This window comes from Anolis sagrei, chromosome 6 (genome assembly GCF_037176765.1).
Source record: "Anolis sagrei isolate rAnoSag1 chromosome 6, rAnoSag1.mat, whole genome shotgun sequence".
Lineage (NCBI taxonomy): Eukaryota > Metazoa > Chordata > Lepidosauria > Squamata > Dactyloidae > Anolis > Anolis sagrei.
Genome location: NC_090026.1, coordinates 112,626,802 through 112,698,890, shown reverse-complemented (window position 1 = coordinate 112,698,890; position 72,089 = coordinate 112,626,802). Strand labels below are relative to the sequence as shown.

Below are 72,089 nucleotides of genomic sequence, written 5' to 3'. Positions count from 1 at the left end.
TGCAATAATCCTGCTTTGGCAAAAGGATGGAAAAGATGACCTAATGCTTAGAGCTCCAAACTACCGTAGAAAGGAATGAATTATGCTGTATTATTACAAAGCACTCCAGCCCTCTGTTTCATTTGGCTGGGTCTGAAAAAAAGCACTCTCTGTGCCGTACTGAGACTTACCATTTAAGGCTGCAATCTCCAGCTATGTACTCTGTAACTCTCCTGTTGCCTTAGCGGAACTATTACTCTTGAGCTAGAGATTTGGGGGATGTTTCTCTGAGCCCAGAGCTCACTAGCAGGCCTTTTTAGCTGCTAGAAAACTCTGCGCTCATTCAGATGAAGCGCTCTCCTATGAGCATGATTCTATGATTCTAATAACTTTGATGCTGATGGTGACAAATAGTTTGTCAAATGAGTGCCATAAATATATCAATGCAAGTGTGAAAGTCCAAGCGCCTTTTTACAATTGTCTTTAACCTGGACCTTCACTACAAAATACAATGCTGTTTTCTCTTGCAGTTTATCCATCCCTCTCCCTCCCTCCTTTCTTCACCCCTCCTTCCTTTCCCTCCTTCCTTCCTGTCCCTCCTTCTTTCTTTTCCTTCCCTTCTTTCCCTCTTTCCTTTCTTCTTCCTTTCCTTCTTTCTATGTAAGATATAAATAAATATTTTATATACATGGAGCCCCCGGTGGCGCAGTGGGTTAAAGCCCTGTGCCGGCAGGATTGAAGACCGACAGGTCGCAGGTTCGAATCCGGGGAGAGGCGGATGAGCTCCCTCTATCAGCTCCAGCTCCTCATGCGGGGACATGAGAGAAGCCTCCCACAAGGATGATAAAACATCACATCATCTGGGCGTCCCCTGGGCAACGTCCTTGCAGACGGCCAATTCTCTCACAACAGGAGCAACCCCTGACATGACGGAAAAAAATTAAAATAGAAGGTGAATGATGACACTGGAGTGACATACATAAGAGAAGGCATTCTCTATGGTTACTTCTAGATTCAACTTCCTTGCACAGAGGCTATGTTGGGCATTTATTAGCTCTCCTTCTATTGCTTTTAGCTACAACTGATGACTATGGCAGAATGTTTCAATTAGGTGTTTTGTATATTATTAGAGCCAGTGGAGTGGAATGGTTTGAGCATTAGATCAGGACTCATTCTCCCGAAGGATATTACACACAACCAATGAAAGGATCCCCAGACAACATAATTCAAATCTAAAAAAGACATGAAACAGAAGCTTAAAGATATGGGAAAGAAAGATGGCAGGAAACCAGCTCTTGAAAAAAATATTTGGGACTACAACTCCCAGAATCCCCCAACCAGCAAGCTAGCAGTAGTTGAATTTCCTTCTTCCATTCTCATCTCCATTGGCTTCTTTTAGGTGGGATGGCTGCCAATGGAAAGAGAAAGGAAGTTGGTGGCTTGTTTCTGTTTTTTTTTTCTTCTTCTTCCTGCAGCAACCATAGAATTCAATTTCTCAAAATTCACATCAGAGGTCCTTTTCTCTTCCTTTTTTTTTAAATTCGCCTCCAGGAAGTATGTTAACTTAATACCAGCAAATCTCCTTATCAGTGCAACATGTTGAGGCAATTTTACTTCTTACCAGAATAGACTTGCTGGCTTGTGCAAAGCCATGTTTTACAAAACCATTTGGATAGACAAGCCAAGAATGTCCTTCCACATTACACAGCATTACGGAGCTACATTTTAACATAATAACATATATCCGTGTCAAAATTAAGCATTTCACATGTAATAATTTGCAAAATACATGAAAAGACCAAAGCATGTCTGTTTTGCAACATATTTAGAAGAATAGTGCCAGGCTGTGGTGCAGCTAGTTAGTAGCCAGCTGCATTAAATCATGACTGAGAGGTCATGATTTGAAGCCAGCCCAGGTCAGAGTAAGCTCCCGACCATTAATAGTCTAGCTCGCTGTCTACCTATGCAGCCTGAAAGACAGTTGTATCTGTCAAGTAGGAAAGGTAGGTACCGCTTTATGCAGAGAGGCTAATTTAACTTATTTATGACACCATAAAACCTTCCAGCCTCCAGCAAAGGATCACCGCCTTGTCGGGGCGCTGGAGCTTGAGCACCTCAATGATGTCATGAGCGAAACCGTGAAGGGCCACCCAAGACGGGACGGTTGTGGCAGAGAGGTCAGACCAAGCGTGATCCCTGGGGAAGGCAATGGCAAACCACTCCAGTATCCTTGCCAAGAAAACTAAATGGACCAGTACAACCAGAGATATGTCGGTATGCCATTGGAAGATGGGACTCCCAGGTCGGAAGATGGCCAAAATGCTACTGGGGAGGAGCAGAGGATAAGTTCAACTAGCCCCAGATGTGATGACGCAGCTAGCTCAAAGCCGAAAGGAAGGCTAGCGGCCGACGGTACTGGAGGTGAACGACGAATCCGATGCCCTAAAGATCAACACACCATAGGAACCTGGAATGTAAGATCTATGAGCCAGGGCAAATTGGATGTTGTTATTGGTGAGATGTCAAGACTAAAGATAGACATTCTGGGGGTCAGCGAACTGAAATGGACTGGAATGGGCCACTTCACATCAGATGACCACCAGATCTACTACTGTGGACAAGAGGAACATCGAAGAAATGGAGTAGCCTTCATAATTAATAAGAAATTCGCTAAAGCGGTGCTTGGATACAACCCAAAAAATGACAGAATGATCTCAATTCGAGTGCAAGGAAAGCCTTTCAACATCACAGTGATCCAAATATACGCCCCAACCACAGCTGCTGAAGAAGCAGAAGTAGATCAGTTCTATGAGGATCTGCAGGACCTACTGGATAATACACCAAAAAGAGACATTATTTTCATTACAGGAGACTGGAATGCCAAGGTGGGAAGTCAAATGACAACTGGGATCACAGGCAAGCATGGTCTGGGAGAACAAAATGAAGCGGGACGCAGGCTGATAGAATTCTGCCAGGAAAACTCGCTGTGTATAATGAATACTCTCTTCCAACAACCTAAAAGACGGCTTTATACATGGACCTCACCAGATGGTCAACACCGAAATCAGATTGACTACATCCTTTGCAGCCAAAGGTGGCGGACATCCATCCAGTCGGTGAAAACAAGACCTGGGGCTGACTGTAGCTCAGATCACGAACTTCTTATTGCCCAATTTAGAATAAAACTAAAGAGATCAGGGAAAATACACAGACCAGTTAGATATGATCTCACTAACATTCCTAGCGAATATACAGTGGAAGTGAAGAACAGATTTGAAGGACTAGATTTAGTAAACAGAGTCCCAGAAGAACTATGGACAGAAGTCCGCGACATTGTTCAGGAGGCGGCAACAAAGTACGTTCCAAAGAAAAAGAAAACGAAGAAGGCAAAATGGTTGTCTGCTGAGACACTGGAAGTAGCCCAAGAAAGGAGGAAAGCAAAAGGAAACAGGGATAAGGGGAGATATGCCCAGTTAAATGCGCAATTCCAGAGGTTAGCCAGAAGAGATAAGGAACTATTTTTAAATAAGCAATGCATGGAAGTGGAAGAAGACAACAGAATAGGAAGGACAAGAGACCTCTTCCAGAAAATTAGAAACATTGGAGGTAAATTTCAGGCCAAAATTGGTATGATAAGAAACAAAGATGGCAGGGACCTAACAGAAGCTGAAGAGATCAAGAGAAGGTGGCGAGACTATACAGAAGATCTGTATAGGAAGGATAACAATATCGAGGATAGCTTTGACGGTGTGGTGAATGAATTAGAACCAGACATCCTGAGGAGTGAGGTTGAATGGGCCTTAAGAAGCATTGCTAACAACAAGGCAGCAGGAGATGATGGGATCCCAGCTGAACTGTTTAAAATCTTAAAAGATGATGGTGTCAAGGTGATGCATGCCATTTGCCAGCAAATATGGAAAACACAAGAATGGCCATCAGACTGGAAAAAATCAACTTATATCCCCATACCAAAAAAGGGAAATGCGAAAGACTGCTCCAACTTTCGTACAGTGGCCCTTATTTCTCATGCCAGTAAGGTAATGCTCAAGATCCTGCAAGGAAGACTCCAGCAATACATGGAGCGAGAGTTGCCAGATGTTCAGGCTGGGTTTAGAAAAGGCAGAGGAACGAGAGACCAGATTGCCAATATCCGCTGGATAATGAAGAAAGGCAGAGAGTTTCAGAAAAACATCTACTTCTGCTTCATTGACTATTCTAAAGCCTTTGACTGTGTGGATCATAATAAATTGTGGCAAGTTCTTGGTGGGATGGGCATACCAAGCCACCTTGTCTCTCTCCTGAGGAATCTGTACAAGGACCAAGTAGCAACAGTCAGAACTGACCACGGAACAACAGACTGGTTCAAGATTGGGAAAGGCGTACGGCAAGGCTGCATCCTCTCACCCAACCTTTTTAACTTGTATGCAGAACACATCATGCGATGTGCGGGGCTGGATGAATGCAAAGCTGGGGTGAAAATTGCTGGAAGAAACATTAACAACCTCAGATATGCAGATGACACCACTCTGATGGCCGAAAGCGAGGAGGAGCTGAGGAGCCTTCTAATCAAGGTGAAAGAAGAAAGCGCAAAAGCCGGGTTGCAGCTAAATGTCAAAAAAACCAAGATTATGGCAACAAGAATGATTGACAACTGGAAAATAGAGGGAGAAACCGTGGAGGCCGTGACAGACTTTGTATTTCTAGGTGCAAAGATTACTGCAGATGCAGACTGTAGCCAGGAAATCAGAAGACGCTTACTTCTTGGGAGGAGAGCAATGTCCAGTCTCGATAAAATAGTGAAGAGTAGAGACATCAGACTTGCAACAAAGATCCGCCTAGTCAAAGCCATGGTCTTCCCTGTAGTCACCTACGGATGTGAGAGCTGGACCTTCGGGAAGGCTGAGCGAAGGAAGATCGATGCTTTTGAGCTGTGGTGTTGGAGGAAAGTGCTGAGAGTGCCTTGGACTGCGAGAAGATCCAACCAGTCCATCCTCCAGGAAATAAAGCCCGACTGATCATTGGAGGGAAAGATACTAGAGACAAAGCTGAAGTACTTTGGCCACATCATGAGGAGACAGGAAAGCCTAGAGAAGACAATTATGCTGGGGAAAGTGGAAGGCAAAAGGAAGAGGGGCCGACCAAGGGCAAGATGGATGGATGGCATCCTTGAAGTGACTGGACTGACCTTGAGGGAGCTGGGGGTGGTAACGGCCGACAGGGAGCTCTGGCGTAGGCTGGTCCATGAGGTCACGAAGAGTCGGAGACGACTGAACGAATGAACAACAACAACAAAACCTTCCAGCAGCAGGCAGAAGAATGAGGAGGTACTCCTTCAAAGGACTTGGTGTCACAAGTGGACGGTGAAGCGGCAGCTCCCACTGTGGCCGGAATCGTGCCAGAATCGAGCATACTCTCATGAAACCTGAAAACTGGATGTTAAATGCCTCTGTGTCTGTCTATATATGTTGTATGTTTAAAATGGCATTGAATGTTTGTCATGTATATGTGCATTGTAATCTGCCCTGAGTCCCCTGCAGGATACGAAGGGCAGAATATAAATACTGTAAATAAATTAATAGTAACTTCAGTGTCTTAAAGCAGTTTCCTGTGGTGAATCCATCATGGAATTATAGAATCACAGAGTTGGAAGCGACCTCGTGAGCCATCCAGTCCAACCCTCTGCCAAGAAGCAGGAAAGTCAGATTCAAACACCCCCAACAGATGGCCATCCGGTCTCTGCTTAGAAGCCTCCAAAAAGGGAGCCTCCACCACACTCCGAGTTCCACTGCTGAGTTCCACTGCTGAACAGCTCTCACAGTTCTTCCTAATGTTCAGGTGGAAACTCATTTCATGTAGTTTGAAGCCATTTGTTCCACGTCCAAGTCTCCAGGGCAGCAGAAAACAAGCCTGCTCCCTCCTCCCTATGACTTCTCCTCACATCTTTATACATCAATTTTATAAGAATACTCAGAGTAGTATGTATTTCCTATTATCCATAGGTTTTGAATTGTGTCTATTATCCATGGATTTTGCATGCTTGGAATGGGGCAGGATTGTAAAGGCGAACAGATTTATTGCTTTGTCAGATGTGGCTGAGAAAGCAAGCCATTAGCATAAAATTGCTCATGCTGCAGTTAGCTGCGAAGAAATGTCTTTGTCCAATTTGCTACAACTGCTGCCCTTTTGAAATAACAGATCCGTGAGTGCCAAAGGAGACCGGATTATTCCTGTGGCCAGTCTCCCAGCATAAAAACAACACGCATCACCAAAAATGCAAAACTAAAGGCAACTGAAGTATCTGTAGAGTGATGAGGCAACAGCAGAATTTGTGTGTGTCCTGGAAGGGCAGAAATTATTCATGATTTCAAATTACGATTATTGACTTTTTCAGTACCAGGAAGTGCTTCAAATATTAACATGACTTAATTGGTCAAATGTAAATACAAAGTATGTTTAAGCAAAACAAGGTACCAGCCATTTCATGTTCCCATGGTAAGTCCAGAAATGTGTCCCTGATGAATATGTGGCATTGTACAAGAGAGCATTGCAGCAGGTGTTGCTGGGCACGTTACCAAATAACAAGCAGCATCTGCTGAAATTATTTCTTCCTCACAACCATTAAAGGTACAGAATCCCTCTTCCATTTTTCACTCCGGCCAACCCTATGCTGGATTGTCACCTTGCCAGCATAGCCACTGGCAAAAAATGCCAAAAATTACCAATCAGCAACGTTTGAAGGACTCCACGATTCCTGTCACTAATGTATCATGATCTAAATTTAATTACTAAGATGGGATTAAAACAGAGTAAGAAATAATAACTGAGAAGAGATTTTGAGCTAGAAAAGAAGTTCTGAGAAGGGAAACACCTCCATTTCCATGACATTATATTAAGAAAACTTCTCCCCTTCACCCTACAGCCACATGAAGCATTGAAATAAGACCAAGAAATCAATCACAGGTCTGTTCCTGGAATAATAAAGACTTGGCTCTGAGTTTCTCTTGTACACGCACACACACAAAGCTATGTGTCAGGCATCCAAAGCTCTCTTCCTACCAGAATCCTTATACAGACATAATCCCAAATGCGTCTTCATCCAGGCCTTGAGGCCAAAATGGAACTGAAGAGTCAGCAACCTGGGCTGTTTCATTATATTTCCTTGCTGTATTTCACTTCCCTTCTCATCCTGAATCCTAATCACATTTTATTTTTTTCCATTGAAAATTGTATATTTGGTACAGTTTATCAATTACTGATTTAAATGTTTAAAAGGCATTCAGCACTTCTGCTTCAGTATCACTAACCTCCATGTGACATTTTAAATAATCAATTTCTGTATAATAATAATAATAATAATAATAATAATAATAATAATAATAATGACTTTATTTTTATACCCCGCCTCCATCTCCCCGAAAGGACTTGGTACAGCTTACATGGGGCCAAGCCCAGTAACACAGTTAAAACATAGCATATAAAATATAACAGCAATATAAAACAACATAAAAACAACATTATACCAATAATAAAACAACCATCAGCAGCAACCAAGAACATACTTCAATTCTCATGTATTGTCAAAGGCTTTCATGGCCAGAATCACTGAGTTGCTGTGAGTTTTCTGTGCTGTATGGCCATGTTCCAAAAGCATTATCTCCTGATGTTTCACCCAAATCTATAGCAGAATAAAGAACAACACTAAAAAAAACAGGGAAATTCCAGACAGGAAACAATCAGGGCCAGCTAACACCTCCCAATAAAGGATCCCCCAGGCAAGAAGCAGCTAGGCTTTGAAGCTGCAAAGCCATTCAATGCTAAACAAGGTGGCTAACTGCAACATTCACACCTGCCTCAAGCAGACAAGAGTTCTTTCTCCCACCCTGGACATTTCACAGATATATAAACCCCACTTGCCCAGTTTCCAACAGACCTCACAACCTCTGAGGATGCCTGCCATAGATGTGGGCAAAACGTCAGTAGAGAATGCTTCTGGAACATGGCCATACACCCCGGAAAACTCACAGCAATCCAATTTCTGTATATCTTAAATGTCTATCTGTAATTTTCTACTGTCTCTGAACTAGAACAGGAGAACTCCTTGTTTATAGAACTTGCTTGCTTATGAAGATTGTACACTACAGAATTAATGCAGCTTGACAACTGCCATGGCTCAATGCTATGGAATTTTAGCCTTTTCTTTTAAAGAGTGCTGGTGCCTCACCAAACTACAGCTCCCAGGATTCCAATGCATTGATCCATTGTCATTAAAGTGGTGTAGAACTGTTAACTTTACAGTATAGTTGCATCTAGAGTAAGTAACATTTAATTCAACCCACTTAAGTCTACCCGGAATAGGGATGCAGAGCAGAGGGTGAGCCCTGGCGTTACGATGACTAGGAAGGAGGAAACTTGCTGAGCCCCTTTCTCTGTGGGACTGATAACTGTGTTTTCATTGATCCATTACTGACAAAACATGATCTCTCCAGGAATTTTCTAGATCAGTGGTTCTCAACCTGTGGGTCCCCAGGTCTTTTGGCCTACAACTCCCAGAAATCCTAGCCAGTTACCAGCCGTTAGAATTTCTGGGAGTTGAAGGCCAAAACATCTGGGAACCCACAGGTTGAGAACCACTGTTCTAGATCCTCCAGAGTGTTTCTATAATATTGGGCTGGAAGTCCTTCATCTCAATAGGACTATTATCTGTTGCTAATACGCTCTCCACAAATATGGAGGTCATACTCTATGTGGAACTTCTGGAGAACTATCTCAAGTCGTAGCAACAAATAAATTAATCAGAGAATTCGAACTGTTGTCTCCTGCTGGGAGATGGCCAATGAAAAATGGAGACTCACAGACTAGATCCCAAAGAACTGGCTGTCCTCACTATCATTCATGAAAACTCATGAACATGTTAATATTTTTGGTATCACAAGACTCTGTTGTTTTTACTGCTATCAAACTGCATTAACTTTACACAGCTGACTAATAGATAACACAGCTCTCTTTGTTAAAAATTGTGTCTGCGATGATAGAACTGGAGAAAGCAATATACACCAACCCAAAGCTCCTTCAAAGAAGGGCTGAATAAAAACTGAATCAATAAATGAGTCAAAGCTTGGCCAATTTCCAAGCTGGCCTGAGGATTCTGGGAGTCATAGTACTGTACAAAACAAGTAGCCTGGCTTCAAAGAGGCTTATGTGTGCTGTCCTTTCAGCCTACTAGAATTTCCCTCTTCTTTCTTTATTACCTTTCTTGGTTGAATATCTATGAACAATTCATTGTGTTCATTGACATGTTTATTTCAGTGCCAAACTACAGAGGGAGTGAATTAGCCGTAGGCGGGAGGAGGTCAGTTCAACTGGGTCAGTTCCCAACCTTGCATCTGGAATTCAGAGCTGACCTGCCTCGCCTTTCGTTTGGCTAATGTAATAAGCAGAAGCAACTCCCAGGGTTTGCCTTCGATGCAGGAAGTGAAATATGGATTTAAAATTAACCTTTCCTGCATAGCAGTCAATATTGTGCTTTCGTAGGCTACCTTCCAAAAAAAAATTTTTAAGCAAACATTAAAAAAGTATACAGTTTACTTAAATACAAAACAGAGTCCTTTCTCACTCAAACAGCTTTCTGGAATAAAGAAGCAATAATATGCATTTATATTGGCCACTTATTGATGTTATTCTCCGCCTTTCTCCAAAAATGGGACTCAAGGCAAGTGATGATGCATCTACACCAGTGGTTCTCAACCTGCGGTCTGTGGACCACCAGTGGTCTGCAAGAACGAAAATATGGCCCATGGCCTCACCATTACTACACCGTTGCCTCAAAACCACGTAGCAACGAGAGCGATTGGTCTCGCGATCACCTCTTATAGTGCCGAGGCAATGGGAATGTCAGGAGGGAAGAGGCTGACTACCCCTAAAAGATTAGGGGTTGCAATAGCACAGTGGGTTAAATCACCAGCTGCAAAAAATCTTGCCAACCAGAAGGTTGGCAGTTCAAAGTCATGGGTTGGGATGAGCTCCCACTGTCAGCCCTAGCTTCTGCTTACATAGAAGTTTGAAAACAGTAATGTGAGTGGATCAATAGGTAGTGCTTTGGCAGGGGGGCAAAAGGCATCCATGAAGGTATGCCGGCAATTTGATTAGGAAGGCATCCATGGACAGCAAAGAAAATGGAACAACAGCACCTCCCCATGGCTGGAGTTGAGCACAGCCTCCAGATGGAAAAGAGGGAAGCCTTTCCTATGTCCATGTACTGTCTGTCTTTGTTGTTAATTGTATAACAACAAATGTTTGCCATATAAGTGTTCTGTAATCCGCTCTGAGTCCCCTCAGGGAGATAGAGCAGAATATAAATAAAGTATATTATTATTATGACTGCCACATCAGCTCTAGATCATTAAATATGCTTTCTGTGGATGAGCAGATGGTGACTACTGGATGACATATGTTCTGTATCAGAAACTAGAGTTGATGTGGTCTATGCAATGCAATTTTCTGAATCAGGACCCCAAATAACCAAACTGAATCTAAAGTTGGCCAAAAAATGATGTGTAATTCTCTTGGTACTGTTGGAGAGTGGTCCCTTGTCAAGTGGTCCCTGGTCAAGTAGTCCCTGGTCAAAAAAAAGATTGGTAACCACTGATCTACAACGTAGAATTAATGCAATTTGACACCACTTTAACTGCCATGATAATATAATAATAATATAATAAAAATTTTATTTGTACCCCGCTACCATCTCCCCAAGGGACTCGGTGCGGCTTACATGAGGACAAGCCCACAATACATCAGCAAAACAACAATAACAGCAATACAAAACAATAAAATGAAACTCATAAACAAAAAACAAGCAATAAGCATTAACAATAGCACAACAGCACTTTAAAAACCTATGGCTGGGCCAAATCTAATAATTAAAAATTTAAAAAATAATGCTGAGCATGACCAGGTGAAATATATAACTAGGATAGAATTTCGGAGAGGAAAGGGCGCATGACTCAACGCTATAGAATCATGAGAGTTTCAGTTTTGTGAAGCACTAGCATGGTTTCACAGAGACTTTGTAAAACTTTAACTTCTATAATTCCATAACAGTGAGCCATGATAATTGATGTGGTATAAAACTACATTCATTCTACGATGTAGATGTAAAAGCTCCAGGGTATTTGTTCCTGTTCACATCCACCTGATTTTTTTAAAAAACAAAAACAAAAACTATACCTGATTGTCTTTGGCATCACATTCAGGAGAGCTGTCCCGACTTGCAAGGTTATGAAACACGAGTTAGAAAGATACATGCCTTGAAGCTATTCTTTTTATTCTCTGCCTACACGTCTAAGAATTGCAAAAATGCTTTTCCTTATTTGCAGTCATCTTTTTAAAAAGGGAAACAAAGTTATATCAATTGCAATAAAATGGTAATACTGGCATAGTAGATAATGCTAGAATTGATTAAATAGTGTCTTTTTAAATAGTAAAGGTAAAGGTTTCCCCTTGACATTAAGTCTAGTCGTCTCCGACTCTGGGGGGTGATGCTCATCTCAATTTCTAAGCCAAAGAGCCAGCGTTGTCTGTAGACACCTCCAAGGTCATGTGGCCAGCATGACTGCATGGAGTGCTGTTACCTTCTCACCGGAGCGGTATTGATCTACTCACATTTGCATGTTTTTGAACTGACAGGTAGGCAGAAGCTGGGGCTAAGAGAGGGAGCTCACCCCCTTCCTGGATTCAAACCACCAACCTTTCAGTGAGCAAGTTCAGCAGATCAGCAATTTAACCTGTTGTGCTACCAGGGCTCCCTCCTTTTCAATACGCATATCATAATAGTTGAGGAATGTCTGAGCTTTTCAAGACATTCATTTTTGAAATTCTTCTGCTTAGTTCAATAAAAAACTGACAAAAGGGTGCATCTACACTGTAGAATTAATGCAATTTACATTTACTGCTAACTGCCAATGCTATGGAATTGTGGGAGTTGTAGTTTGGCAAGGCTCCAGCCCTCTTTGGCTCAAAGCGCTAAAGACCTTATAAAACTACAACTCCCATGATCCTAGTGCATAGAGCCAAGGCTGTTAAAGTGGTGCCAAAGCGTGTATTTTTTCACATTTTAAGATATGGGCTGATATGCACTGATAGCTTACATCTACAAACAAGGAATCAAATGCTCAAATAAGGGGGAGTATCTGACATTTTAAAACCTTGGGACGGTCTCTATTGTTTAAACAGCCTATGATCTTAACCAGATGCTGGAGAACTTGATGTATAAATCTGCCCTTAAAAGTGACTCAGTGTGAATCAGCAAGGCTTACTGCTAAGGGACTGTTGCAGCTTATGACAAACCCAGCAGAAGCCTTTATAGCAGAAACATAGAAAGAATGGAATGTGCTAATCGGAAGCTTGCCTTCATGAGGAGTGGCGAGGGCTGCAGAACATAAGACAAACAAAATAATACGACTCCTGTATCCGTGGGACTAGTAACTGCAGTTTCATTGATCCACGTCTGACAAAATATGCCATCTTTGGGAATTTTCCATGCCTTCCAGCTTGACTCTATGGTTTTTGGGCCAGATGTCCTTCATTCCAATAGGATTCCCCATAACTCATGGCTTTGCATCTCCATGTGGATATACATATCCCTCTGTGGATATGGAGATCATGCTATAGCCTTTATAAAACCTCCAGATTTCATTTGATGTTGTTGAGTGATAAGCAGTGACAAGTCATAAAGGCAGTACTAGAGGATTTTGAGTGCTTTTTTGTGTGTCAAGAGCAGAGGCGGCCCTAGGTAATTTTCAATGGTAAGCAAACAGTATTTTGGCGCCCCACCACCACCACCAATCACCAATATATATATTCTGTTCATCGTGGGAGTTCTGTGTGCCATATTTGGTTCAATTCCATCATTGGTGGAGTTCAGAATGCTCTTTGATTGTAGGTGAACTATACATCCCAGTAACTACAACTCGCATATGTCAACGTCTATTTTCCCCCAAGAACGCCTCAAGAGCGCCCCTGGGCAAAATCAACTATACTGCAAATGCTTACTTTGCGTAATGGGTTGAGCCACCCCTGGTCAGGAGCGACTTGAGAAACTGCAAGTCACTTCTGGGGTGAGAGAATTGGCCGTCTGCAAGGACGTTGCCCAGGGCATGCCAGGATGTTTTTGATGTTTTACCCTCCTTGTGGGATGCTTCTGTCATGTCTCTGCATGGGGAGCTGAGGCTGACAGAAGGAGCTCATCCACACTCTCCCCGGATTCAAACCTCCAACCTGTCGGTCTTCAGTCCTGCCGGCACAAGGCTTTAACCCATTGTGCAACCGGGGGGTCCTATTTGAGTGCTATACTGCACTCATATATTTGGGTCTTATTTCTGAGGAGACATCCAACAAATGCCTTGCCTTGAATACGCATGAAACTGAACTGTAGAATGGAAGAAAGGCATCTTTCTATGGGAAGCCTTCCTCAGAAAAGCTTGTAAGGCTTCAAGGGCATTCTTCTCTTTTTGGAGAATAGATGCTGCATCTAAAGGATAGTATATGTATTTGCTTGGATATTATCTACTGCCCTTTGCTGTATAGTGACACCATAAAGCCTTCCTATTCTCTTCTCACAAGGAAACTCACATCTTCTTACTGCTGCCCTACTATTTAGGGATATAGGAACTGAAAAAATAATTTGAATCTTGTCAAAATTTAAGTTGTTCTTCAGGTACAAGTTTCTTTTTCTAACTGGCGAAAACATACAGAGTTTATATGTTACTTTCAGCACTGAGGGATTCTCAGAATCTGAGAAACTCTCTGCCAAAATGGCTAAAAAAGGTAATGTTTTCAAGCTATTGAAATGGAAGAGCCAACTGACTGAATGGAAATATACTACTTCGGACACATTCTTGTAGTAATCTATGCATCTTTCAAATGATGTTGTTTTTCAAACCAAGACTCAAAGCAGGAATCTCAAACTCATATCCTAGTCAGTCCTAGGAATGGTACCACTCTCCTTACCCTCTCCTACAGGGTACATAACTTCTTGGCAAACATCACTGGTATATTATATTAATGCTTGATAAGGATCAGCTTCATTGGCACACTACTTATTAATTCAGCATCACCATGTAGAAACAGTCAATACTGTTGTATATGGAAAAAATACACCTTTTTAGAAAGTGATGTCATACCACTTCCTGAAGCACCATAGGCTTCTGTTCATAGTTGTGAAATATTATTGGTAAACATTATTGGTAAAGTATTATTGGTATTTTTTCTTGAATATCAAGCAAAAAGTGGGTGGTAGAAACAATATCATATGAAAGCTGACTGGCACAACCTGGGGATCACAACCAGACACAGTGAAGACATCTGCCCTTGCGCCATGCTACTCTGCACGCCCAGTGTGGAACACATCTCACCACGCTAAAACAGTGGATGTGGCTCTTAATGAGACGTGCTGCATCATCACAGGGTGTCTGCGCCCTACACCACTGGAGAAATTATACTGTCTAGCTGGTATTGCGCCACCTGATATCCACCGGGAAGTAGCAGCCAATAGCAAAAGGACCAAGGCAGTGACATCTTCAGCTCACCCCCTGTTTGGGTATCAGCCAGCCAGCCAACGACTTAAATCAAGAAATAGTTTTCTAAGATCTACAGAGACACTTGCTGGAACACCCCAGCAAGCGAGAGTCCAAAAGTGGCAGGCTCAGACCCAGAACCTCAACCAATGGCTGATACCAAATGAGAGACTCCCCCCTGGGCACACAGAAGACTGGGCGACTTGGAAGGCGCTGAACAGACTGCGCTCTGGCACCACGAGATGCAGAGCCAACCTTAAGTAATGGGGCTACAAAGTGGTGACAGCCTACAGGGAGCTCTGGCATGGGCTGGTCCATGAGGTCACGAAGAGTCAGAAACGACTGAACAAATAAACAACAACAAAGAACCAGCATGGTGTAGTGCTTTGAGGATTGAACTCTGATTCTGGAGACCAGAATTCGAATCCTCATTTAGCCACTGGGTAACTTTAGGCAAGTCACATTTTTTCAGACTCAGAGAATGGCAATATTCATCTGAACAAAACTTGCCAATAAAAAGAGTAGAAGCATACATGAATAGATTAGATTGGAAGGGAAGGAATAAAACAATATGTGCCATTATTTTCTATGGGAAAGAAAACATACGATCCCTGTAATCAACCATAATGATATGGTGATTAACATCACTGCTTAATACCAGTATATCAAATTGAATATTTACTCAGCCTCCACTAATCAAAAAAGGACTGCTTGCTCTTCTCACAAACAAATGAGAAATTCATGGGTTAAGCTGATGGGGAGATTTCTCAAGTCTTTGGAATGAACAGAGATGATGATTTTGAATCACTAGAAATCTAAGAATAACATATTTCCATGCAGTACCAGTAGCTCTGTTGGAATAGATGAGAAGAAATGAGAGAGGAACTAGTGTTGATTGTTTGTTTTACATGCAGCGGGTTATTTTGAATGTCATGGTTTCCTGTACAGTCACAAGCTAAATGTATGAGATAGCAGAGCTGGTGAAAGTAATTTGAAACCACAGCTGCAATCTAATATTTCTGTTCCTGACTTTTTCATAAATAGTGCTTTTAACTAATTTCAGGGTTTAACTTGATACTGCACTGCATATGCTACTAATTGGTAATGGAACAATCCCCAAAACAATTATTTTGTATTCTTGAGTCTTTAGCATTCTTTATTAAGGCATGATCATTTTTTTTATTTTAAAAAATTGAAAATGTGAACTGACACACGCACACATTTTGCTAATAGGGCTTGGAGCACACTTAGCAATAATACAGCGTTTCCCAACTGGGGGGTCGTGGGGGGGGGGGTCAGAGGGGTCTCCAAAGACCATCAGAAAACACAGTATTTTCTGTTGGTCATGGAGGTTCTGTGTAGGAAGTTTGGCCCAATTCTATTATTGGTGGGGTTCAGAATGCTTTTTGATTGTAGATGAACTATAAATCCCAGCAACTACAATTCGAAAATGTCTAGGTCTATTTTTCCCAAATGCCATCAGTGTTCACGTTTGGGCATATTGAGTATCCATGCCAAGTTTAGTTCAGATCTATCATTGTTTGAGTCCACAGTGCTCTCTGGATGTAGGTGAACTATAACTCCAAAACTCAAGAATAATGCCCACCAAACTCTTCCAGTATTTTCTGTTGGTCATGGAAGTTCTGTGTGCCAAGTTTGTTCAATTCCATCATTGGTGGAGTTCAGAATGCTCTTTGATTGTAGGTTAACTATAAATCCCAGCAACTACAACTCCCAAATGACAAAATCAATCTTCCCCCACCCCAATCTTCAAATTTAGGCATATCAAGTATCTGTGCCAAATTTGGTCCAGTGAATGAAAATACATCCTGCCTATCGGATATTTACAATACAATTCATAACAGCAGCAAAAATACAGCTATGCAGTAGCAACAAAAATACTTTTATGGTTGGGGATCACCATAACATGAGTAACTGCATTCAGTGGTCATGGCATTAGGAAAGTTGAGAAACGCTGCAATAATATATCACTTCACAAACTAGGCATCACTACAGAAATACAATAAGAATATAATTCAATCATAGTTTTGCTATCAAACCTGGAGAAACATGAGTAATATGCCATCAACACGCCTATTCAGATATCCTTGATACTAATGAAATAACATGTTAATTAAAAATGTTTTCAGTTGTTTTTGTAAACCCAAAATATTAGGTTAATGTTGAGCATGAATATGATTTCCTAGTTTTTTTCAAACCCTAAAATATTTGACCTACTCTAGTGGAAATAGTAATTAGAAACAGCCAGCAGGAATTACTTCTAAGAAAACGCAGCACATATTACTGATTGTTTATATGAAAGTGGAAAGTTGGAGATATCTATAAACCTCAGTCAATCTTTACGATGGCTGCATTTCAATCCAAACTGTCACTTGAGATGCAAAATTTGGTCAGTTGTGTTATGATAGCAGAAATATTCTGTTTTTATCCAGGCATGCTAAGCAAGCATCCTTGGTATTTTACTGTGTCCCAATGCCAAACCTTGTGTTGTGTTTTCCAGAAAAGAATGAAAGCGGTTGGCTGCAGAAATATCCAGTTTCTTGATCATCAACAGACATTAGCAATAGTAGACATGGTGATTAAGGTTACTGTTTCTATGCTTAATATACCCTTTATGGCACACAGTAAACTACTTAAGTGTCTGGAATAGATAGTGAAGTTCTTCTTTGATGACTGTTCAACAGAAAAACAGGGAAACAGGGAAGAGAATTCGCCTTTTCAAGGCTCTTCAGTGATATTCCAAATGAAAAGAGCAGGAAGGGCTGCTTTTTTCTCTACCAATCCATGTAGAAGTGTCTGTTGGGGGCAGGAATACAAAAATAACAAGCTAGTATATTTGTCATACCAAGTAAATGATAAATAATGTACTTTGGAATAACTCTTTAGGCTACGTGAACATCGACAACCACCTTCAAGACAACACATATAGAGAGAACAGGGAAGAAATAAAAGCTCCAAAACTGGTCATTAATAATAATAATAATAAAGACAGAGAACAGGACTGATTGCTGATGGGTCCAGACTAGAAGCTGGATACAAAACAGATTTCAGTTTCCTCCCAAAGACAAAACCATGCAACGAAGAAACAGACACTTCTTGCAACAAAGAAACAAAGGCTCCCACCAGTCAAACTCTAAATGCAAGCAGTTATTAAAATCCCACACCAACAAAAAGCAAGTTAGTAGAGCTCTGCTTTCCTTCTATATGTCTGATTAAGGGTGCATCTCTACAGTGCAGCATGAATGCAACTTGACATCACTTTAAATGTTGTGACTCAATGCTGTGGAATCCTAGGAGTTGTAGTTTAGTGAAGCACCTGAACTTTTTGGCAAAGAAAGCCAAAGACTTGGGGTGCATCTCTACACTGTAGAAATATTATTATTATTATTATTATTATTATTATCTGCTTTTATCTCTTGATTGAGACCCAATGCAGTTCTACACCACTTGAACAGCCATGACTTAATGCTATGGAATCCTGAGAATTGTCACTATGCAATTATTATTGAAACACAACAAGATAAGTCCACAACAAACAAGAACACTCTGCTGGTTGTTGTATTGGATCACAAGTCAGACACTTCCCAAGTGTCTAGGGCTGTGTGATGTATTGGCGAATAATGCATGCAGATCCCAGTAAGGTGGCCTTTTGCAGCTGACAGATGGTGATTTTGTCAGCACCGATTGTGTTTAAGTGCAGGCCAAGGTCTTTAGGCACTGCACCCAGTTTGCCGATCACCACTGGGACCACCTTGACTGGCTTGTGCCAGAGGCTTTGCAGTTGTATTATTAATAATAATATTATGTTTATTATTATTATTATGTTTATTATTAGTATGTTTGTTTATACTCTGCTTTTTCTCTCCATAAAAAGCCTTTTGCCTCCCCTGACAAAGAATGTTGTCTCACCAAATTACAACTCTCACGATGCCATAGAATGGAGCCATGGTAGTTCAAGTGGTGTCAAACTGCAATAATTCTACAGTGTAGAGGCACCCTGGATTTACTGAGGCATAGGAAAAGAGAGCAGTGATTCCTGATAGCCAAGAAGGCAAATGGAAAGGGTGCAGCAACACCAATGTGCTTTGTGAGGCCTAATTTCCCCTGAAGTGTGGATGTGCCCTGTAGAATGAACACTGTTTGACAACATCTTGAATTGCCAAAGCTCAAGGCTACGGAATTATAGACCATGTAGTTTGGTGAGGCACCATCGCTTTTGGGCAGAGAAGGCTGGAGTTTGTAAAATTTCAGCTCCCAGAATTTCTTAGCATTGAGCAAGGAAGGTTTGAAGTGGTGTCACATTGCATTCATTCTATAAATGCACTAGGAAACACTACCGGCATTAATTCTGGGTTGTTATGAGCACAGAGTTTGCATGGGATCCTAAACTTCCAGAAGAAAGCTTCCCAAATTTTGTGAGGCTTGGGACAAGAGGACTGAGACTCAAAATGGAAATGGAGGTGAAGGAAACAGGTGAAGCAACACTTTAGGCCCCTTCTAGTACATCTTGATATATATTAGGCATGGGTAAACTTTCTAAATTAGGGTCTGCATGGCGAGCCAGAGCGGGATTGGGGGGCAGGAAGGAGGGGGTTCTCTCTAAGTCCCCTTGCTGCCCTTTCCTCTTCTCTTTCAGAGGCAGAAAGTGATGGAAATACAGGAAATGTTTGGATCCCAAAAGGGTTGGCCTTGATCAGGATGAGAGGGTGAACAGGAGAGAAAAAGTCTATCCATTAGACACTGTATAGAATCCTGATATAGAATCCTAAAGCTGGAAGAGATCCCCCAAGGACCATACAGTCCAACCCCCTGCCATGCAAAAAGGCACAATCAAAGCATTCTTGAGAGATAGCCTCTGCGGAAAAGCCCCCAGAGAAGGAGACTCCACCACACTTGTAGGCAGACTATGCCACTCTGCAAGAGCTCTCACACTCAGGAAGTTCTTCCTCATCTTTTCAGTAGAATCTCTTTCCCTACCATTTGAATTCATTGCTCCCTTGGTGCCCTGGTCTTTAGAGCAGCAGAAAGTGAGTCTCCCCCCCCCCCTTCCTCCTCAATGAGGCACCCTTTGAAATCTTGAAACATGGCTTCATGTTTCCTCTCTAACATCTCTTCTCCCAGCTAAACATCCCCAAAGAAGGAAGGAAAAAGAGAGGAAGGAAAGATGGATGGATGGAAGGAAAGATGGGTGGAAGGGGAGGGAAGGAAGGTGGAAAGAGAGAAGGAAGGAAGGAAAGAAGGAAGGAGAGATGGGGAAGGAGGGAGGAAAGAGGGAAGGAAGGCTGAAAGGGTGGAAGGGACAGAAGGAGGGAGGGAGAAAGAGGGAGGAAAAGGGAAGGGAAGGAGTCAAGAAAGAGAGAAGGAAGGAAAGATGTATGGAAAGAAGGGAGGTGGAAGGGAAGGAAGGGTGGGAGGAAAGAGAGAAGGAAGGAAGGAGAGAGGGCGAAGGAGGGCGGGAGGGAAGGAAGGATGAAAGGGTGGAAAGGAAAGAAAGAGGGAGGAAACGGGAAGGGAAGGAGGCAGGAAAGAGAGAAGGAAGGAAGGAAAGAGGAAAGAAGGAAGGTGGAAGGGAAGGGAGGAAGGGTAAGAGGAAAGAAGGAAGGGAAGACAAAAGGGAGGGAAGGAAAGAAGGAAGGAGAGAGGGCGAAGGAGGGAGGGAAGGAAGCATGAAAGGGTGGAAGGGAAAGAAGGAGGTAGGGAGAGGGGGGGGGAGGAGGCAGGATCATGAGGGGGGAGGGCTGTGAAAAGAGCCCAAAGGTCTGCCGCATCCGGCCCCCATGCCTGGGTTTTCCCATGCTTCCCTTAGTGCCTTGTGAGGCCTAACTCTCCCTAAAGAGTGGACAAAGGAGAAGTGATGCAGTTTGGCACCACTTTTCAATGGCAGGGGATTGTGGAAGTTGTTGTTGTGGAAGTTCTCTGCCCAAAGAGGCGGGTGCCTCCCCAAGCTACGAATCCCAGGCTCCCTCAGCCTTGAGCCAAAGCGGTATGGGGCTGAAGTCGTGGAGTTGGCGGCCAAAGCCGGCTTCCTGGAGGCGCAGCAGAGCTTGCCCTGGAGGCGCCTCCCTTCCAAGACGGCGGCGAGAGGGGAAGCCCCGCTCCTCCTCCTCCTCCTCCTCCTCGACGAGGCAGCGCTCCGCCCCGAGCCTGACGGCAGCAGCCAGGAATGCGTTTCCGGAGGCGGCCAGAGAAGCGAGCTGGGCCTGGCCCTCCTCTCCCCGGCCCTGAAGAGGCGGCCTGGCTCCGGAGGACAGAGGAGGAAGGCAGGGAGGAAGGCGCTTCTGCTGGCCCTTCCCAGCCTTGAGGCGCAGAGTTGGGCCTCCCTTGGAGAGGAAGGAGAAGAGAGGAGAAGGAGGAGAGGCTTCAGGGAAGAGCCACCGCCGCCATGGCCCAAGTAAGAGGACTCTGCTTCCTTGAGGTGCAACTACATGTGGCCTGGACAAACTTGGGCCCTCCAGGTGTTTTGGACTTCAACTCCCACCATTCCTAACAGTCTACTACAGCTCCCAGAAGCCCCCAGCCTGCGAATGCAGGCTGGGGGCTTCTGGGAGCTGTAGTAGGCTGTTAGGAATGGTGGGAGTTGAAGTCCAAAACACCTGGAGGGCCCAAGTTTGCCCAAGCCTGCTCTCTATGGATTAACGCAACTTCTAATGGCCTTCTTGTCTTTGTAGCTTCTGGGAGGAAAGGAGGGAGGCCAAGGCGTGGCAGAGGCATTGCTGGACTCGTGTTGGGAGGCCATCCCAGCCCTTCCCTTCCCTTCCCTCGCCTTCCCTCCTTCCCACCTGCTTGAAACAACCGGGACATTTTATCCCACCTCCCTTTGAGGCAACAGTGTTGCGGCAAAGTTCGGATTTGTGGGCGAACTGATTCATTGTGGCTCTACTTTCCTTCCATAGGAACCCAGGCTGCAAAGGCTTCTGCCACCTCTAAATCACAGAGTTGGGAGAGACCACAAGGGCCATCCAGTCCAAGCCCATTCTGACACGCAGGAAGGCACAATCAAAGCACTCCCGACAGATAGCCATCCAGTTTCAGTCTCCAGAGAAGGAGACGCCACCAAACCCCGAGGTTGGGTATTCTATTCAACAGTCAGGGAGTTTTTCCTATTGTTTAAATGGGATTTCTTTTCCTGCAATTTGAATCCATTGCTCCCTGGCTAAGGCCCCTTCTATATAGCCCTATACCCCAGAATATCATGGCAGAAAATCCCACAATATCTGCTTTGAACTGGGTTATCAGAGTCCACACTCAGAAAATGTGGGATTTCCTGCCTTGATATTTTGGGATATAGGGTTGTGTGGAAGGGCCCCCAGAACATTAAGGCAGAAAATCCCACAGTATCTGCTTTGAACTGGGTAATCAGAGTCCACACTCAGAAAATGTGACATTTCCTGCCTTGATATTCTGGGATACCTATATCCCTATAGCCCTAGCTGTGTGGAAGGGCCCCAAGAACATTAAGGCAGAAAATCCCACAATATCTGCTTTCAACTGGGTTATCTGCATCCACACTCAGATAATGTGGGATTTCCTCTCTTGATATTCTGAGTTATAGGACTGTGTGGAAGGCCCCTAGGGCCCCTTCCACTTAGCTGTATAAAATCCCACATTATCTGCTTTGAATTAAGGGCCCTTCCACACAGCCTTATATCCCAGATATCATTGCAAAAAATCCCATATTATCTGAGTGTGGACTCAGATAGCCCAGTTCAAAGCAGATATCGTGGGATTTTCCGCCTTGATATTATGGAATATAGGGCTGTGTGGAAAGACCCTAGGTTATATGGCGGTGTGGACTTAGGACCCTATCAGACAGGCCCTATATCCCAGGATCTGATCCCCAGTGGCGTAGTGGGTTAAACCAGTGGTTCTCAAGCTGTGGGTCCCCAGGTGTTTTGGCCTACAACTCCCAGAAATCCCAGCCAGTTTACCAGCTGTTAGGATTTCTGGGAGTTGAAGACCAAAGTATCTGAGGGCCCTTCCACACAGCCCTATATCCCAGAATATCAAGGCAGAAAATCCCACATTATCTGAGTGTGGACTCAAATAACCCAGTAGAAAGCAGATATTTTGGGATTTTCTGCCTTGATATTCTAGGATATAGGGCTGTGTGGAAGGACCCTGGGGACTCATAGGTTGAAACCCATTGGGGTAAACCCTTGTGCCTACAGAACTGCTGACCATAAAAGTCAGCAGTTTGAATCTGGAAAGCAGGGTGAGCTCCTGTCTGTTAGCTCCAGCTTCTCATGCAGGCCCATGAGAGAAGCCTCCCACAGGAACGCAAAACATCTGGGCATCCTTTGGGCAAGATCCTTGCAAACGGTCAATTGTCTCACCCCAGAAGCAACTTGCAGTTTCTCAAGTTGCACATGACACAGAAAAAAAATTCCAGGTTTTCTGTTTATCCCAGATTATTTTGCAGTGGAGACTCCTATAATCCAGTTTAATGCGGAAAACCTGGCATCAGATCCTGGGATATAGAGCCTGAGTGGGGGCCCTTCCACACAGCCATATAATCCAGAATATAAAGGCAGAAAATCCCACAATATCTGCTTTGAACTGCCATATATCCCAGTTCAAAGCAGATAATGTGGAATTTTATTCAGCCGTGTGGAAGAGGCCTGGAAGGACTGTCAGATAATCCAGTTGAAAGCAAATATTGTGAATTATCTGCCTTGACATTCTGGGCTATATGGCTCTGTGGAAGCGCCCCTAGTATCCAGGGCAGTGGTCTTCATTGGAACATCCTTTCAAATATGTAAATATAGCTCTCATGTCCCCTCTCCATCTCCTTTTCTCCAAGCTAAACATATCCATCTCCCTCCCTCAATGCTCCTCTTATTAGTGCTTGGCTTCCAACCCTTTGTCTGTTTTGGTATCAGTGATGTTAGCATAATGTGCCTTTGAAAGGGAAAAGAGGAGGGAAAGGGCAGGATGTAATTGGAGAAGTTTTGGGGTGCGTCTGTACTGTAAAATGAATGCAGTTTGACACCACTTGAACTGCCATGGCTCAAGGCAATGGAATAGTGGAAGGTGTTTGACAACGTCTTTAGCTTTCTCTGCCAAAGAGGGCTGGTGCCTCACTAAACTACAAGGCCCATGATTCCTTGTCCTTGAGCCAGGGCAGTTAAAGTGCTGTCAAGCTGCATTACTTCTACAGTGTAGATGCATCCCTAGAAGGTAATCTGATCCCCCGCTTCTGTCTTCCACTTCTGTACACTTCACTCTGGTTATAAGTTGCTGGAGTTAATTGCAGCCTATAGGAAAGGGATAGGAAAACAAAGCAGGCCACTCTGTAGAGAAAGGGCAGGAAGTGCATGCCATGTCATTTTCTCAGAGGACTTACACAGTTGGTGGGAGGGATCTGCCTCACTTACAAGGAGGATTTGTTGTACTTCATTAAAGTTTCCAACAGAGCCCATGATCAAATGTACTTTTTTTCTTGGAAGCAAGCTGTGTTGAACACGACTGGACGTATGTTTGCGTAGCATATCTGTAGGCAAGGATTGCGTATTTGCATAGGCCTGAAGTCTAAGCAACCCAATCCTATGATTATAAGGCACTCATTAATTTTGCTGGAAGTTAGCATGTGCTTAAATCATGCAATCCAAGCCCAAGTTTAGTGACATGGAAGTACCAGGGTGACATTGGTATGTGCCTTCAAGTTATTTCTGGCTTATGTCGACCTTATCACTGAGCTTCCTTGGCAAGATTTGTTCAAAGGGTGTTTGCCATGTTTTTTTTTCTGAGGCTGAGAGAGTATAACTAGTTTTCCTTCATTGAGAAGAGATATAAAACAAGGTCTCCTGGAGTAGAAGATTATTTCCGACTTTGCATGTAACTGATACCTCAGGATGTTTTCCTATGCTATTTCCTGGAGAAGTGATGCCTGGACTTCTCCGGCATAATATATTGTTATTGCATTTCTCTATGTGCCATCGTTTTCCAAGTCTTGACCTCAATGCAGTTTGTGTATTTTATGGTAACAGTTTCTCATTTATTATCACTCTTATGCATGCTTTTGAATCTTTAACATGTCCTTATAGGGACTTTTCACAGTTTCCCTCTTTGTTCTCTATACCCCGCCCGCCTGCAATGGCTAAGAAATATTTTTGCTATTAATAATCATCATCAATTTGATTTCCTTTTTCTCTTATACCTCTAATTAATTAAAGATCTCATACTGTTAGCCGCACAACCCTCTTGTGAAGTAAATAGAAACTAAAAGGGAGCTTGATAGCTGATTCCTCCACTAAAACCTGAATTGATGTCTCCTATACTGCACAACTACTGTTGGAAATATTATGCTGACAGTGATTTACATAATAATGCAATAAAGGTAACACATTATGCACATGGTGGAACTGAGCTGTAAAGGCTTCTGCTAAAATAACATGTGTTGCTCTTTATGGTGCCACTTCTTACTGCTTTTATTTTACCCTAAATATCATAGACCTTCAACTTATACTTGGGCTAAATATTTAGTATTCCAAGCACTTCTGCCTCATAAAAATGGCTTACAGTTACCAAAACAATATTAAAACTAAGGCCCCTTCTACATTGCCATAGAAAATCCAGATTATCTGCTTTGAACTAGATATTATGGCAGTGTAGCCTCATAATCAAGTTCAAAGCAGATTTATTTATTTATTTATTTATTTATTGTGTCAGGAGCAAACGAAACAGTTGTATTGCATTAAAAAACAAACAAGCAAACAAAACACAAAGTTTGCAAACTTGGTAGTTAATTAAATGTCCTTTGACCAGTAGCTGGCCACTTGTGGTGCCAGAGCACAGTCTGTTAAGCGCCTTCCCAGTTGCCCAGATGTGGATTATCTGCTTTGATAATCTGGATTATATGACAGTATAGAAGGGGCTTAAGAAAGAACATAGTCTGTTAGTTATTGATGGCAGCAGAACCAAGCTCTTCAGAAAAATCACAATAATTTAAATAGTACTGGCATTCACAGCAGTGGTTTCACAGAAAATGGGGACATCCCTACTGTTTTCAGTACTTACCAAGTTCAGATCTCTATAACCATGAATCTTAGTGGTTGACCTTGAGCTTGTATGTCTTATCATTCTTTAGTTAATGTTTTAATTGTGTTTTAAAACTTTATTTCCTAGCCTGGTTAATCTTACTCTTGTGTTTTTATGTTTCCAAGGCTCTAGTACAATTTTCCCTTAGATCAGTGGTTCTCAACCTGTGAGTACCCAGATGTTTTGGCCTACAACTCCCAGAAATCTCAGCCTGTTTACCAGCTGTTAGGATTTCTGGGAGCTGAAGGCCAAAACATCTGGGCACCCACAGGTTAAGAACCATTGCTTTAGATGGCGTCCAAGGCCAGTCAGCTTTCTTGGCCCTCCCTTTCTGAGCCTGGAGAGAGAAATGTTTCCCTAAAGGGAGAGATATTTAGGGTAGATCTTGCTAGCTCCTGTGGAATCCTTTGTGGGTCTTGCCTCACTGACACTGGAGAATTGACCCCAGAACAAGCAGAAATGAGAGATTATCCCATGACTAAATTATGCCATGGCTCAATTGTTAATCAGAATGAAGGCTGCAATCAAGAAAGCAGAAGACTAGGAAGGGCACTTATGGAGGAACTAGACAAGATCCCAGAGTGTAAAGATATATAATTTAGAATACTAAGGTCAGGATTGCCTGTGCCATTGTATTTCCCATTTTTGTGTATGGTTGTGAAAGCTGGATAGGAATGAAGAGTTCTTCAGATTTAAAAAGTCAAATACATGGTGTAGAGATGTGTTCATTATAAAGTGTTATTTATAATGTGTTTAAACTGTATTTATAATGTTTATTATAGAGTGTTTAATGTACTGTGTTTAAACTGCATTTATGTATTACATTTATTGCCATGGCCTAGCTGTGAGGGATAGGTTGCCATGGTGACAAGACAAGGCAGAAGAGGAGGTGGGCGGAGCTTAAGGAAAAAAAGGTTTGAAAGTGGCAGTTAAGCTCTAGTCCGGTGGAGGAGACCCGGAGAAGAGCAGAGCCAGTTAAGGGCTCTGGGAAATAGCAGAGTCAAGAAAGGACTCTGGGGGAAAGTAGTTTAGTCCGGTGGAGGAGACCCGGAGAAGAGCAGAGCCAGTTAGTTAGGGCTCTGTTGTGGAGCTGTGAGAATTCAGCAGTTCTTAGAATTTGTGAATATTTCTTCAGCAAGAGAGCTGAAGGTGTTACCTTGTTAGATTGCTTAGGTTAAAGGAATCTAACAAAGGGGGTTTTCAGGATTGCCAGTAAGGAAAGACTGGTGATCAGTGGTTTGTTCCGAGTATAGGGCAAACAGTGTGGACATTCACAATAGGGAACTCTGGAATAGTATAAGCACTTCACTAAAGAAGGAGTTTGTAGATTTGTAACATTCAGAAGCCTGAAAGTATCTCAAACCAGCCATTTTGTAACATCAAGCCTTGTGCCAAGTTCAAACTCTCAAAACTGCAACAATTACGTTCTGTTAACAATAAAACTTGTTCTCTTTTTATTTCAAACCTGTCTCCTCCATTGCTTTTATGCCTGGTGCATTCCACACTACCAAAATCACCTCACAACCCAACTAAAGATAAACAGAGACATAAACCAGCGTCTCTAAACATATTGGAGGCAGCTTAATTGATATGTAAAAGAAGGTTCCTCACAGAATATTGGTGGCATTAAAGAAGATTAATACTTCCTCACATAATTTTTGGTGGCATCTAGTGAGATTAGCGCTGCTTCTTTACATTTTTGGTTGACAAGCGGTGGGATTAACGCTTCTTTACACATGGGTCCTAGGGCAAACCAAGCCAGATTTTTCCTGAGAAGCCACGATGACTAAACCGAGGTAGTCATATTTGGCGCATATCATGAGAAGACATGACTCACTAGAAAAGACAACAATGCTTAGTAAGGTATAAAGTGGCAGGAAAAGAGGATGGATAGACTCAATCAAGGAGAATGTGGGACGTGAGCAGGGCTGTTGATATGGGGATCTGGAAGTCTCTCGTAGGGTCACCATACATTGTAGTCAATTCGATAGAAGTTAGCATCAGCAAGAAATTTCATTTCTGTTTGGGAAAGGATTAGGGAAGGTTTTGATCTAAAGCAGTTATTCTCAACCTTTGAGTCCCCAGGTGTTTTGGCCTACAAATCCCAGAAATCCCAGCCAGTTTACCAGCTGGTAGGATTTCTAGGAGTTGAAGGCCAAAACATCTGGGGATCCACAGGTTGAGAATCTCTGATCTAAAGGATCCAAAGCTTTTCCAAACCCCTACTTGCTCCCAGACTAGCAGAAACCAATGCCGTTCCTAGTTTACTGGAAACCACAGTTTGCTAGCAATCAGTGCTAATCAGAAACCATTATTTGTTTGAACCACAATAGTGCAAACTTGAAATGGATCTAGTACTACGAGTAAACTATTTTTATACATTGTAGTTTGGGTTTGGATGAAACAGCAGGCTGTGGATATTTGCTATACCATGACTAAAGAGCTGACATGTTTAGCTTGCAGAAGAGAAGGCTGAGAGGAGACATGATGGCTATGTAGAAATATGTGAGGGGAAGTGATAGAGAGGAGGGAGAAAGCTTGTTTTCTGCTGCCCCGGAGACTAGGATGCAGAACAATGGTTTCAAACTACAAGAAAGGAGATTCCACCTGAATATTAGGAAGAACTTCCTAACTGTGAAAGCTGTTTAGAGGTGGAACTCTCTGCCCTGGAGTGTGGTGGAGGTTCCTTTGGAGGCTTTTAAACAGATTTACTATTTCTTTTCCAACTCAGACAATCATTCGGATATTCAGATTTTAAAAATAAAAATTGGGAGGCAGCAAGGGTCCCTGGTGGGTGTGACATTGTAGGCCTCTCTGCCTGTTTGTCTCCCATAGACAAGCAATTACTTTCATGAACAAAACTTAAAATTCAGTGCCCCTTTCAGATAATTTATTATAGCTATTTTGGCAATGGTTGCAGATTCAGATCATGTGTTGATACTTAAGATAGTGTGCTGTATAAAAGTCACTGATTCATTTCCATCTGAGTTTAATATTTAATGTTTTTTTAAAAATCGAATGAATCATTGAGAGATTACTTTCACACAGTATAGTCTTAAAACTAGATTACACCCAGCTTAGTTAATAGATATATTATTGTTGATTTTAATTTGTCCTTCACTCACATTTTAATAAATGTCTTGCTAGGTTAAAACATTGCTTAGTTCCAACTAGAGTTGACCTACTGAATCAATTGTTGAACGGAGAGTCAACTCAAATATACAGTTGGCCCTCTGTATCCATGGATTCTGTATCCATGGAATCAACCAGTTACAAATACATATATTTAATATCCAAACAAGAAACCTTGATTATATCATTTTATATAAGGAATTCCATTTTACTAAGCTATTGAATCTAATGGGACTTGAGCTTCCATGGATTTTGGTATCCACTGGGCATTCTGGAACCAAAGTCCAGTGGATACCAAGAATCTGCTATCAAAACAACTCAGATGCTCTACCTCCCTTCCTGACCCCTAGCCTCTCCTTCTTCCTTTCTTTTCGCTTTTGCGGAAAGGAGAATATGGGAAAGGAACAACATGATTTTATTTTGTTGGGGGCGTCTGTGTCCCTTCCTTCAACCCAGGAACCATAAAAAAGCCACCAATTTTTTTAGGATGGGTCTATGCTATCACCAAATTATGATAAAGTAGATGACTCATCCTTGTGTCACAAAATATATTTCAAGGAAATGAGTAAGCAGTTTTTTTTTAAGACAGCAAATAATGTATTGAAGTGTTTTATTTTAATTGCAGTCAGCAGTGACTACATGTCTTTTAAAGGTGATTAGTTGAAGGTCTGGATTAAGGCAAAAGATTTCAGTAAATGGCAGTTCCACATAGTGACTCAACCGGGAACTCTGGATTGCTTAGATAGAACAAGCCAGGATCAAAATGTGATTTTATCTCCCATCTTGTAAATTAAACTCTGTACGTGTGATCTACAATTGTGTTGGGCCAAGAGATGCTCCAAAGTTTTCAGAAGCACAAAGAAAATCATTTGGCAGAGCAAAAGAATTCATTGCCAGATGAGCATATTTGTGTGTAGAGATTGCAGATTGACTTTGAAAAATATGTGAAATGGAATGAAGTATTCTTTAAAGCGGGGTGGCTTAGTTGCAATCCTGAGTAGGATCAATCCATTCCAGAACATGTTGCTGCAATCTCACTTTTAATGCAAAGGGATCTTGTTGCACCTTTGAGAGTAACCAAGAAACAAGTTGGTAGCCTAAGATTCTAAGTTTTACTTCATCAGGTGCTTTGGAGTGAAGGGCCTAAGAGCAAGCATCAGATAAAATAGATTTAGCCTTTGAAAGCTTATGCCATTAACTTCTTTCTCTCAGTTGGTCTCAAAAGTGCTACAGGATGGCTTTGCATAATGATCCAGGCTTAACATGGATATGCCTTTGAATTGTACAGTGGGCCCTCAGTATCCATGGATACTCAACTCTCATTCTATACTATAATTTTACTATTTTATACTATGTATAGTGACAGGAAAGTTTGAGAAGACAATTATGCTGGGGAAAATGGAAGGAAAAAGGAAGAGGGGTCGACCAAGGGCAAGATGGATGGATGGCATCCTTGAAGTGACTGGATTGACCTTGAAGGAGCTGGGGGTGGTGACGGTCGACAGGGAGCTCTGGCGTGGGCTGGTCCATGAGGTCACGAAGAGTCGGAAAAGATTTGCTGGTTTGATTTTTTTCCTGAATATTTTTCAGCGTGGTTGGTTGAATCTGTGGATAAAGAATTCATGGATACAGAGGGCTTACTGTATTTTAATGATCACTAACATACATTAAAATCTGGATGTTTCTTTTGCGGGGGAGGGGTACCTGGTCCATAGTGGCATTCTCATACTGCTCCTCTGCTTTAGAAAAACAATGTTTTGTCTGGTTGGTTTTCTAATTACCATAATATTGTTATTTGTATGTTGGTACCTTACAGGTTTTCTGTAAAATACAGAATAACAAAGAAGAGCATCTTAAGCTTATTCACATAAAATACAAAACTATACACCTCAAAAATCTGCAATCCGGTTTCAAACCCTGCTCTAATGACTTTAGAAAGCTCTCCTGTAGTCTTTTGATTCCTGAACTAGATAGTGACATACCAGTATTAAGTGTAGTTGTTTCGAAAGCATTAAGTGTTCTTTATTAACAGGAAATAGTTAATGAATTTTTGGAATATACTGCTTATCTTAGTGTATGATGGTAGATCAGGTTTCTTTCTATATATATTATGTGTGTTTGACTAGACAATTCCATTGATAACTGGCCTCAGCTTAGATATAAAATTTTGGCCACACACTGTTGACTAGGCTTGGCCCCATGTAAGCGGCCCTGAGACCCTTCGGGGAGATGGTGACAGGGTATAAAATAAAGTAGTTGTTGTTGTTATTATTATTATTATTATTATTATTATTATTATTATTTTATAGGGATATGATATATAATAGAATTGAGCATGCTTATGTCCTCAAAAATGAATGGGGTTTTTTGTGTGTCAGGAGTGATATGAGAAACTGCAAGTCTCTTCTGGTGTGAGAGAAATTGGCTGTCTGCAAGGACGTTGCCTAGGGAATGCCCAGATGTTTTACCATCCTGTAGGAGGCTTATCTCATGTCCCCGCATTAGAAGCTGGAGCTGACAAACGGGAGCTCAAGCATGCTTTTTCTGGTTACTTTATTCCCTCTACCCCCATCATAATATTCAACTTGGATGACATAGTTTTCAGAGTCCATACTGCCTTCTGTGAACTTGAGATTTTTTTTTATCCTACTATCTACAAGAAAGAAAGTAAGGTTGGATAATGTTTTTCAGCTATCCTATTTCTTTGATTATATAAGACACATTTCCCCCATATACACATCTCTAAAATCAGAGTGTTTCTTAGAATTGCACATGCAGTGTGAACATATATATGTCGTGTTGGTGGAACTGAAATTAGTGTTGCTTCTTACAATCGATGACATCTTAGAATTGATCAAATACAGCATTTTTGTTTTTATCTGGCAAATTTTGTATGATGAGCTGTACATATGTGGCTTGATTTGTAAAGATAGACCACAAATAAGAGGCAGTTGCATTTATTGTACAAGAACTCATCTGGACTCATTCCTCACCAGATGTATTGAATTATGACATTATTATCAGCATGATTAATTGCTACCCAGTATAATCTATGAAATCTGGAAGATGCTGCTTGGGAGAAAATTGCTGTAAAAAAACCACAACTTTTTCTAAAACCAACTTGAGCATCAGGCAATTGATTCTCTATATTTCTATGATGTACCAGCCCCTAGGAGCCTATCCACGCCATCTATTACTTGTGTTTTGAGCTTTAAAGTCGCCTGTCAGTGAATAACAACAACAACAACAACTTTATTTCTAACCTACCCTCTCTCCCAGAGGGGACTCAGCTTCCAAAACAAAGCTGACATTCAATGTCCCAAACAATATAAAATAACATCTTAAATTAACATTTAAATACAATTAAAAACAGATAGAAACAGTCCTTGACAAGCAAATAGACTGTGGTCTCATCGAGTGCATTGAGCAGTTAAGTTCTGTTTTTAAAAAATAGGAGCTTGAAATCTAAAAATATAAAATGACAAATAGCACTACAAATAGACGGATGCTACCAGGATGACACCTTGAATTTCATTAGTTTTTCTTAAGCAAAGAATAGCCCAAAGTAGTTTGCCATTGCCTTCCTCAGAAATGCAACCAACATCACCTTGTATTCCTTGATGCTCCCACATCCTTCTGAGATAGGATCTGGTGCCTTCAGGGTATTTAAGCCTTATCTGTTATTTAGTCCCACCCTATCTATAATCATTTCCATTATTTTCCTAGTTGTGGGCAGTGACTTTTTTGAAAAGTGAGACTCTGCTATCTGAGCAGACATTATATGTAAATTCGAACCCTCGTCTTGCAGATTTCTAACTAACATGGATAGCCTACATAGATAGTGAAAGTCCTCTTCATGCCCTTTGCCCCTTACACCTACAATGTGATGGAGAATAGTAAGGAAAGAGCTAGTACTCTTCTTGCAAAGAGTTAGCACAGTGGCAACCTTTGGTCCTTGAGATGGTTAGGACTTCAGCTCTCACAATTCCTAACAACTGGTAAGCTGTCTGGGATTTCTGGGAATTGAAGTCCAAAACAGTTGGAGGACCAAAAGTTGGGAACCACTGAGCTGGCACTTCCCTTTCTTTGCATGTTGATTTCACACGCACCGGGATTGTGGCGCAGCTGGCTGAGTGTCAGCTGCATTAAGATCACTCTGACCAAAAGGTCATGAGTTCGAAGCTAGCCCGGGCTGGAGTGGGTGTCCAGCCATTGTGTAGCCCGTTGTCGACCTTTGCAACCCGAAAGACAGTTGCATCTGTCAAGTAAGAAAATAAGGTACCACCTTGTGTGGGAGGCTAAATTTAACTAATTTATGAGGCCATAAAGAAAGAAGACTCCGGGGAATGTGGAATGTGGAAGAACTTCATCGGTGTCGTTGATGGACGATGAAAAGCAGCAGCTCCCCTGGCGGCCAGAAAAAAAAAGTTAAATAGCCTTTGTCTGTTAAATGTTGTTTGTCAAACTGGCATTGAATGTTTGCCATATATGTGTTTACTGTAATCCGCCCTGAGTCCCCTGCGGGGTGAGAAGGGCGGAATATAAGAACTGTAAATAAATAAATAAATAAATAAATAAATCATAACCGAATAGGGATGATCTCAGAAATTGAAGGGACAATATTTCTATTACATTTGACAGGCCCCAACCATAGGTTTCTGCTTTATACTGTATCCCCCAATTAGATACCAAGTATGTAGGTTTCCTTTGTTGTCATTAATTATTTTTCCAATATGGGCAGACATGCTATGAAGGAACACACTTGCTGAGGCTGCCTTCATCATCCATCTTCACTCCCCAAAATGCCCATGATATTTGGGGGTGGGGAGTGTGTAGAACAAGTCTGACATTTTGCTGTACAGTGCACCTAAAAAGATTTTTCTTTAAGCTGGAAATGGATACTGCATATTTATAGGGATTAGCAAAAGTGGCAATAGGCCTGTGCTGGAAGTTCCTTCCAGGTCTTGTTGGTGATGAGCCCTGTTTCCTCCCCATCTTCCATTTTCTGGTGGTTGTTTGGGAGGAAGGCATGAAAGACCCCAAACTTACATTACAGTTAACTCATAATTGTACCATTATAAGGATAAGTTTCATCAAGGACAGGATTAGGCATGCTTTGCACTAAGAAAACAAAAAGAAAGATACTTTACAAGACATTCTTAATACGACAACACATTTTTCAAAGTGAAATTGTGCTTTTGTGATTCAGAAATGAATATCTATCTAATATCAATATTTTAGGTTGATGGATAGGTTTTCTCCCCTACTAAGCATCTGTTGGGTGGAGACATCGAAAAAGCAGACTGCTAAAGGAAATGGCAAACTTCCTTTTTCTGAAGAGAAAGAAAGCAATTAATACGATGTATACTTGGATGAACATTTCCTTTTTTAAAAAAAATTACTTTGAAAATGTAATGCTGTGTTTTTTAGGATAGACACACTCCACCCTATTTTTTTTTTAAAAAAAACATACTATTACCAAGCAACCTCAGCTCTTCTGTATCCTGCCCTGTGTTGGCAATAATTAGGGGAGACTCCCAGTGCTGGCTTTTCTGCCATAGTATGCCTTAAATTTAATTTAAATCCCTCCCACCCTACTTTCCTTAGTTCATCACATGACTAATTAGATAATTTTTTTTGAGTTTTAATTCATAAATGTCAAAAAGCTACTGTATCTTAATCCACCGCCTTTCCCTCTAACTTTGTTTTTCTCAATGTGGATTTGAACATTATACAAAACTGTATTTCCAGTCCATACTCCAGGAAACAATGCCTGGCTGCTCATTGAAAGGAAGGATATTAGAGGCAAAAATGAAGTACTTTGGCCACATCATGAGAAGACAGGAAAACTTAGAGGACAATGGTGCTGGGGAAAATGGGAGGAAAGAGGAAGAGGGGCCGACCAAGGCCAAGATGGATGGATGGTATCCTTGAAGTGACTGGCTTGACCTGGAAGGAGCTGGAGGTGGCCATGGTCGACAGGGAGCTCTGGCATGGGTTGGTCCATGAGGTCACGAACAACAACAAACAACTGAACATCCTCTTCTAAAAGGAGTTATGGAGGGAAATAATGTGTCATTTAATTAAATCAGGGATTCTCAAACTTTTTCAGCTGTGGGGCCTTTTTGAAGCAAGAGTTTCTAGTGGTGCCCTCAAAATGTTTAGATTATTATATATTATATATCATGTATACATATCAGACATGGGCCAGGTCATTCAGTTACCCAAAAGTCGCTTTGATCCGTTCCGGGCTGGACGCCACATTAGATGCAGTCTCCGTGGATGTGACACAAGCACCTGCTTGTCAGATTTTGTTGGATTCTTTTCAGTTTGTGAAACCCGAGGATGTGGACAAGGTACTTGGAGGAATGAGACCCACCACGTCCATCCTAGACCCCTGCCCATCCTGGCTTCTGAAGGAGGCCAGAGGGGGATTGGCCGAGTGGGTAACGGTGGTGGTTAATGCCTCCCTTCGGGAAGGCAAGATTCCAGCGAGCCTAAAACAGGCTGTTATAAAGCCGCTGTTGAAGAAACCATCACTTGATCTCACTAAATTGGACAACTTTCGGCCTGTTTCCAATCTTCCCTTCTTGGGCAAAGTCATGGAAAGCGTGGTGGCCTCACAACTCCAGGTATTCTTGAGAGACACGGATTATCTGGATCCGGCACAGTCTGGTTTCAGACCGGGACATGGTACCGAGACGGTCTTGGTCGCCTTAGTGGATGATCTGCGCCGGGAGCTAGACAGGGGGAGTGTGTCCCTGTTGGTGCTCCTGGACCTCTCAGCGGCCTTCGATACCGTCGACCACGGTATTCTTCTGGGGCGCCTTGCAGAGATGGGTCTCGGGGGCACTGCTCTGCAGTGGCTCCGGTCATTTCTGGAGGGTCGTACTCAGAAGGTGTTACTGGGGGACTCCTGTTCAACGCCGCAGCCGTTGACCTGTGGCGTTCCTCAGGGTTCCATCTTGTCCCCCTTGCTGTTTAACATCTACATGAAGCCGCTGGGTGAGATCATCCGGAGTTTCGGGGTGCGGTGTCACCTGTACGCAGATGACGTCCAACTCTGTCACTCCTTTCCACCTGCTACTAAGGAGGCCGTCGAAGTCCTGAACCGGTGCCTGGCCGCTGTAATGGTCTGGATGAGGGCGAACAAACTGAAATTAAATCCAGACAAGACAGAGGTACTCCTGGTCAGTCGCAAGGCCGAACAGGGTATAGGGTTACAGCCTGTGCTGGACGGGGTCGCACTCCCCTTGAAGGCGCAGGTTCGCAGCTTGGGTGTGACCCTGGACTCATCGCTGAGCCTGGAGCCTCAGGTTTCAGCGGTGACCAGGGGAGCATTTGCACAGCTTAGGCTCGTGCGCCAGCTGCGCCCGTATCTTGGGAAGTCTGACTTGGCCACGGTGGTACACGCTTTGGTCACATCCCGCCTTGACTACTGCAACGCTCTCTACGTGGGGCTGCCCTTGAAGACGGCCCGGAAGCTTCAGCTAGTCCAGCGCGCGGCAGCCATGTTGTTAACGGGAGCTGGACGCAGAGAGCATACAACGCCTCTGCTGTCCCAGCTCCACTGGCTGCCAATCTGCTACCGGGCCCAATTTAAGGTGCTGGTGTTATCCTACAAAGCCCTAAACGGTTCCGGCCCAAAATATCTTGCAGACCGCATCTCGGCCTACGAGCCCACGAGGGCCTTGAGATCATCCGGGGAGGCCCTTCTCTCGGTCCCGCCTGCCTCACAGGCACGTCTGGCGGGGACGAGGGAGCGGGCCTTCTCGGTGGTGGCCCCCCGGCTGTGGAACACCCTCCCTGCTGAAGTTAGACAGGCGCCCTCCTTGATGGCCTTTCGTAGGGGCCTGAAAACATGGCTCTTCGAGCAGGCCTTCAACTGAGTGTATTGAATGACATTGGAATGAACTAGGACTACGAATCTCGGCTATGACCCCAGGACTCGACGAAGCGGATTTTTAGTATAAGTATATGTTGTGTTGTATCTGTCTGGTTTGTATCGTCGTGATTCACTGTATACTGTCTCCTTTGTTGTTGTTCACCGCCCCGAGTCGCCCGCGGGCTGAGAGGGGCGGTCAATAAATGCAAGAAATAATAAATAAATAATATGTAGATACTTTGAATGTGTGAAATGATGGCCAGAGGTGGAAAAAATAGCAACCTACAAATCCAAGTTAATACTTTATGCCTCAGCCAATTGTCCAGCATGTGTATGTGTTTTATATACCAGTTGTCAGACAGTTTAGAAAAGAATCTAAATTAAATCAGTTGTTCATCTCTTGGTATGAAATAATTTCACAATTTAGGAAAGTATTGATTTGGTAAATGTAACTGTTCCTAGGCATTTAATGAAGGCTTGCAAGAAACCTGTCTTGTCTGTCTTTTCATGGGTAACTGCCACCTAGAAATTTGTTGGCTTCTAAGTATTTGATAGTGGGCTCAGTAGAAGAAAAACTAAATTATTTGAATTCACACAACAACAACCACCACCACCACCACCCACATATTTGACTCTGGTGTGCTCCTTCAACCATGTTCTAAGACTACTCCACACACTGAGTTTTCTTTTAAATCTCTCTCAGTCGACTCAGCATGATCTAGTGTTCAGTCTTTCATTTCCAAGCTAAAATATAAAATACACATGGATTATTTTTAACTGTTTTCAGTTTCTGACAATGCCCTGGTCCTTACTTGTTGAATAAGTGGATGAAGCCTGCATAATTTGTTAGCTGTACAGTTTGCGATACAGGTTGGAGATAGTTTACCCACCTTGCAGGTACCTATTGCAAGGGAGAGTGCTGAGGCTGAAAGTGGAGTGGTTAAATCCAGATTTTGCGACCAAAATGGGGTGGGGCTTCTACCTGCATCAGCTTTCCATCAAGACTCTCTGAAACATTAAACAAGAGATCTTAGGCAAATATAGGCCTGTGATTGACACTAAAAGTTTTCTTCTGCATGATTTCTTACCTGAAGAAAAAGTCAGCAAACTACAAAAGCTAGTATAATGCCTTGTTGCCCTTTGGTCCACACAATGAAAAGTATCACTTTGATGTGTATTTTGTATTCAAAAGGGCTACATGGGTCTTGTTATTATATGCCTTCAAGTCATTTTTGACTTATGGTGACCTAAGGCTTACTTATAATTTTATTTATTTATTTACCGTATTTATATACCACCTTTCTCAGCCCGAAGGCGACTCAAGGCGGTTTACAATTGGCATAATTCAAATGCCCCCAACAATATAAAAATAGTTAAAACATTAACATATAGTATAAACCATATAAAAACAATAAAAGCAATGAAAGACAATAATTATCATGAGATTTCCTTGACAAAGTTTGTTTGGAGGTTTGTCTTTGTCTTCCTTTGAAGCTGAGAGTGCCTTGCCCAAGGTCACCCTGTGGCCCCCGGTGGCGCAGTGGGTTAAACCCCTGTGCCGTCAGGACTGAAGACCAACAGGTTGCAGGTTCAAATCCGGGGAGAGGCGGATGAGCTCCTTCTATCAGCTCCAGCTCCTCATGCAGGGACATGAGAGAAGCCTCCCACAAGGATGATAAAAAACATCAAATCATCTGGGCATCCCCTGGGCAACGTCCTTGCAGATGGCCAATTCTCTCACACCAGAAGCAACTTGCAGTTTCTCAGGTCGCTCCTGACACGACAAAAAAAACCAACCCCATGGCTTTCTGTGACTGAGTAGGGATTTGAACCCTAGTCTCCAGAATCATAGTTCAATGCTCCAACCATTGCATCATGCTGGCTCTCCTGCAAGTGAATCCTTTTACTAAGAAGTAATTTAGACCTACTGCCCATATGCAAATGTGTTTCTTTATTACTCATCGCTTCCTGGTACAGTAGGTGTGCGGATTGACTCAATTAAGGAGTGTTGCTCTGAGGTGCAAAAACTGATCCTTGCTCATAGAAGCAAGCCACCATTTGAGCCTGATTCATACTGTGTCTGAACAGATGCTCCTTGTATAAACAAATGTAACAAAATCTGTATTGTCATGTCTGGTTGTTCATCTTCCTCCTATACCTTTATTGTACCACCTGAAGCCATATCCATATTACCTCATAGTTGGATTGGTGACATCAAACAGGCAGACTATTCTCTTGAAATAACCGTATCTTGTAAGGGATATTTAACCTTAAAGTGTCTCAAACTTGGACTGCAAGTTATGCATACCAGTTACATGCACAAATGTCTTAATATAAGATTTGTGTCCTCCTTTTGGATTGTGGGATCGCATTAACTGATCTGAAAGGCATGGAAACAAAAAGTAATGGCAGAAGTTAGATTTACTGCAGAGGAAGCAGAATATGCACATCTTCCCCGCTTCTCTAACTTGCTGGAAGAAGACGCTATGTATATTTCCTATGGAGATATAAATGCTTTCCCACTATGATGGAAGAATATGGGCATGGCATGTGTACTTCTTGTTATGAAATTAGGGCAGAAAGGGATAGTTATTGGTATTTATACCCCTAAGAACTGGAAGCCCCAAGTTATCTAAAGGTCTGGCAGAGAGAAAATTTAAAAAAGGCAAAACATTTTATAGAAAAATCCACATATTGTTTATACTTATGTATAAGTTAACCTCAGGGGATAAGCCAAGGACAGGTTTTTGGGACCAAAATTATTAATTTGGTTATGACCTATGTTGTTCCTTTTTATTAAAAAAAATAGAAACTTCACAGAACATCATGTAAAAGGCCTCAAGCGAAACATTTTCTTTTGGAATTAGTAGTAGTTTATTTAGGAACTTTGGAGAAAATAGAGAGAAATTCTCAGGTGAAATACAATATAGAGATCTTTATTTTCAGAGACATCTTGAATAGCAGATATGTCCTCTTGGTATTTTGGTACTGGAATGCTTAACTTATAGTAAGATTTTTAAGACCATTGTAAGGCTATTGTATCATTTTTAAATGCAGTGAATGGTGCTGTGTATTCAGTAGTAGCTGACTCTTGATGCATTCTTTTACAACTGGTGTAAGCGCCAGTTGAAGAAATAGAAACTAATGTTACTCTATTTTATTTTGCAGATAAAGTTTCTCCTGTGTCTTGGATTATTAAACTGCCTCATAGTCTTTGGATTTGCCCAACAAGGCAAGTAGTAATATTTGTCATTGCTTTTGTTATTATTCATTGATTTCATAGTCTACCAGGTGTTACCAAATGGAGTTTGGGACCATCACTTATTTCTATTTTATGCAAGAAACTATTTGCATATACATAGTGAGATCTAGAGTTTCCTAAAAAGAGAACATATTAATCAAATCTGAGAATAATAAAATCCACAAAAGTTAAATCTGCAAGTGTGTAAGGTTGACTTCAGTTAATGATTGTGCCATTATAATTTCAAAAACCCCCAATTAATTTCTTCATATTTTCTTGCAGGTGGGAATATTTGTATAGCAGCTAATGCAAAATCATGTGCTGATTGTATACAAGCTGGACCAAATTGTGGATGGTGCAAAAATGTAGTATGTATTACTTTAATTTCCCTACTATGCTAAATTGTGACCAGTTCTGCACAGAATGTTAAGAACTTCCTTCCATTAACAAAATAGCTGCAACTGCGAATGGAAACAATTGGACTTAGTCAGCTTCTGGGGGGAAAAGGAGAAAAGATATGAGCAATTTGTAATGGAAACCCTTATAAAAAGACTGTGGAGACCTTGTAACTGGCCAACCTTGGTAAATACGTTTTCCCAACTTGACTGTAGGAGAAGTATGTTATGATTGATCCAAAGCAAACTGAACGGTCTTAAGATGTTGGTAGAGAATGGCAGGAGTGTCTGGCAAAAAATATTAAATATACCTCTTTTTGTGTTTTGAATACTTGAAAATCTTTAATCAAAAGATATTAGCAGAGAAAGTAATGAATACAGTGACAAAACAATGGCAAAATGATTCAGGCCAAGCAGATGAAAAGTTTGGCATTGCTTCATCCATGATCTCAAGAATGGAAGACGGGATGTCAGTGGACAACAAAAGATCTAAAGATGGATTTAAAGCTTACTTTTTGAGAAGTGGAATAAACACAGAGAACTGGGAAGCCCTGACCCTTGAGCTCTCTAACTGGAGGTCGCTGTGGATTTTGAAGAGGCACGAATGGAAGGCAAAAGGGAGAAATGCATCAAGAGGAAGGCGCATCAAGCCAACCTTATAGAGACCATCTTGGATCTAGAAACCAATGTCCTCACTGTGGAAGAACATGTAGATCCAGAATAGCTCTCCATAGCCACTTATGGACCTACCACCAAGACTCTACCCTTGGAAGACAATCATACTTGATCATGAGGGATTCCCTATATATAGTACCGAACAGAAAATGCTGTTTCTTAAGTTGCCATGCAATAAGCATTGGCCTTCAGAAATTGATATGTGGATCTATGGAGAAAAGGTCTAGGTATTTGGAACCATGGCTATTTAGGACTTTGGATGAAAGCACCAGCGTCATAAGCAAGTAGTGCAGTTCCTATGGGATCATTAAAGTGTGCCTTTGCCCTGCTATATATCTTAATATTCTGATATGTGTTACTGAGATGTTTGAAACCTCTGGGTCATCTTCCAAAGCAGTTCTATTTGCAGTAGCTTGCAGTAGTCCAATGGGAGGTTTGATTACCTAACTCTACCTCTGATGGATATCGAATCTATAGATACATGAATCACACTATAATGATTTAGTTTCTGATTACATCATACTTGGCTGTCATTGACTTCAGGTTCCATTCATTTCAGTGCATCTGCTCTTAAGTGTGATTAAATCTGGATTCAGGCCAACAAGTGTAATGTATTTGGTTTCCAGCCACAGCTATTAGTATTTTACAAATATGTCCTCCTTCAGGAGACTTTTAATAAGAGTAGGTTGACCTTGATGAGAATGGGAGGTGAGGAGATTCTCAAAAGCCTTTGCATTTATGCACCAGATTAGAAGGATATAATAAACTGAAGTGGGAACGGGTTGTTGTAGATTTTTCGGGCTATATGGCCATGTTCTAGAAGCATTCTCTCCTGATGTTTCACCTGCATCTATGGCAAGCACCCACAGAGGTTGTGAGGTGGGAATGTTTTTTAATGTCTAAAAGATAGCTTTTAAGTTACCTAATAGCATAATGCAGCTGTGTTGCAGCTCTGATTCTGTCCCATGCATATCCTTCTATCTTTTCCATTTTACAAAGCTAGTGGAAATGACTGTTGAAGCTGCAATCTGTTTCCCTATATAGTTTTGTTCACACTGTGGTGTTTCCCCATGTGACCCCCTATATATATACATGGAAATAGGGGTGTACTGTACAAGTATGTGGAGCTGATATCTATACTTGAAATGACCTGCTGATTTTTTAATCTCAGGTGAAGAGGGCTAGAAATACATTTGAATTACACAGACTGATCGTGGCAACAGATTCTGCTTCTAGAAACAATTCTGTTTTTAATACGAGAGCAGATGAACAAGAAAGTGTTTTAAAAACAAACATTAGGGTATGAATTAAGAGAGTAAAGAGAGAATTACATAGCTAATCTCTTTAGGATTTGTCTCCTTTCTTTTCCAGTTGGATAGCTGCTTTACACTCCCTCCACTCTCCATATAGAGCATTCTCTCATAGCTATTTAAAAACCATTCCTCTTCGGAGTCTGTGTGTCTGGATTTAATTATATTCTCCGGTGACATTAGAAGACCAGTAACTTTAGATACAGACAAAGAGGATGGGCAGGAAAACAGAGGATTTTATATACATTTTAAGTCTGTTTTCAGTTCTGAAATGCCATATGGTCTGATATTAGATCCCGTGTACATATTTCCACAGAGCTGGGAAATGGTAATATGGGCTGGAATATGTGTTGGTCCCCTCCTCATAAATGTATAGCAGAGTAACTTAGCAGCAGCAGTATAATCCAGTAGCAGTAGCCCAAACTGATAAAAAGAACAAAAACACAAATACCAATGTTTTTTCATCCCCCATGAACCAACACGAGCCCTAAGATCATCCGGGGAGGCCCTCCTCTCGCTTCTGCCTCCGTCTCAGGTGCGGTTGATGGGGACAAGGGAGAGGGCATTCTCGGTGGTGACTCCCCAGCTCTGGAACCCTCTTCCTAGGGAGATCAGACTGTCACCTACCCTTCTGCAAGAACCTAAAAACATTGATGTTCTGTTGTGCCTTTGATTAGGAAGTTCCAAAGAATTGGCCCTTTAATACCTAAGTTCCAGCACTTTAGCATAGCCCTCCACTCTACAAGCCTGACATTATAACGCCCAAGGACATTACTCTCCCATCCCTTCCACTGAATTTTTGCACTTTCCCTTAGCTCTATCTAGGAATTTTGCACAAACTCAGAGCCCTCTGAACTCAGCACTTTATTGCTCCCATGGTAATGTTTTTATGATGTTATGTTTTATTGTGATACGTTTCTATTTGGTTTTGTTTTGTTTTGTTTTATTGCATTATGTTTTAACTGTGTTCTCTGGCTCGTCCCTTTGCAAGTCTCTTCAGAGAGATGGAGGCAGGTTATAAAAATAAACATTTATTATTATTAAGAATGCTTTTCTTTGTAGTAAAATAATAAAATAATATAGTTGCACTACTGTGCTCCCTGACTTTCCTTCTACGCTGCAGAGACACAGATACTAGCCCACAATTTCTCGCAGCCAAAAGAACTTTCAAAACACCATAGGCTCATTGTATTTACAACCGCCTGGAATGACAACTAATCACCTCTCAACAAAGGATTCCCTCAAGCAATAAGAAGCCACATGTGAAACTGCCAAGCCATTAAATGCTAATCAAGGTGGCCAATTCACACTTGCCTCCAACAGACAAGAGTTCTTTCTCCCACTCTGGACATTCCACACATATATAAATTCCATTTTCCAAGTTTCCAACAGACCTCACAACCTCTGAGGATGCTTGCCATAGATGCTGGCGAAACGTCAGGAGAGAATGCTTCTGGAGCATGGCCATACAGCCCAGAAAACACACAACAGTCCGTAGTTGCACTGTTTACAATAACAAAGTTTCTATAACACAAATAAACAAATACATAGTAGTTTTACATGCAGCAGTCTTTATACTAGAGCTTTACACACAAAGCTTCTCTCATACCACGACTTCTCATATCAGGCCTTAATCATACTGTGAGGCATACCTCACAGAGAAGCCTACTCACACTGACTGATGAGTCCCTTCACTGAGGCAAACTAACTCCAATGGGCTTCTGCCTACTCACTCTTTCAGTGCTTGACTCACACTTTTGTAATCAAAAATACCTAGTTAATATTTAATATGTCTGACAATATCAGGACACTAGACCCCTGAACCCATTCTTTTTCCAGAAAAGGATTCTAACACAGGAATCTCCGCTACTGTAAACTGAAACGGCATGGCCTAGGCATAAGTTGTACAGATGACTCATCACTGAGATGCTGAGTAGTTTTCTACTACTTTATCCCAGAAAGAAAACCTTCAACTTGCTGGGTTGTTTCTTCCAAGCTTAGTTTGATCATCTTATTTCTGCTGGTTACTTACATTAACATCCCATATCATCTCAAAGCTGGAAGATTACTTTGTTGGTTGTGTTTATTTCAATTTCCTCTCTTGAATATATAATTAGAAGAGAAGCATGTGTGAAATAGGCTAGCTTGCAAAGATAGCTAGCAGCAGTTCCTGCCTTTGCGACCACACTTCTGTGGCAATTACAGGAATTGTTGTCAGGCACAAAACATATGTGTAAAATGTTAAATGTTTTAGCCTGCATCTGTGAGTCGCTCTCTTTACTTGGCTTTTGATGTAAAATATCATTGATTCACATATTGATTCTTGCAGATGAGGTCATTGAAATCATGGTGTGACTCATTGTTGCATTCCAAGGGCTGGATCAGTTAATTCCTGTCCTCTTCAGGACCATTCCTGGTGTGCTGAAAGGGGATTCCTTGCTGGGGGAGAGCAAAACACATGCTTTTGAAGCACAGGCAGTCCCCAAGTTACGACCAAGATAGGTTCTGTAGATTTGTTCTTAAACTGAATTTGTATGTAGGTCAGAACAGGTGCATTTTTAAATCTAACTACACCCATAGATGGATGGATGGATGGATAGATAGATAGATAGTATGCTTTGGATGGCATTGGGAAGAATTCACATCCCTTTGGTGTTTGTTTTGCTACTTGTGCCCTTGTTCAGAAGATTTCACCTCTCTGTCCCTGTGATAATTGGATTTTGAACAATTTGGCTTGTTGTAGAAACAAGGATTGGTGAGAAAGCTTTAGTGGAGACACAATTTTTTCCCATGATAACTTTTTCAGGAGTGAATTTCCCTTCCAAGGGGTAGATTTCTCTCACTTCCTGTTGTCTCACCCCCCTTTAAACTATTAGTAATGTAAGTAGGATGTTTGTAACTCACGGACTCCCTGTATTTGTAAAGAATCATAGTGCAGAGGCAGTGGATTTTATGATAGAGAGCTGTGGTGACACAATAGATGAAACCTTTGTGCTGGCTGAACTGCTGACCTGAAGGTCGGTGGTTCGAATCTGCAAGACAGGGTGAGCTCCCATTTGTCAGCCACAGCATCCCATGTGAGGACATGAGAGAAGCTTCCCACAGGATGGTAACACATCCAGGCATCCCCAGAGCAATGTCTCTGCAGACTGCCAATTCTGTCACACAAGAAGCAACTTGCAGTTATCTCAAGTAGCTTCTGACACCAAAAAGGTGGGTTTTATAAGAAAGTCCTAAGTCTAGCTTCCAATATTTGCATTTTCAAAAACACCGGAATGAGTAGGTGTCACCTGAAAAGAAATATATTCCAACTAGGAAAAAAGCAGGCAGCCCAGTAAAGAGTAATGTGTTTTCTGGATCAAGAGACTGATCTAGTATAAGGAAGAAGGGTGACTAAAATGATCAAGGGTCTGGAGAACAAGCCCTATGAGGAGCAACTTAAGGAGCTGGGCATGTTTAGCCTGAAGAAGAGAAGGCTGAGAGGAGATATGATAGCCATGTGAGAGGAAGCCACAGGGAGGAGGGAGCAAGCTTGTTTTCTGCTTCCTTGGAGACTAGGACGTGGAACAATGGCTTCAAACTACAAGAGAGGAGATTGCATCTGAACATTAGGAAGAACTTCCTGACTGTGAGAGCCGTTCAGCAGTGGAACTCTCTGCCCCAGAGTGTGGTGGAGGCTCCTTCTTTGGAAGCTTTTAAACAGAGGGTGGATGGCCATCTGTCAGGGGTGATCTGAATGCAATATTCCTGCTTCTTGGCAGGGGGTTGGACTAGATGGCCCATGAGGTCTCTTCCAACTCTTTGATTCTATGATTCTATGATTCTAGGTCTTATTTGTGTTCCTACAAGGATTTTTAAAATACAGTACATGTTTCTGCTCTTAAAGAGAAAATAAATCAATGATGAGAATTCAAACTTGATTAAAGTGGCTCTGATTATGTTTTCATTCCTTGTGCAAATGAAAAAGGTTGGTTTATTTTAAGGCTCGTAGTTTAAAACACACGTCATTGGGTGCATATAATCTCTCAATTGTATGGGGTCCTTTGCTAGAATCACAATCTGGAGTTTTAATTTTTTCAAAAGAGTGGAACAATTTTTTCAAAAGACTGGATTTTTGTTATCTTGTCTAAAATTAAAGTACAAAATACCCTGTCATAAACCATTTTAAGCTGATCTTGTTTGTGTTTCTTAGACTTTCTTACAAGAAGGAGAATCTACTTCAGCGCGATGTGATGATTTGGAGGTTTTAAAAACTAAGGGCTGCCCTCCTGAGGAAATAGAAAATCCCAGAGGCTCTCAAGAGATGCTAAAAAACAAAGAAGTTACAAATCGTGTCAAAGGAGCTGCTGAGAGTCTTAAGCCAGAAGACATTACCCAGATTCAGCCCCAGCAAGTACGGTTAAAGCTTCGGATAGGTAAGGATATCCCCAATGCCTTATCCTGGGGTGTTTGGTATTCATAAAAAGGCTTCAAGATTTACCTTCCAAAATGTGGCTCTGAGTAGAGTAGAGAGTGATAATCGAGAAGGATATGAGTTGCCCATGATTGCAAAGATCTGGAGAACATTACCATTTTCTAGTTCACTGATTTCTGTGACAAATGTTTTCTGTGGTTTTGGTGTTCTTTTGGGTTTCAACCTTGATGCAAGTGCTTGATTTCATTTGGTATGTATTTATTATTAACAGTATTTATATTCCAAGGGACTCAGAGCAGATTACAATGTACATATACATGGCAAACATTCAGTGCCATAGACACACAACATATATAGACAGACACACAGAGGCTATTTAACATTCCAGCTTCATGAGGGTATGCTCGAATTCTGGCCACCAGGGGAGCTGTCACTTCACCATCCACTTGTGACACCGATGGAGTATTTCCTCATTCTTTTGCATGCTGCTGAAGATTTTTATAGCATCGTAAATTAGTTAAATTAGCCACATAAAGCGATACCTAAATTTTCTACTTGACAAATGCAACTGTCTTTCAGGCTGCAAAGGTTGACAGCAAGCTAGACAAATGGCTGGGAGCTTACTCCAACCTGGGCTGGCTTCGAACTCATGACCTTTTGGTCAGTAGTGATTTTAATGCAGCTGACTCCCAACCAGCTGTGCCACAGCCTGGTCCCGGTTGTAATTTTAGCAGTTCAGTATGTTGCATCAAGCAGGGCCAATGCTCCTTATATATCACATAGGATAATTGTTGTGTGGGTTTTCCTGACTATTTTCATCTTTATCTTATCAAAACATGTAAGATTCATAAAGAGAGACACATTCATACCTTGCATCCAGAATAAAAACTTCAGTAGCATGTGAATGGTTATTAATCCCCATGACTTCTCCAAGTAAACATAAATAAATATGTGAAACTTCTGTTGTTTCTTTTCTTGTGCTCATATGGTTCATGCAAGGAAATTGTCTAAATATGGGTCTTGAGAAATCTTTATATCTGGGATGTATAGTTTATTATTACCATTGTGGGTATAAATATGTGTGTTGTTGTTGTTGTTGTTCATTCGTTCAGTCGTCTCCGACTCTTCGTGACCTCATGGACCAGCCCACGCCAGAGCTCCCTGTCGGCCGTCACCACCCCCAGCTCCTTCAAGGTCAGTCCAGTCACTTCAAGGATGCCATCCATCCATCTTGCCCTTGGTCGGCCCCTCTTCCTTTTGCCTTCCACTTTCCCCAGCATAATTGTCTTCTCTAGGCTTTCCTGTCTCCTCATGATGTGGCCAAAGTACTTCAACTTTGTCTCTAGTATCTTTCCCTCCAGTGAGCAGTCGGGCTTTATTTCCTGGAGGATGGACTGGTTGGATCTTCTCGCAGTCCAAGGCACTCTCAGCACTTTCCTCCAGCACCACAGCTCAAAAGCATCGATCTTCCTTCGCTCAGCCTTCCCTAAGGTCCAGCTCTCACATCCGTAGGTGACTACAGGGAATACCATGGCTTTGACTAGGCGGATCTTTGTTGCCAGTCTGATGTCTCTACTCTTTACTATTTTATGGAGACTGGACATTGCTCTCCTCCCAAGAAGTAAGCGTCTTCTGATTTCCTGGCCACAGTCTGCATCTGCAGTAATCTTTGCACCTAGAAATACAAAGTCTGTCACGGCCTCCACGGTTTCTCCCTCTATTTTCCAGTTGTCAATCATTCTTGTTGCCATAATCTTGGTTTTTTTGACGTTTAGCTGCAACCCAGCTTTTGCGCTTTCTTCTTTCACCTTGATTAGAAGGCTCCTCAGCTCCTCCTCGCTTTCGGCCATCAGAGTGGTGTCATCTGCATATCTGAGGTTGTTAATGTTTCTTCCAGCAATTTTCACCCCAGCTTTGCATTCATCCAGCCCCGCACATCGCATGATGTGTTCTGCATACAAGTTAAAAAGGTTGGGTGAGAGGATGCAGCCTTGCCGTACGCCTTTCCCAATCTTGAACCAGTCTGTTGTTCCGTGGTCAGTTCTTACTGTTGCTTCTTGGTCCTTGTACAGATTCCTCAGGAGAGAGACAAGGTGGCTTGGTATGCCCATCCCACTAAGAACTTGCCACAATTTATTATGATCCACACAGTCAAAGGCTTTAGAATAGTCAATGAAGCAGAAGTAGATGTTTTTCTGAAACTCCCTGCTTTTCTCCATTATCCAGCGGATATTTGCAATTTGGTCTCTCGTTCCTCTACCTTTTCTAAACCCAGCTTGAACATCTGGCAACTCTCGCTCCATGTATTGCTGGAGTCTTCCTTGCAGGATCTTGAGCATTACCTTACTGGCATGAGAAATAAGGGCCACTGTACGGAAGTTTGAGCAGTCTTTCGCATTTCCCTTTTTTGGTATGGGGATATAAGTTGATTTTTTCCAGTCTGATGGCCATTCTTGTGTTTTCCATATTTGCTGGCAAATGGAATGCATCACCTTGACAGCATCATCTTTTAAGATTTTAAACAGTTCAGCTGGGATCCCGTCGTCTCCTGCTGCCTTGTTGTTAGCAATGCTTCTTAAGGCCCATTCAACCTCACTCCTCAGGATGTCTGGTTCTAATTCATTCACCACACCGTCAAAACTATCCTCAATATTATTATCCTTCCTATACAGATCTTCTGTATAGTCTCGCCACCTTCTCTTGATCTCTTCAGCTTCTGTTAGGTCCCTGCCATCTTTGTTTCTTATCATGCCAATTTTTGCCTGAAATTTACCTCCAATGTTTCTAATTTTCTGGAAGAGGTCTCTTGTCCTTCCTATTCTGTTGTCTTCTTCCACTTCCATGCATTGCTTATTTAAAAATAGTTCCTTATCTCTTCTGGCTAACCTCTGGAATTGCGCATTTAACTGGGCATATCTCCCCTTATCCCTGTTTCCTTTTGCTTTCCTCCTTTCTTGGGCTACTTCCAGTGTCTCAGCAGACAACCATTTTGCCTTCTTGGTTTTCTTTTTCTTTGGGACGTACTTTGTTGCTGCCTCCTGAACAATGTCTCGGACTTCTGTCCATAGTTCTTCTGGGACTCTGTTTACTAAATCTAGTCCTTCAAATCTGTTCTTCACTTCCACTGTATATTCGCTAGGAATGTTAGTGAGATCATATCTAACTGGTCTGTGTATTTTCCCTGATCTCTTTAGTTTTATTCTAAATTGGGCAATAAGAAGTTCGTGATCTGAGCTACAGTCAGCCCCAGGTCTTGTTTTCACCGACTGGATGGATGTCCGCCACCTTTGGCTGCAAAGGATGTAGTCAATCTGATTTCGGTGTTGACCGTCTGGAGAGGCTCTGTGTTTATGTACATATTATACATATTATACATATTATACATATTATACATATTATAAATATGTGGCTCTGTGTTTATGTACATGTTTCGGAAAAGTCCCATATTTGTTCTGGCAGCCTTAGGTCTAAGGTTAATGGGAGTTAGCAATAACTGAAGACGGTTAGAATTTAAGCTAGAGATATTTCTAAGTTAATGATTTAAGATACAAGTGAAGGAAAGATGTTGGTCAGTCTAGTTTTGGAGCCAGAACATGGGAGGCAGAAGGTTACAAAAACTTGAAAATTGAACAATTTTAATAGGTGAGTGTCAGGTCCAATTGGGACTACTTCAGAAATCCCTACCCTTTGTATAGCTATAACATATTTACAAGAAAATAGAAAAGTGCTGCTCAAAAACAGGAAATATTTAGGGCTTCCACACTTTTGTGGCACATTTTGCTTCCAGCAAACCTATTCCCCATTTTCAGATTTTGAGCTCCTCCCAATTGCTTATGAGCATCCTCTGTTAAATTTGCATTAAATACAATTCTTTCTTTAAAAATGATCTGATTCTGCGTTGTTGTAGGTTTTTCAGGCTGTATGGCCATGTTCTAGAAGCATTCTCTCCTGGTGTTTCACCTGCATCTATGGCAAGTATCATAGAATCATAGAATCAAAGAGTTGGAAGAGATCTCATGGGCCATCCAGTCCAACCCCTTGCCAAGAAGCAGGAATGTTGCATTCAAATCACCCCTGACAGATGGCCATCCAGCCTCTGTTTAAAAGCTTCCAAAGAAGGAGCCTCCACCACACTCTGGGGCAGAGAGTTCCACTGCTGAACGGCTCTCACAGTCAGGAAGTTCTTCCTTGTGTTCAGATGGAATCTCCTCTCCTGTAGTTTGAAGCCATTGTTCCACATCCTAGTCTCCAAGGAAGCAGAAAACAAGATTGCTTCCTCCTCCCTGTGGTTTCCTATCACATATTTATACATGGCTATCATATCTCCTCTCAGGTTGTGACCTCACAACTTCTGAGGATGCCTGCCATAGATGCAGGTGAAATGTCAGGAGAGAATGCTTCTAGAACATGGCCATACAGCCCAAAAAATCTACAACAACCCAGTGATTCAGGCGATGAAAGCCTTTGACAATACATTGATCTAATTCTGTTTTGGAATTTTTTTAAAGCAGTGATGGGACTCACATGTTGTTTGACAGCAGCTTCTGGCATTTGTTATCATTACATTGCTAACAATTTGCAGTCCAACAAAATCTTCAGAGGCACATGATTTCTACTCAATATTACAGGAATCTCCTGGAAGGTCTTGAATAGCTTCTTGGCGCAATACAATAAGGGACAAATGCTCCTATCATACTTTACATCCACCCTGAGATATTCTGATATAGGCTGGGATATAAATATGTTAGGGAGCCAGTGTTGTTTGACTATGACTTTGGACACCAGGGTTCAAGTCCCTCTTCAATTATGGAAACCCACTGGTTGACCTTGTGCAAGGCAGACATTCCCAGCCTCAAAGGTACAAATTCTGCCCAGAAAATGGGGAGCATTGGGGTTCCCATATGTTGGAAATGACTTGAAGGCATGCAACAACACAACACCAAGAGGTAGTTGGTCTGAGCCTCTAAACTAGGTGAGGGAGCTATGGATTTTGGGTTATTAATTCCAGTATTCTTCATCATTAACTCTACTGCTTGTAGAGGCTTGTCGTGTAACTACATTTGGAGGGTAACGTGAATCCCACCCCTATTTTAATTAAAATATTTGCAGTTTCACATTGGAGATGTATAATTTGTGGCTCCAAAAAGAAGGCATTTTGCAAAGCAGGTCATTAGATGTTACTTGCCAGTAATGAAGAGTATAATTCGTTAATAATGTAGTTTATTGGAACTCTTGAAATCTTTAGAATTACTGGTGCTGCCTTTTTCGCCAGATCATTACTTTTCTGCTCATCTTTGAAAATTCCAATTTCTTGGTATGGTTATATGAAATTTAGGTTCTAATTTATCAATGAGCATTTTTACACAGTTGGTTTTCACATCTGAATAATCTTTCTGATTGATATCTGTGAAGAAATTAGGATATCAGATGACTAACCTCTAAGATTTATCATCCATAAATTCGATGGAAGATCTAATAGCCAATTAATTGTTTTTCTCTAAGATGATTTCTGCCTGATAATTGTTTTAAGATGTGGGTTGGAAGAACTTTAATAGGCAAAGTATTTATTTTTGGATTATTTATTGACCGCTAATAATATGCAATCTTGTCTTACCATTATTACTTTTTTGCATTAGGGGAACCACAAACATTTTCACTGAAGTTTAAGAGAGCTGAAGATTATCCTATTGACCTTTATTACCTTATGGACCTCTCTTACTCTATGAAAGATGATTTGGAAAATGTCAAAAGCCTTGGGACTTCTCTAATGAGTAAAATGAAGAACATCACTTCAGACTTTCGAATTGGTAAGTATGATGTTTGATTATTAGAATTTTGTGCGCTTCTTAACCATAAATTGGAGCCCCCAGTTGCGCAATAGGTTACACCCTTGTGCTGGCAGGACAGCTTACTGAAAGGTTGGCGGTTCAAATCCCAGGAGCTGGGTGAGCTCCCATCTGTCAGCTCCAGCTTCCCATGCAGGGACAAAATGGCAAAACACCCAGGCATCATTTGGCAACGTCCTTGCAGATGGCCAATACTCTCACACCAGAAGTGACTTGCAGTTTCTCAAGTCACTCCTGACACAGAAACAAAAATCCCAGGTTTTCTGTTTCTCCCAGATTATCTAGCAGTAGAGACTCCTATAATCCATTTTAATGCAGAAAACCTGGGATCAGATCCTGAGATATAGCGCCCATCCGGAAAGGCCCTCAGATAACCCAGTTCAAAGCAGATATTGTGGATTATCTGCCTTGATATTCTGAGTTATATGGCTATCTGGAAGAGCTCCTAGTATCCAGGGCAGTAGAAAACAAGCTTGCCTCTTCCTCTTCAATGGAACATCCTTTCAGATATGTAAATATAGCTCTCATGTCCCCTCTCCATCTCCTTTTCTCCACACTACACATATCCATCTCACTCAACCACTCCTCTTATTAGTGCTTGGCTTACAAACCTTTGTCTGTTTTGGTATCAGTGATGTTAGCATAATGTGCCTTTGAAAGGGAAAAGAGGAGGGAAAGGGAAGGACAGGATGTAATTGGAGAAATTTTGGGGTGCATCTGTACTGTAAAATGAATGCAGTTTGACACCACTTGAACTGCCATGGCTCAAGGTTATGGAATAGTGGAAGGTGTAGTTTGACAACGTGTTTAGCTTTCTCTGCCAAAGAGGGCTGGTGCCTCACCAAACTACAAGGTCCATGATTCCCAAGTTTTGAGCCAGGATGGTTAAAAGTGCTTTTAAGCTTGTAGGGGAAGAAAACGTTGTTTTGAGAAAGAAAGACAACCTACTGACAATTTTACCTTTTTCCACATGGTGCTTTTCAATGTAGTGAGCAAGATAATTGTGTTTATTATTATTATTGTCTTATTCTTAGGTTTTGGCTCTTTTGTTGAAAAAACTGTAATGCCTTACATCAGCACCACACCTGCCAAACTCAGGAATCCTTGCACAGGTGACCTCAACTGTACCAGTCCTTTTAGCTACAGAAATGTACTCAATTTTACCAGCGATGGAAGTCTCTTCAATCAGCTTGTAGGTGACCAACAGATATCTGGCAATTTGGATTCTCCAGAAGGTGGATTTGATGCCATAATGCAGGTTGCTGTGTGTGGAGTGAGTATATTTTAATTTATTTCCACTTCTGTTGTAAGTGCAGGTGGTTTGCATACTTGTTGTTAGTTTTCAGATTCAGTGGATCTATTACATTTCAGTTTGCCATGCAAACATGGATGGAAATGTTGGAACAAAAGTACATTTCACTTGTGTTTTTTAGTGGACTGTAATAAAGAACAAGATATTGCTGGTGCTGTGACTAATGTTGGGGAAAAAAGAAAAATAAGAAATGAAAACCAGAACCAAAGTTTGCAAATCTTGCAATGCCATAATTCACAATTTAACCATGAGCTGTAACAGTAAAGCGTTAAAATATTAAGAAGGAAGTTTGTGGGCATGTTCAAAATGATCAAGTACTTGCAAGTCCATTTGGGCTTGTTGCAGCTCCTAACTTCAGAGTGATTGATGTGAACATATGAAGCAGTTATGCAGAGTCAGACTAACGAGACTTATATCCCAAACTTCTTTGTTATGGCTGGTGGTTTGGACACACCCAACTGCCTTGAGCATTTTAATGCAGGGATGCAGATCTCAGAGGTCTAAGGTTTCCACCCAGTGGCCCACCACAGGTTGCACAAGGCCCCCAAAAATCCAATCCAGGTACTAAAACCAGCAATGTCCAGATGTTCATTCCAGTTATGTTAGGAGATAATAGGGTGCCAGAAGGTCTTAGAATGTACTTTCATGTAGGCGTGGACAATGATTCTATATAGCCCCCCATTGGCACTTCTAAATGCAAAATATAGTAGAAATGACTACCCACTTTTTATGTAACATCCCCCTCCCCATTTTATCAATCAGATTCACAGCCCAATTAGTTTTGGAATTTTTCTAGACTTGCTTTTATGAAGGTTTTTCCGCATTTTAAAAAAATACAATTTAGTTAGATTTTAAAAAACAAATTATATCACTTTTCTGGATAATCACCTTCCTTCATGATGCATTTTTCCTAACATTGTACTTACGTTTTAATACCATCAGCAAAAAATAGTTTTAGTTGCGCGCATCGCCACTGAATCACTGTTTCATTGATGTGAATCAGTTCCAGGGTTCTTTCTTCATTCCCCATCAGTGGTTCTCAACCTGGGGTCCCCAGATGTTTTTGGCCTACAACTCCCGGAAATCCTAACAGATGATAAACTGGCTGAGATTTCTGGGAGTTGTAGGCCAAAAACATCTGGGGACCCCAGGTTGAGAACCACTGTTCCCCATGGTCATGACTGTAGCTGGATGTCCAGAACACTCTGTATCCATGACACTAGCACACCACTTTTGATCATTTCAATCCACCCATAGACTACTCTACAAGAGAGAACTTTATCCCCACATTGAACACAGATGCAGAAATGTATTTGTGTTCCTGGCACACCTGCCCACAAAAAAGTATGACAGCATGTTCCTCTTCAGTGCAATTTGTAAGTTTCACAGCCATCTTCACCAGTGTGACAACTCTTATACTAAACTGCAAGGTCACCTGGCTTGCCAGTCAGACTAGTCACATGATACTCTTCACACAAATAATTACTCCTCCTCCCATCCTCACCATTTCCAATGAAAATATAAAAGCGTGGAAACTTTTTGAAGACCCTTTCGTAGAACACCATAGAAATCATAGAAAGTAGGGGCTCTTGAAATAAAAAAGTAATTCCTGGAATTACCTGTCCTTGACGAAGGCTTACATGGCTGGCATCACTGGGTTGCTGTGAGTTTTCTGGGCTGTATGGTCATGATCCAGAAGCGGTCTCTCCTTACGTTTCACCTACATCTATGGCAAGCATCCTCAGAGGTTGTGAGGATGTGTCAGGAGAGAATGCTTCTAGAACATGACCATACAGCCCGGAAAACTCACAGTAACCCATTACCTGACCCTTTTGTTTCATTTCATATGTGCATGTAGTTTTCAATAAAATGTTTGCTGAAACACTGACCTGCCATTCTTCATTGTAGTGCAGGAACCAATTCTTATTCTTTCCATGTTATTTCTGCCTCTGGTATGAATTTTTTTGTTACCCAGGGAGACATCTGCTTCATTAGCTGAAGTATACCTGCACTTATTTATTAAAGTTCTTTTTCTCTCTAAGTCAAAAATCGGATGGAGAAATGTCACCCGCCTGCTGGTGTTTTCCACGGATGCTGGATTCCATTTTGCTGGAGATGGGAAACTTGGTGGAATTGTTTTACCAAATGACGGACAATGTCATTTAGATGATAATATGTACACAATGAGCCATTATTATGTAAGTATATTTAATGATATGCTTGTTTAGCTAATACTCCAGTGTGCACACGTTATTAGTATGCCTTGAAGATAAACAGCTGTAGACACCAGACAGCACACTAGGCCCTCCACCTTTACAAGTGGAAAAAACCACTAAAAATTCTACTTTTTTAACCTGAGTGAATACCTCACTTGGAATCCCTAGATCCTACAGACTGTATGGTCACTTTATGCTGGACGTTGAGTAGAGAAATGTTCTTTGTAAGATTATCTTGGTTCTCCAGTGGAATCCTATGGTCAACTTCTAGCAAAACAGTCACCCTGGAGGATAGAAAATTTTCTGTTCCTGGTTTTAAAGTGTTATTTCCTGTCTTAAAGATGTCTACGGACAACACCGGCTTTTCGGCTTAGAAATGGAGATGACCACCAACCCCCAGAATCAGACACAACTAGACTTAATGTCAAGGAGAACCTTTACCTTACTTTAAAAAAAGAAATATATTGTGATCAGCATCTTTTTTCTTGTATAGATAACATATCACATATCACATTAAAATATGTAGAAAATACGTTTTTCTTAATGTTATCTAAATTTCATTTTCAGGACTATCCCTCCATTGCTCACCTTGTTCAGAAGTTAAGTGACAATAATATTCAGATCATATTTGCTGTTACCCAAGAATTTCAACCTGTTTACAAGGTAAAGATTGAATGGCATACATTTATTCTGTTGTGCATCTGTTATTAATTTATTGGATGCTTAATTGCAATCTCACAAGTAGCTTATTTGAGGAAACTTTTGAAATATATACAGGAAAGCTGAAACACTGGGTATCAACAGTTTTTATGTTTCCCCAGTGAAGTTTGACCTAAATAGTATGTTTATCTTAATCTTCAAATGTGAATTGCCTTCTAGGCCTGTGAATAATGGAAATACTATTTTATATCAAGGACATTTTTTTTAAAGTTGGCCTACTGGGCCCTGCATCCAACAACCTGAACTATTAATCTCGCTGTCCTGTTATATTTTTAATATAATATTGTTTTCACTTTTCGTATGTAAAGGAGTTGAAGAATCTGATTCCAAAGTCTGCAGTGGGAACACTCTCTTCAAATTCCAGTAACGTGATCCAGCTGATTATTGATGCATACAATGTAAGTCTGCTTCAGTGAGTCACTTTCAGTTTTCCTGCCAAAGGCAACATTAGTTTTTATGAAGGATATGACCTGTCTCTCTTGATCAGCAACTCCATTACGTCTGAATTATATGTAGGGTGTACTTATTCTAGTAAGTCCCAAAAGAAGGACAGTATAAGTCGGTTACTGTAACATTCTGTGTTGGGGTTGCTGCTGAAAGTAAGGTCATGTAAAATAGTGCTCTGAAAAGTGTGTCTCTCCTGCAAACTGTCCAACCGTAAATCTTTGCCGAGGCCTGGAAGTAGTAGGTGAAACCCATTGATGAGCTTCTAGGGGTTATTCGTCTTCAATGACTTCAGGATTAATTACATTTATAACCTTTTATGTTGAAATGTAATAAGTAAGCAAATAAGAGGCTTTGAACATTCATGGATTGAGCCCTTGTTCCTCTTATGGGGAAGGACAGGTTTTCTAGAAACTTGCAGAAACTGGCAATCTTGCCTCTTATTTCTGGAACATTGAAGCCTCTGTCTTCAGGCTGCATTTCTCCTTTCTATTATTTTGTCATTATATATTCAGTTTAATATTCATAAGTAAAGATTAGGGTTTGAAAAACATGTATCCTTATTCAAGGAGGCATGTTTTTGGAAAGACAGTTTGATAGGCTCAACTATGTAAGAGACAAAGAAAACAAGAACTAATAGGCCTAACACTTCTGAGGCAGATCTGTTTCATATATACAAGAAAATACACATACAGTCAGCCCTCCTCATTGACAGATTCAATTAAAATGTTCTCTCTAGGTGGGCACAGTGGCCCATGCCTTAGTTACATCAAGAATGGACTACTGCAATGTACACTATGTGGAGCTGTCTTTGAAGATGGTTCGGAAACTGCAGTTAGTGCAAAGATTAGCAGCTGGATTACTAACTGGCGCTAGTTATAGGGAGCATACCATGCCTCTATTAAAGCAGCTCCACTGGCTGCCGACAAATTTCCAGGCCAAATTCAAAGTTTGGGTTATTACCTATAAAGCCCTATACACTTCGGGTCCAAATTATCTTCGAGACCGCATGTCCTCCTTGTCCTTCTATGAACAAGTAAGGGCTCTAAGATCTGCTGGGGAGGCCCTCCTCTTGGTCCCAACTCTGTCTCAAACGTGGCTGGTGGGGACGAGAGAGAGAGCCTTCTTGTGGTGGCCTCCAGTTCTGGAATTATTTATTGTATCAGAAGTGAACCATGGGTGCAGTTGTAATGTATTTAAAAAGCACAAAGTTTAAAAACTTGGCATTATACTAAATGTCCTTTGACCAGTAGCTGGCCACTTGGATTGTCTTTGGTGTTGCTATACAGAGGTCCTCCATTGTGCATGTGATAGGGCTCATGTTGCATTGTAATAGATGGTCTGTGGTTTGCTCTGGCCATGGCTTGAAGTTCCGTGTTTTGGCCTGCTACTTTTGGGCTTTCGCTTGCTGAAGTGTTCCTGTGAGTATCTCTCTAGATCTTAGAAAGCTTTTTTTTATAATTAAGGCGTTGGCATGCTGGCTGATATCCAAAGAGAAGATGTCACTGCCTTGGTCCTTTCATTCCAGAAGCTCTGTAATGCCCTCCCTAGAGAGATTAGGCTAGCCCCTACTCCCAAGTTTTTTGGTGAAATCTGAAAACATGGCTCTTTAAACAGACCTTTAACCATGATTAGTATTTTAATTGTTAAACTCGAGGACCTAGTGATTTGTTTCACTTTGGCACCTTATTATATTGATATTTGAATACAGCCTATTTTATATCCGCAGCCACTGGTGCATTTTACAGAATTTTAAATCAATAAGGTTTATATAATGTTTTATGTAAAGTTGTGTAAACTTATATTGTCATGGTTTTATATGCTTACGTATTTGTATATTTTATGTGTGTTTCACTTCCAAATGCTTTTGTGAGCTGCCCTGAATTCCTTTCGGGGAGATGGTGGTGGGATATAAATAAAGTATTATTATTATTTATCATTTTCTAGTCTGACTCTACAGTCGATTTTAGCCAGAAATCGATCATAAAGTCATGTTGGAAAACCTAGGGATTACTATAGACAACACCTTTTAAGGTATAATTGAGTCTGCCACTAAAGTCTGGTGGAGGTTGACTGTAGCACCATGCTGGAGAAGCTAGGTATTCTTATCTCTCAGATGGAAAAATATATACTTGTGGCTTTTCACTTTTGTGGGGGTCCTGTGCCCCTAACCCAGTGAATGTGGGGGCCAGACTGTATACATATATGTGTATGTGTATGGTTAGGTTTCTACAAGGGAGAAAGAACAGCGCTGATCTTAACAGGAACACGTGATCCTTTTCAGTCTGAAATCCTACAGGAAAACTAGCACAGCCTCCAGCATGTGACTAATTGTGACAGGCAGGAGAATAATCCCCTGAAAACACATGATTCAAAGAGATGTGTCTTCCTGATTCCATTTAAACTGTCCAACTGTTCTATTTTAGTCGCTGTCTTCAGAAGTTATTTTGGAAAACAACAAACTGCCAAAAGAAGTCGCAATTGAATATAAATCGTTTTGCAAGAATGGAGTGAATGGTACAGGGGATGAAGGAAGAAAATGCTCCAACATTTCAATTGGAGATGAGGTACTGTTTTGTATGATGGGAAGAATACATGCAAAATTTGATTTGTTTCGTGTAAGTTTTGGATGCCTCATAGCATAAGAATGATCCTGCATAAACTTCCCCACCCTCTCTTTCATTCTCTTACAATAAAATACCTACACATCACTTATATTGTCTGTTTCCTTTTCTTACAGGTTAGGTTTGAAATTAAAGTAACAGCCAGCCAGTGTCCAGAAAAAGGGCAAAGCGAAACCATTAAGATCAAGCCGTTAGGTTTTACTGAAGAGGTAGAAATTAACCTGGAGTTCATCTGTGAATGTGACTGTCACAACGAAGGGATTGCTGACAGTGATCTTTGCCACTTTGGAAATGGAACCTTTGAATGTGGCGCTTGCAGGTATATATATATTTATATTCCTCAAAAGAATATAAACATAGGCAAAAAGCTTCCTTCGCAAATATCTGACTCTTGGATGAATTGTGTTGTCCAAATGCTTGCACTGATATATCCTTTGAAGCACAGTATGTCACAGCAAACAAAATCTATATGCTGGATTTCGTATCACAAAATCATAAGTCGAACACTTCCCAAGCGTCTAGGACTGTGTGATGTATTTTCGAATGATGCGCACAGATCCAAGTAAGGTGGCCTTTTGCAGTTGACAGATCGTGATTTTTTTGATGTTTATTGTTTCCAAATGCCGGCTGAGATCTTTTGGCACGGCACCCAGTGCGCCAATGACCACTGGGACCACCTGGACTGGTTTATGCCAGAGCCTTTGCGGTTCGATTTTGAGGTCTTGATAGCGGCTGAGTTTTTCCTGTTGTCTTTCCTCAATGCGGCTGTCACATGGTATGGCAACATCAATAATCCAGACTTTTTTCTTTTCCACAATCGTGATTGTCTGGTGTATTGTGTTCCAAAACTTTGTCAGTCTGGATTCAAAAGTCCCACAGTATTTTTGCATGTTCATTTTCCACGACCTTTGCGGGTTTATGATCTCACCAATTCTTTACTGCTGGCAGGTGGTACTTGTGACATAAGTTCCAGTGATTCATCTGGGCCGCAGAGTTGTGTCTTTGTTTTTAGTCCGTCTGTGCAATTTTCTTGCAACAGCTGAAGATATGATCCATGGTTTCATCAGCTTCCTTGAAGCTATTATTATTATTATTATTATTATTATGAGATATGAGAGTAGAGGATGCTTGCAAAAATCCCATTTCTGACAATTTGGCCAAAATTATCAATTTTCCTTTGTAGGTGTAAACCAGGACGCATTGGGAAGAAGTGTGAATGCAGCATAGAAGAAGTGAACAGTGAAGACATGTCAGGAACCTGCAGAGCAAGCAACAGTTCAGAAATATGCAGTAACAATGGGGAATGTATCTGTGGGCAGTGTGTCTGCAAGAAAAGAGAGAATGCAAATGAAATCTACTCCGGCCAGTATTGCCAGTGTGATAATTTCAACTGCGATCGATCGGATGGTTTGATTTGTGGAGGTAATTAACTGATTTTCCACCAACTGAACTTTTGAAAGATGCTGTAAACAAAGAAACATTTTCTAATAGTTGCAGAAATTAATAAAGGAGATATGAATCTATCAAATTAGGAGCCGAACTTCAGTTGGCTGTTGCTTTGTTCAGAAAGTTTTAATTAATATAGGTGCCTTGCATCTGAAACTAGTATGTTTGGAATATGATGTAGGAATATAGATTATTATTCTATATAGTAGGCAAGGTTCAGGAAACGAATCAGAAGGTAATCCCTTTGGAAAAAGAGAACTTTTGAATGCCATCCTATATTTGCCTTTTAACATCTAACGGCAGATCTCACTGGTCTGCTAAGTATTTGCCATGCAACTTGGTATACAGTGATACCATCATTTGGCAAAGGAAATCTAAACATTTTTACAATACAAATGTCAGTGCAAATACATTGTGCATAAGAGTTAAGCTGGCATTGCTTGCTTGCTTTCCTCATCTGTTATCCGTATCTGCTTATTTGGAAATTATTTTAATGCTCAGCAAATGAATCAAACGGAGAAAGTCATCTTGCAGGCCCAACTGACAGAGATTTACTCTTGGTACAATAAAAGTATGTCATTTATTTCACTTAGAGAATACTAAATGAACATATTAACTATGCCTTTTCTATGTTTAATTAGGACATGGTGAATGTAAATGTCGTGAGTGTGACTGCTGGGGCAATTACACAGGCTCCGCATGCGAGTGCCCTCTGGATACTACCCCGTGTGTAGCCGCCAACGGGCAAGTCTGCAATGGCAGAGGGATCTGTGAGTGTGGAGTCTGCAACTGTACTGATTCCAAATTTCAGGGACCAACATGCGAGTTGTGCCAGACTTGCCTTGGAGTGTGTGCAGAACACAAGTAAGACTTTTGTAAATCTCTCTATGCTTCCCGTATCTCTCTTATTTCGATGGCAGCTCCATTTCCAATCTTTGGCTCTCTTTCTGCTAACAAAAGACTCTTTTACGAAAGCAGGCTTTTGATTTCCACTGTGCTTTTACCTTTTTCGTATTAATTTTTTTTGTGTTTTTAATAGAATTGTTGAATTGTTTTTTGTGATTTTTGGACTAATAGACTTTGCATATTCTTTGTTATGGAGCCCTCGGTGGTGAAATGGGTTAAATCCTTATGCTGGCAGGACTGCTGACCAAAAGGTCAGCGGTTCGAATGTGAGGAGCAGGATGAGCTCCCATCTGTCAGCTCCAGCTTTTCTCATGTCGAGAGAAGACTCCCACATGATGGTAAAATATTTGGGCATCACCTGGGCAACATCTTTGCAGACAGCTAATTCTCTCACACCAGAAGCAGCTTGCAGTATCTCAAGTCACTCCTGACACACAAAAATGTTTGTTTCAATCTGTTGTAAGCAGCATTGACTCCTGACCTGAAAGAAAGGTAGGATATACATCAGTCAGTCGGACGAATGTTATATTTTTATATATCTCTTCTCATAGGGATTGTGTCCAGTGCAAAGCTTTTAACAAAGGAGAAAAGAAAGAGCGTTGTGAGGAAGAATGCTCACATTTTAGCTTGAAACAAGTAGACCGTAGAGAGAAGTTGCCGCAGCCTGGGCAGTATGAGGCCCTGACCCATTGCAAGGAGAAGGATATTGATGACTGCTGGTTTTATTTTACGTACTCAGTTGACTCAAACAACAAAGCTGTTGTCCATGTGGTGAAGACACCAGGTATTTTTTTTCCTTTTCATGTGAATTATTTACTTAGTACTCCTCAACAATTTCTCGGGATATGATATTATATTTCAATAGTAATTCTAATACAAACTTTTACTGTTTTATATTGTAAGCTTTGGAAAGGTTTTGGTCATGACGTCAAGAAATATATTAAATTGAGAAATAAATTAATACAATGGATTGCTGTGAGTTTTCTGGGCTGTATGTCCATGTTCCAGAAGCATTCTCTCCTCCACGCTTCCTCCACACCTATGACAGATATCCTCAGAGGTTGTGAGGTCTGTTGATAACTAGACAAGTGAGTTTTATATCCAGGGTGCGCGAAAGCACTCTTGTCTATTAGAGGCAAGTATGAATGTTGCAATTGGAATGTTGCACTTGGAACACAAAGGGGAAAACCATGAAAATGAACAAAATCTGGCTACAAGTATTTAAAAAAAACCAAAATCGGGATAGTAAATAAAGAACAACACTAAAAAAACAGGGAAATTCCAGAAAAGAAACAATCAGGGCCAGCTAACACTCCGAACAAAGGATGCCTTCAGGCAGGAAGCAGCCAGACTTTGAAGCTGCAAGACCATTCGGTGCTAATCAAGGTGGCTAATTGCAACATTCACACTTGCCTCCAACAGACAAGAGTTCTTTCTTCCACCCTGGACATTCCACAGATAAATAAACACAGATATATGCCTGCCATAAATGTGGACAAAACATCAGGAGAGAATGCTTCTTGAGCATGCTTATACAGCCCAGAAAACTCATAGCAACCCAGTGATTCCGGTATGAAAGCCTTCAACAACAAATTAATACAATGTTGAAACCCCTTTCCCTTTTCTTAATTAAGCCACATGTGCTTTGTAAATATCGAGGGGTTTAAGCAAAACCTGTAGTTTCATTAATGCAATTGGGTTCACACTAGTTTGCCCAAAGGGACACTGTTTGAGTTGATCACCATTGGGGAAAGGAAGCTCTTGTTGGTATGCCTCTATTAATGCTTTCGCCTGCGGACAGTTTGAACCTAAAATTACTCTCAGAAGGCTGTGACGACTAAACAATCAAAAAAATGTTTTCAAGATGATGCCTTAGGTCAGTGGAGGGCAACTTCTGTGAGCATGGATTACACTCCTCACACGCTGCAACCATTCCCATTCAATTTTTCTGAAAAAGCTACTGACCAGATGGTGACTTCTTATTTGAAAAAAACATTGGGGGAAGTCTCCAGAATTATTAGTCTTCAAGGTTTCTGAGAACAAATTCGTTTGTTTTGGTGGTAGTATTTGGGGGTTGCAGAGATGGATTAGGGGGTTACACGTTACCCATTTATCAGAGGATTTCTAAATTGAAAAAAACAGCTTTACCAGATTATAATCCGTGTCAAGATTAAAGTCATAAGGGAGCATTCTTTTTATACTCCTAAGAGTATTAAGGGCAGTAGAAATTATTGATATCTTGTTAGCTACAAGTACTGTGCATTTCTGTAGTGTTGATTTTACTTTATGCTTCAATGATTTTGTCCCCCAGAATGTCCAACAGGTCCGGATATCATTCCCATTGTTGCTGGCGTAGTTGCTGGAATTGTTCTTATAGGTCTTGCTCTTCTGCTGATTTGGAAGCTGCTTATGATCATTCATGACAGAAGAGAGTTTGCAAAATTTGAGAAAGAAAAGATGAATGCAAAATGGGATACGGTAAGTCACAATGCGAGACAGCCTTTGGAGCGTGTAACCTATTTCTGCTTCAGATAAAAATCTTCCAACTACTTCATCACACTAGAGAATGAATCCACTTCAAATCTGGTCTCTGCCTCCTGCAAAATTCTGGGGTTTGTAGTTTGGAGAGGCAGTTAAAGGCTCCTCCCTAAACATAAACAAATATGAATTCTGCACGAGGCAGCAACTGGATTTAAAGTGGATTCATTCTCTAGTGCAGTGGTTCTCAACCTGTGGGTCCCCAGGTGTTTTGGCCCACAACTTCTAGAAATCCCAGCCAGTTTACCAGCTGTTAGGATTTCTAGGAGTTGAAGGCCAAAACATCTGGGGACCCACAGGTTGAGATCTCAAAACAATCCCGTGAGGAGACAGGGTTCAGTGGACTAAATAACTTGGATGGCCTCTTTTCTGAGAATTAATTCTTCAATTATGTTACCTATCTTTACCAGATAAAAGTAATGAGTTAAACCCTTGTGCTGGCAGGATTGCTGACCATAGGTCAGCGGTTCGAATCCGGAGAGAGGGTCTTGAGCTCCCTTTGTCGGCTGCTGCTCTCCATACGGGGACATTAGAGAACCCTCCCGCAAGACTGGTAAAACATCAAACATCTGGGTGTCCCCTGAGCAACATCCTTGGAGACAGCCATTTATCTCACACCAGAAGCGACTTGCAGTTTCTCAAGTTGCTCCTGACACGGAAAAAAAAAACAGATAAAAGACCACAGTAGCTGGTCAGCTAACTAGATAGTTGTCAAGAGAAGTTGATTTCTGTGCATTCATTCAGTATCTGTTCTTCATTTCATCATAATGTAGTTTGAGGATATGCTGAGGATACATATGTGAAATATAGAATATATGCATTACGTCTTATATAAATGTTGGCAAATTTACTTTCAAAACTGGTATCCAGAAATTGTGTTGTACTGAAGATGCAAACACACCCTATGAGGAGGTTCCCCATCCTTAGTAAACTGCAGGGCTTTAAAAGAATTAAGCTTTAGTAGAAAAAATATATTCAATAAACTAACAAGTTTATGTAGATACAGCATGACCTCTTGTTTTATGTTTGAGAATGCTTTGTCTCTTCTGTATTCCACATTCATCATTTTTCTGTCTATCTCAGCAAGAAAATCCAATATACAAGAGTCCTATTAATAATTTCAAGAATCCAAACTATGGACGTAAAGCTGGTCTCTAAGTTTCCGTTCGTATTTTCTTCTCCATTTCTTTCTCTATGCATGTTCTTTTCTTCAGACTCACTGTATGCATCTTAAACTAACCACTGCTTGACTCTTACATTTTACCAGCTGCTTTAAAAAATAGAAGATGAGAAAAGAGGAGGGAGAGCAACTCCTTCAAGTCTTAATCTGAAATGTAGATGCCCACTAAACTGAGCCACCACCTTTTAGGAAGAGTTTGCCTCACCATATAGTGTCAGTTCCAGAATCTTGGTGATTCTTGAAAAGTTGTTCCACAAAAAAGGTGGGGTATGTTTTAAAAAGCTTTTTGCATTGCCCACAACCTTCTCAGATGTTCCCACGTGAAGGGAGAATAGCACAGCTATTAGTGCAGTGGATCCTTTCCAAGGGTGGGGCTTTCAGGAAATGTAAAGATATTTTAGCTTTCTAATCCAGGTCACTAAAGCATGACCGCAGTCCATATCATAGAATCATAGAGTTGGAAGAGACCTCGTGGACCAGCTAGTCCAACCCCTTTCTGCCAAGAAGCAGGAAAATCACATTCAAAGCACGCCCAACAGATGGCCATCCAGCCTGTGTTTAAAAGCCTCTAAAGAAGGAGACTCAACCACACTCCAAAACAGAGAGTTCCACTGCTGAACAGCTCTCACAGTTAGGAAGTTTTTCCTAATGCTCAGGTGGATCTCCTTTCCTGTAGTTTGAAGCCTACACGTTCCACGTCCTACTCTCCAGGGCAGCGGAAAACATGCTTGCTTCTTCCTCCCATATGATGATGTCTCTTTCATATGGAAAAGAATAACGGATATGAATCTTCACTTCTGGATAATACAATACATTGCATGCCAGTGGTCCCCATGGTTTTCAGACCTGTAGCCATGAATTGAAATATTGATGAAAATGTATTAGGCAGCATGTTTAATATCTAGCCATGGACATGGCTAGATATTAAACATCCATTTTTATCAGAGACAAACAGGTGAGTCTAAAAGGCAAGAAACATAAATACCCACAGCATAGATACACACGTTTTCTACTACTTTTATCTCCATGGTCAATTTACTCTTGCACCAGACCATGGTGGTTCTGCTGCCAATTCTTAACATCTCTTAACATGTTTGTTGGTCCTGGTGTCCCAAGTCAGTGTCCCCAATTTCCTATCTGTACCAAGCAGTTGGGACATACTGCAAAGCACTTGAAGTTCATAGTTTAGGGAAAATAATATTGAGAAATATTTGCTTTTTGCCCCATTTTTTCTTTTTTCTGCTTGTTAGTAATGTCACCATTTCTGTCCCTTTCCTGTTTGAGACTCTTCAACTTCTATCTTTAATTTTAAAACGCGTAACTAGATCAGTTTCTGTCAGATTCATAATTACATTTCAATTATTTTCTTAGCTCATGACTGACAAGAGCATTTCTCAGCTAGCACTTTCTTAACCAGATAGCTATAAAAAGAGATGCTTCCCAAGTACTAAGTGAAGGAAACCTAGACTGTCATTGAAGCAGCGGCATATGTCTCCACACTGGAGGACTGACAGTAACAGAATGTTGTCCCAATAAAATAAATCATTTGGCTAGTTATTCTCCTTGATGTTTTCTGTTCAAATATATTTTTGACAAAAGAAATGTGTCTAGCCTTACATCTTGTGAGAGTTTCTTAGAATATGCTTTTAAGCATTGCCATAAGCAAGCTGAAATAATTCTAACGCACATAAGCACATGAACGTGTTGCATGGTTATGAGCATAGAAACATCTGATTAGCTATGTCTTCATGTGTGAAAACAGGGGAAATAATTACAACTTTTTTTCCAGAGTAGTGCAACAATTGTGGGGAAAGGCAAGGCAGAATCTCTGAGCAACCAAGTTCTCCACTTCCATATTTATTTTATATCAAGACTATACCCCTGCTTTCTTCATTTGCAACTACACTAGTAAACTACACCAATGTATTTTCAGCCAGTACAATATGATCCCCATATCCACAAATGATACCTTCTCAAATCTTTGTGTAGATACACGAACCTGAGGATAATAGCAAACCTTATTAAAACAAAGGCCTTCTAGGCCAAACATATGATGCAGTCACACTGGAGGACTTCGAAATGCCTAGAGCAGTGGTTCTTAACCTGTGGGTTCCCAGGTGTTTTGGCCTACAACTCCCAGAAATCCCAGCCAGTTTACCAGCTGTTCAATCATAGCATCATTGAGTTGGAAGAGACCTCATGGGCCATCCAGTCCAACCCCCTGCCAAGAAGCAGGAAAATCGCAATCAAAGCAGCTCTAACAGCCATCCAGCCTCTGCTTAAAAGCCTCCAAAGAAGGAGCCTACACCACACTCCGAGGCAGAGAGTTGCACTGCTGAACAGCTCTCACAGTCAGGAAGCTCTTATTCACGTTCAGGTGGAATCTCCTTTCTTGTAGTTCGAAGTCATTGTTCCGAGTCCTAGTCTCCAGGGCAGCAGAAAACAAGCTTGCCTCCCTCCTTCCTATAACTTACTCCCTATGAAGGCCAAAACATCTGAGGACCCACAGGTTGAGAACCACTGGCCTAAAGAGAATTTTTTTTGAAATGCATGTAAGTGAAGCCAGCCACATTTGTCAGTTCAGTGGATATCGATGTCATACTGTATCCAGCACTTTAGATGTTAGAAACTGTACATTGGGGGTTGAGTAATGCTCAATTCTTGTGTATAATCCAATCTTATCTTCCTAAATCTCATCAACGATAACACAGATGTGTGCTGCATTATGCTGTCCAGTTAGGTAACAGTATTTGTAAAGTTAGTATAAATCAGAGTAATGTCATATCTACACAATTCAAAAAACATACTTGTCTGTCCTTAGTATATACAGCTTATTCACAGAGCACTAGTATTTGAGTAATAAACCTTTTCCTGCCTGCCCATTTCGCCGTTTGTCAGCTCTGCACTTGAATAGTCAAGGATGAATAGTTGTATTCACTTTGGACCGTGTGTATCTCACTCTATATATAACTTATTAAATCCTATTATGAATCCTGCATGTTGAGCTTCATTAGAATACAAAATGAAGCTGTGTTTATATTTAAGGTCAAAAACACTCAAATCCACAGTTGGATACTGCATTTCATGATGCGCAGTGATGAACTCATTTGGTTAGCAGTTTCAATTCTGAAACTGAGCCTAACCTGCAAACTTATGCTCACTTCAGCTGCCTTGACAGACTTTTCTTCTTCTGCTATCCTCTATATTTCCTATCACCTACACTGAGGAAAAATTCTAGACAACATGAAACTTTTGCATACTTCTGTGGATTTTGGATTAGTGAAACAATTATGAAAACCATATATATGGAGCTGATAGTTTCTGAATGTTTTTGATGTGTCAGTTTTGTTTTGCATTTGGAAAGAATGTACCTAAAGCCCCTGATATAATTCCATGTGCATGGTAGTGAGTGGGAGCCTGTGAAAGGCATGAATCATTAACATTCATATAATTATCAAATGTTTTAATTATGCCTTTTACTAATGTAAATAAATGTACATATTTAAGTTAAAAGTGCTATCAAAGGAATACTGCAAACTGCCATTTCTTAACCCTCTTGCACACTCTAAAATAATACATCATAATAGACTTGAGGCTTAATGAAAAATTAAGTTGTTAAAACAGTCACTTTCTTCTTTTTTTCAAAAATGATATACTTACTTAGTGATGGTTTGTGGGAACAATCGGTTGAACATGCATATGGAGCTCTGGATTGGTTTGGCCATGTCTGCAAATATTGTCAATACATGAGCTTTAAAAAGCCCTTTCAGCATTTGTCACCTTGATATTAATTGACTTTTTCTTTCCTTCTAGGGTGAAAATCCTATATACAAGAGTGCAGTGACAACTGTAGTGAATCCAAAATATGAGGGAAAATGAAAACTGCTTTTTAACTTCAACACTGTATGCAATGTAGCAATTTTGTAGTCACAGTAACTTAGCTTTATTAATTCATTTCTTACATATAGGTTTGTTTCCTATGCAGACTTTGAAAATGTACAGTATGCTTTTTTTATTTTTGAAGTGTTTTCCTTTTGTGTTTTGCAATGAACAATGCCAGGGGACTGATAGAAAACTTGAGACTGCGTAGCCTCCTCAGCTAAGGTCACTTGGTGCCTTTTTGAACCTTTCCCTCCTGCGCCTGGAGAGAAATGGCGAAAGCAATCAAACGGAGGGGCTCTGCTTAGCCATTAAGTATTAAAGGTAGATGGGTTTTTAACTTTATAGGCACGTCAGGGCTTGGTTTGCACTGCTCAAGTGCAGCCACACAATTCTTTCTGAACTACAGAACTTCAGCTTGTGAGCAATGAATGGAATGTTTAGAAATCTGAACCTCATTTGGATATATTTGGTACAAGATGGAAATCATGCAGCAAAATTGACAATTTATTATGTGCATAAACATTTTAATCTGTCGAATGTTACATATAACAATAGACCCCAAACAATAGCCTTACCGGTTGTGCCATTCCTTTTCATGCTGTAGCTGCACAGTAACCTCAGAACTTCTTTGTAAATTCAAGTCTGGCTTTAAAACTGAACATTAGTCTGCCAAGATGATCTTCTAAACATATTAGGGCCTTAACTCATTAATGTGCTTGTTTAATTTTCTTATTTGGGTTAAAGCCTGGTGCTTTGTCACCTTTTTAAAATGTGTTTTGCTTTCATTATGTGTAAGTAAGATTATTGTTGTCAAAACATCTTGATTTTTTTCCAGTCTCGGTTGTAGATTTGCAGCAGAGAGCTTAAGATTACATAATTGTCATGTACCATGACTGTCAGCCAGATAATTGTTTCTGCCAATTGTATATTTGCCTTTGATCCTTCTGAATACTAGCCACGTTCTTATTTTAAGTGCCTTTTGTTTTAACAAATGTTCACTTTTTACAGTGCTATCATGAAAGTTATTTATTAAAAAAAAAAATTTAAAACATACTGAAATTTCTATGTTGTGCCTTTTCTATTGACAGAAAATATAAAGGAAAGCTGACTCATTATCCAGCTTATCTGAAAGGTTGCCAGTTCAAAGCCCGGGTTGGGGTGAGCACCGAACTGTTAACCCACTCACTGTTTACCTAAGCAGTTTGAAAACAGCTTAGAGCTGTAAGCAGAGAAATTAGGTACCACTAAAAAGTGGAGGAGATATTTTACGACACTATAAAGAAAAAGACCATAAAATGTCGGCAACTGAAAGGAAGGAGAAAGTCCTGATGGCTCTTCGTCATAGAGGCTGGAGCAACAACACCGTCCTGTGGCTGGATTTGAGCACAACCTCCAAAGGCACCAAAAGCAGGACATCAACACAGCATACCTCATTTCTGTCCTATCTGTCCAAATGGCATTGAATGTGTACTGTGATCCACCCTGAGTCCCCTTGGGGAGATAGGGCGGAATATCAATAAAGTATTATTATTAATTATCCATTTAGTAAAAACTAGTGGAATAGAATTCCACCCTTAGCATGTAAAAAATGTATTTTTATTTCTGGTGGCCATCCAAGTTAGTTTTAGCCCAAACTCAGTTTCTTTCAAGCTTGGTTTTATGTGGTCTGGAGTCCGTATGCAACATGAAGCCCTAATGTAATTGTCCATGCACAGCTGTGGATGCATTTGATGATCTCTGTGAGGCCTATTTTGGGAGACTGGACGCACAGCAGTCATATTATGCAAAGCAACCCCACAGCTCCCCTTCCAAAAAACCAACCTGTTCAGTCACAAATTAACCGGTTGTGTTGGGAATTTGGCACACGAGGGGTTTTCAGCAGGAGTGCATGCCATTACCGACATGAGTTCTCCCTGTGTAAAGGCCCCCACTCCTTTCGGAATTGTCCCAAGGGTGAGACAAATCAGTGGAGTCAGGGTAACAACTGGCAGGACAAATTAGAGGTGGTCCCAATCGACCAGTGAAAGGGCCCCAGTCCACAAAGAATTGGCCTGCTTATAACCATTGCTACACAACTATCCTAATAAGGATACAGCGTGTTTCCTTGTGGAGGATTTTAGGCTGGGTTTCTGTATCCCATAATCAAAGAATACACAGACCAACGACATCTGGGAACTTGCGCTTCATTAGGGGCCTGGAGCAATTGTTCGAGAGAAGATCCATAAAAAGTTTTTAGGCCCCTTTGTTCCCCCTCCCCATTTCCTAATTTGCATATATCCCTTTCGGACATAGTTCCTAAGAAAGCCTCAAGCAAAT

The 72,089-nt window shown here is 41.2% G+C and overlaps 1 protein-coding gene across 1 annotated transcript; it reads left to right on the top strand.

Moving 5' to 3' along the window:
* The first annotated feature begins 20,716 nt into the window (after positions 1-20,716).
* Positions 20,717-70,826, top strand: ITGB1 (integrin subunit beta 1). The gene is made up of 16 exons (XM_060782508.2): positions 20,717-20,961; positions 39,793-39,856; positions 40,148-40,233; positions 46,438-46,660; positions 52,296-52,466; positions 53,540-53,778; positions 55,860-56,015; positions 56,601-56,696; positions 57,062-57,151; positions 59,624-59,764; positions 59,938-60,140; positions 61,005-61,243; positions 61,909-62,131; positions 62,725-62,957; positions 64,485-64,651; positions 69,705-70,826. Exons 1-16 carry the CDS (start codon positions 20,953-20,955, stop codon positions 69,768-69,770), a joined length of 2,406 nt encoding a protein of 801 aa, XP_060638491.2. The 5' UTR covers positions 20,717-20,952; the 3' UTR covers positions 69,771-70,826.
* Positions 70,827-72,089: the final 1,263 nt, after the last annotated feature.

Excerpts from the sequence above, each read along its gene's own strand:
- ITGB1 (XM_060782508.2), top strand. Across the intron at positions 61,244-61,908 it reads GGATGGTTTGATTTGTGGAG|GACATGGTGAATGTAAATGT; the intron begins GTAATTAACTGA and ends ATGTTTAATTAG. Across the intron at positions 64,652-69,704 it reads TGAATGCAAAATGGGATACG|GGTGAAAATCCTATATACAA; the intron begins GTAAGTCACAAT and ends CTTTCCTTCTAG.